This window comes from Lolium rigidum, chromosome 3, assembly GCF_022539505.1.
Source record: "Lolium rigidum isolate FL_2022 chromosome 3, APGP_CSIRO_Lrig_0.1, whole genome shotgun sequence".
NCBI lineage: Eukaryota > Viridiplantae > Streptophyta > Magnoliopsida > Poales > Poaceae > Lolium > Lolium rigidum.
In genome coordinates, this window is record NC_061510.1 from 30,727,646 (window position 1) to 30,795,555 (window position 67,910).

Below are 67,910 nucleotides of genomic sequence, written 5' to 3' on the forward strand. Positions count from 1 at the left end.
TCTAGGGCATATCTCCTTCGATCTCCCACTTGCACTAGAGTCAATAATCTAGATTACATTGTAATATACCTAACACCCATGGCATTCTGGTGTTGGTCATGCTTTGCCCTAGGGAGAGCTTTAGTCAACGGATCTGCTACATTCAGCATCGCTGTGTACTTTGCAAATCTTTACTTCTCCATCTTCGATGTACTCGCGAATCGAGTGGTAACGCAGCTTGATATGCTTCAGCCTCTTGTGTGACCTTGGCTCTTGTGCATTGGCGATGGCACCCATGTTATCACAAGTAAATGATTAATGGGTCCAATGCACTAGGAACCACACCGAGCTCTACAATGAACCTCTTCATCCATACCGCTTCGATGAAGCCTCCGAAGCCGCTATGTACTCGATTCCGTTGAAGACTTCGCCACCGTGCACCGCTTCGAGCTTGCCCAGCTTACTGCAAGCACCATTCAATATAAACACGTACCCGGATTGTGACTTAGAGTCATCGGGATCGTTGTTCCAACTTGCATCGGTGTAACTTGTTACAACGAGCTCTTGGTCACCTCCATAACAAAGAAACATATCCTTAGTTCTTTTCAAGTACTTCAGGATATTCTTGACCGCTGTCCAGATGTTCCATTCCTGGATCACTTTGATATCTGCTAGTCAAACTAACAGCATGCGCTATATCCGGTCTTGTACATAGCATGGCATACATAATAGAGCCTACTGCCGAAGCATAGGGGATTTGATTCATCCTTTCTCTTTCTTCTGCCGTAGCCGGTCCTTGAGTCTTACTCAAGACCTTGCCTGGTAACATAGGTAAAAATCCTTTCTTACTTTCGTCCATTCTAAACTTCTTTAGAATCTTGTCCAGGTATGTACTCTGTGATAGCCCTATTAGGCGTCTTGATCTATCTCTATAAATCTTGATGCCTAATATATACGATGCTTCACCAAGGTCTTTCATTGAAAAACTCGTTATTCAAATAACCTTTTACATCGCTTAATAGTTCTATATCATTCCCGATCAATAATATGTCATCTACATATAATATCGGGAATGCTACAGAGCTCCCACTCACTTTCTTGTAAATACAGGCCTCTCCATGACATCGTATAAACCCGAAGTCTTTGATCACCTTATCAAAGCGTCGGTTCCAACTTCTCGATGCTTGCTTCAGTCCATAGATTGAACGCTGAAGTTTGCATACTTTGTCGAGCATTTTTAGGATCAACAAAACCTTTGGGTTGTACCATATACAACTCTTCCTCAATGTCTCCATTAAGGAACGCCGTTTTGACATCCATCTGCCAAATCTCATAATCGAAAAATGCAGCTATTGCTAACAAAATCCTCACAGATTTTAGCTTCGCTACGGGTGAGAAAGTCTCATCGTAATCAATTCCTTGAATTTGTCGGAAACCCTTTGCGACAAGTCGAGCTTTATAGACAGTAATATTACCATCAGCATCTGTTTTTCTCTTGAAGATCCATTTATTCTCGACAGCCTTTCGGCTATCGTGTAAGTCTACCAAAGTCCATACTTTGTTATCATACATGGATCCCATTTCGGATTTCATGGCTTCTTGCCATTTGTTGGAATCTCGGGCTCATCATCGCTTCTTCATACGTTGCAGGGTCCTCATCATTGTTATCCACAATCATGACATTTAGACAAGGATCATACCAATCAGAGTGGCACGTTCCCTTGTCGATCCGCGAGGTTCGCAGTTTCCTCGTTCGAAGTTTCATGATCATTATCATTAGCTTCCTCTCGTTGCCGGTGTAGGCGGTACGTGTACATCTTCCGGCATCGCGCTACTCGATCAACGAGTATAGATTCATTAATCTCATCGAGTTCTACTTTTCTTCCAAGTCACTTCTTTAGTGAGAAATTCTTTCTCAAGAAAGGTTCCGTTCTTAGCAACAAAGATTTTGCCTTCGGATCCGTGATAGAAAGTGTACCCTATAGTTTCCTTAGGGTATCCTATGAAGACGCATTTCTCCGCTTTGGGTTCTAGCTTGTCCGGTTGTAACTTTTTTACATAGGCTTCGCAACCCCAAACTTTAAGGAACGACAGACTTAGGTTTCTTATTAAACCATAATTCATACGGTGTCGTTTCTACGGATTTTGATGGTGCTCTATTTAAAGTGAATGCAGCTGTCTCTAATGCATAACTCCAAAATGATAACGGCAAATCAGTAAGAGACATCATAGAACGAACCATATCTAAGAGAGTTCGATTACGACGTTCGGACACACCGTTTCGTTGTGGTGTTCCCGGCGGTGTCAATTGTGAAAGTATTCCGCATTTCTTTAAATGCATGCCAAACTCATAACTTAGATATTCACCTCCGCGATCGGATCGCAGAAATTTAATCTTCTTGTTACGTTGATTTTCTACTTCACTTTGGAATTCCTTAAACTTCTCAAAAGTTTCGGATTTATGTTTCATGAAATAGATATACCCATATCTACTCGGATCATCCGTGAAGGTTAGAACATAACGATAACCACCGCGCGATGCTACACTCATTGGTCCGCACACATCGGTATGTATGATTTCCAATAAGTCGGTAGCTCGCTCCATCATACCGTAAAATGGAGTCTTAGTCATTTTTCCCATTAGACATGCTTCGCATCTATCAAGTGACTCAAAGTCAAGTGATTCAAGTAATCCATCAGTATGGAGTTTCTTCATGCGTTTCACTCCAATATGACCAAGACGACGAGTGCCACATATAAGTAGAATTATCATTCAATTTAATTCGCTTAGCATCAATGTTATGTATATGTGTATCACTACTATCGAGATCTAATAGAAATAAGCCATTCTTTTGTGGTGCTCGACCATAAAAGATATTATTCATAAAAATAGAACAACCATTATTCTCGGACTTGAATGAATAACCATCTTGCATTAAACAAGATCCGGATATAATGTTCATGCTCAACGCAGTACATAATAACAATTATTTAGGCTTAAAACTAATCCCGAAGGTAGATGTAGAGGAAGTGTGCCGATCGCGATCACATTGACCTTGGATCCGTTTCCAACGCGCATCGTCACTTCATCTTTCAGCAGTTGTCGTTTATTCTTTAGTTCCCGTTTCGAGTTACAAATATGAGCAACCGAACCAGTATCAAATACCCAGGTACTAGAACGAGAACTAGTGAGATAAACATCTATAACATGTATATCGGATATACCTTCTTTCTTCTTCTTGACAAGGCCGCTCTTCGGATCTGCCAAATACTTGGAGCAATTACGCTTCCAGTTGTCCCTTCTCCTTGCAAGTAATAGCACTCAAGCATCGTGCTTAGGGCCGTTCTTAGGTTTCATAGGAGGCGTGGCAGCTTTCTTGCCACCCTTCTTGAATTTTCCCTTAGACTTGCCCCTGTTTCTTGAAACTCGGTGGTCTTGTTGACCATCAACACTTGGTGCTCTTTCTTGATCTCAATCTCAGCAGCTTTTAGCATGCCAAAGAGTTCAGGTAACTCCTTGTTCATGTTCTCGCATATTGTAGTTCATCACAAAGTTCTTGTAACTTGGTGGCAGTGATTGAAGGACACGATTAATCCCCGAGTCCGTTAGGAATCACTATTTCCAAGTCACCGAGTTTCTTCGCATGCCCGGTCATGGCGAGCATGTGCTCACTAATGGAGCTGCCTTCTTCCATCATACAAGCTCGAAGAAATGTTTCGATGCTTCATAGCATTCCACGGCCGCATGAGTCTCAAAAATAGCTTTCAGCTCATTCATCAACTCATGAGGATCGTGGTGCTCAAAACGTTTTTGAAGATCGGATTCCGGATCGCACAGGATGGCACACCGAACTTGAGAGTACCGAGTTTTCCGAGTCTCGTAAACAGCTTTTACTTCATCGGTTTCGGCTTCTGCAGGAGGGTCACCTAGCGGTGTATCAAGCACATATTGCGGATTTCCGCCGGAGAGGAAGATCCTCACATGACGGAACCGCCGGTGAAGTTGCTACCGTTGCTCTTAAGCTTTTCTTTCTCTAGGAACTGGTTAAAATTGATTGAGGACGCAATCTCTACAACATATATTTGCAATAGTTTAGACTAAGTTTATGACAAATTGAGTTCAAATTTTAATTCAACATAATTAAAAATCTAGGTGAACTCCCACTCAAAACAATATCCCTCGCATTGTCTTAGTGATCACACGAACCAAATCCATCGCACCTCAAATCGATCATCACGAGAAAAGGTGTAATTTCAATGGCGAACACTCAAAGTGTTCATCATATCAATCATATGATTCATGCTCTACCTTTCGGTATCACGTGTTCCGAGACCATGTCTGTACATGCTAGGCTCGTCAAGGCCACCTTAGTATCCGCATGTGCAAAAACTGTCTTGCACCCGTTGTAAGTATTTATCGAATCTATCACACCCGATCATCACGAGATGCTTCGAAACGATAAGACTTGATAACGGTGCTACTAAGGATGAACACTTTATTATCTTGAGATTTTAGTGAGGGATCATCTTATAATGCTACCGTCGCGATCTAAGCAAAATAAGATGCATAAAAGGATTAACATCACATGCAGTTCATATGTGATATGATATGGCCCTTTTGTCTTTGCGCCTTTGATCTTCATCTCCAAAGCACGGACATGATCTCCATCATCTTCGGGCATGATCTCCATCATCGTCGGCGAAGCACCAAGGTCAATGGCGCCGTCTTCATGATTGTCCTCCATGTAGCAACTATTACAACTACTTTGAAATACTACTCAACATGAAATTTAAAGACAACCATAAGGCTCCCGCCGGTTGCCACAATACAATAATGATCATCTCATACATATTCATCATCACATTATGGCCATATCACATCACCAAACCCTGCAAAAACAAGTTAGACGCTCTCTAATTTGGTTTGCATATTTTACGTGGTTTAGGGTTTTCGATATAGATCTAATCTACCTACGAACATGAACCACAACGTTGATACTAATGTTGTCAATAGAAGAGTAAATTGAATCTTTACTATAGTAGGAGAGACAGACACCCGCAAAGCCTCTTATGCAATACAAGTTGCATGTCGAACGAGGAACAAGTCTCATGAACGCGGTCATGTAAAGTTAGTCCGAGCCGCTTCATCCCACTATGCCATAAAGATGCAAAGTACTCAACTAAAGATAACAAGAGCATCAACGCCCACAAACCATTGTGTTCTACTCGTGCAACCATCTATGCATAGACACGGCTCCGATACCACCGTAGGATAACGTTGCATAGAAAACAAAAATTTTCCTACCGCAAACACGCAATCCAAGCCAAGATGCAATCTAGAAGACGGTAGCAACGAGGGGGTATCGAGTCTCACCCTTGAAGAGATTCCAAAGCCTACAAGATGAGGCTCTTGTTGCTGCGGTAGACGTTCACTTGCCGCTTGCAAAAGCGCGTAGAAGATCTTGATCACGATCGGTTCCGGCGCCACGAACGGGCAGCACCTCCGTACTCGGTCACACGTTCGGTTGTTGATGAAGACGACGTCCACCTCCCCGTTCCAGCGGGCAGCGGAAGTAGTAGCTCCTCTTGAATCCGACAAGCACGACGGCGTGGTGTCGGTGGCGGTGTAGAAGTCCGGCGGAGCTTCGCTAAGCTATGCGGGCAATATGGAGTGGAGGAGCAAAGCTAGGGTTTGGGAGGGGTGGCCGGCCACTCAAGGGGGCGGCCAGCTTATGGTCTTGGGGTGGCCGACCCCCTCCCTTGGCCCCTCATTATATAGGTGGATCCCAAGTGTTGGTGTCCAAGTCTTCGAATAAGACCCGAAACCAAAACCTTCCATAGGAGGGGGCAAACCTAGCCCAACTAGGACTCCCACCCAAAGGTGGGATTCCCACCTCCCATGTGGGGGTGGCCGGCCCCCTATGGTGGAGTCCACTTGGGACTCCACCCCATCTAGGGCTGGCCGGCCATGGAGGTGGAGTCCCTTGTGGACTCCACCTTCCTTGGTGGTTTCTTCCGGACTTTTTTAGAACCTTCTAGAACCTTCCATAGAACCTTCCGCGACATTTTTATTCACATAAAATGACATCCTATATATGAATCTTATTCTCCGGACCATTCCGAACTCCTCGTGATGTCCGGGATCACATCCGGGACTCCGAACAAATATTCCAACTCCATTCCATATTCAAGTACTACCATTTCAACATCCAACTTTAAGTGTGTCACCCTACGGTTCGAGAACTATGCGGACATGGTTGAGTACTCACTCCGACCAATAACCAATAGCGGGATCTGGAGATCCATAATGGTTCCCACATATTCAACGATGACTTTAGTGATCGAATGAACCATTCACATATATTACCAATTCCCTTTGTCTCGCGATATTTTACTTGTCCGAGGTTTGATCTTCGGTATCACTCTATACCTTGTTCAACCTCGTCTCCTGACAAGTACTCTTTACTCGTACCGTGGTATGTGGTCTCTTATGAACTCATTCATATGCTTGCAAGACATTAGACGACATTCCACCGAGAGGGCCCGGAGTATATCTATCCGTCATCGGGATGGACAAATCCCACTGTTGATCCATATGCCTCAACTCATACTTTCCGGATACTTAATCCCACCTTTATAGCCACCCATTTACGCAGTGGTGTTTGGTGTAATCAAAGTACCTTTCCGGTATAAGTGATTTATATGATCTCATGGTCATAAAGATTAAGTAACTATGTATCGAAAGCTTATAGCAAATAACTTAATGACGAGATCTTATGCTACGCTTAATTGGGTGTGTCCATTACATCATTCATATAATGATATAACCTTGTTATTAATAACATCCAATGTTCATGATTATGAAACTAATCATCCATTAATCAACAAGCTAGTTTAAGAGGCATACTAGGGACTTCTTGTTTGTCTACATATCACACATGTACTAATGTTTCGGTTAATACAATTCTAGCATGATATATAAACATTTATCATAAACATAAAGATATAAATAATAACTACTTTATTATTGCCTCTAGGGCATATCTCCTTCACTCGGCTTCCGCTCCACCCGCTCCGATGCATCGCTGTTCGTGTACAACAACGGCGCCACTACCGCGTACCTGCTGCTCTACGTCGACGACATCATCTTAACGGCCAGCTCCACGGACCTCCTGCGACAGCTCACAGAGCGTCTTCGCGCTGAGTTTGCTCTCAAGGACTTGGGGCCTCTGCACTACTTCCTCGGCATCGAGGTCGTACGTCGCACCGACGGCTTCTTCCTTCATCAGCGCAAGTACGCCCATGAGCTCCTGGACCGCGCCGGTATGCTTAATTGCAAACCCGCGGCCACGTCGGTCGACACGATGTCCAAGCTCTCCGCCACAGACGGTTCCCTGGCCACGGATGCGTCATCTTATCGCTCCATCGTCGGTGCCCTGCAGTGCCTCACCTTGACTCGCCCCGAGCTGCAGTATGATGTTCAACAGGTGTGCCTTCACATGCACGCTCCGCGGGATCCTCATTGGGCTGCGGTCAAGCGGATCCTCCGCTACATTCGTGGTACCATGGACTTCGGTCTCTCTCTCCATGCCTCCACCGCCACGGACATCGTCGCCTACTCGGACGCCGATTGGGTCGGCTGCCCAGACACGCGTCGCTCCACGTCCGGCTACCGCGTCTACTTCGGACCTTCGCTCATCTCCTGGTCGTCTAAGCAACAGCCCACGGTCTCTCGCTCCAGCGCCGAAGCGGAGTACCGGGCTGTTGCTAACGCGGTTGCTGAGGTCTCCTGGCTGCGGCAACTCCTCGTTGAGCTCTCATGTCCTGTCGCCAAAGCCACCGTGGTCTACTGCGACAACGTCTCCGCCGTCTACCTCTCCGCCAACCCGGTCCACCATCGCCGCACCAAGCATATTGAGCTGGACATCCATTTTGTTCGGGAACAGGTGGCTCTTGGACACATTCGAGTTCTTCATGTGCCCACCTCCCAACAATTTGCGGATATCATGACAAAGGGTCTTCCTACGGCATCTTTTGAGGAGTTCCGGTCCAGTCTATGCGTTCGACCAGGCGACGCTTCGACTGCGGGGGGGGGGGGGGGGGTGTTGAGATACATATCTTGTATATCCGGATGTGTATCCTCTGTAATTATTGTATAGCGATACATATCTTTGTATTTACTATTGGGCCCGTCTCCTTCCTTGTATAGTCGAGGACGTGGCCTACATATGTACCGCCATATGCATCCGATCAATACATCGAGCATTGCATCTCTCTCTACAGTTGCAACCCATGAGCTACTAGATAACCTCAATTTCAACTCATATGTTAACTGAAAGATATCAGTTGCAAGCTATGTGTAACTGGAAAAATTGCAACCTCTCCAACTAGATATATCTCAGTTGCAACTTAGAAATCGACCAAGATTATTTAGAAGTAGCAAAATCGCAAAAAAAAAAAAAATACAACAAAACCATTACAGTGAACTACCACTTACAATTGCTTTTCCTCGCCCTACATAAAGGAGAAATGCTACACTTACGTGATTATTTCTACGGGATTGACTTACGGGAGGATGTGGCAAAACAGTTCCCCTCCCGTGATTGCAGGCCCATGATGCATCCATAACCCACCACCTCATCCCGTAAGACATTTTTGTAAGAAGATTTACGTAAGTGTAGCGTTATTGTACACAAAGCTAGCTGCGCGGCCGATTCATGCAGGGGAAGGGACCGCACGTACCGGCTGTCAATGGTGTTCCATGGACCATGGACGTGCGTAGACATTTGTACTAGGTATGCACAGGCGAGCCACTGCACATCTCACACTCTCTTTCTCTCCCAGCCGATGCCAGATATTGGCATCGATCCCCTCTCCCATGAATCGATCACCTCCCACGCAGTTGGTCTCGGTTAGTAACAATGGAGTTCTCATTCCTACGTGAGCTATTCCTCGCCTCCTCCCTCCTCCTCCTGCTCATTCCCTTGTACCGCCAGTTCAAGTCCAGGAGCTCCAAGACCAACCCGGCGCGCCCCACGGACTGGCCGGTGGTGGGCATGCTCCCGTCCCTCATTGCTAACATCCACGACTTCCACGGCTACGCCACCGCGCTCTTCGCCGCCTCCGGGCCGGGGCACAGCTACGAGGTGCACGCCCCCGGCATGCGGTTCTTCTGCACCTGCGACCCGGCCAACGTGCGCCACATCTTCGTCTCTAACTTCCCCAACTACCCCAAGGGCGACGAGTTCGCCTCCTTCTTCGACACCATGGGCGGCAGCTTCTTCAACGCCGACGGCGAGTCGTGGCGCCGCCAGCGCGCCAGGGTGCAGCACCTCATGGCCAGCCCGCGGCTGCTGGCGTTCATGGCAGGGTCCTGCCGCGACAAGGTGGAAAGGGGACTCATGCCGGCGCTGGCGCGCGAGGCGACCGCCCGGGCGCCGTTCGACATGCAGGAGCTGCTCACTAGGTTCGCCTTCGACATGACGGCCATGCCGATCTTCGGGGTGGACCCCGGCCTTCTGTCGGTGCATGTGCCTCCCATGGACGTCCCGAACGCCATGGACGCCGTCATGGAGGTCGGCTTCTTCCGGCACACCGTGCCAATTTCTTGCTGGAAGCTGATGAGGCGTCTGAGGATCGGTCCCGAGAGGAAGCTCGCCGTGGCACAGCCGGTGCTGCGCCTGTTCGTCGCGGAGATGCTCCACAAAAGGGCACACGAGAACGACGGAGCGCACCAGCTGGACATAGTTTCTTCCTACATCGACGACCCGTTGTATGTGGGGTTAGACGGGGAGCCCAGGGACTTCCTCTACGCGACGATCATCAACTACATGTTCGCCGGGCGCGACACGGTCGGCACGACGCTGGCGTGGCTCTTGTACAACCTGACCAAGCACCCGCACGTCGTGTCCAGCATCAGGAGAGAACTGGAACCCATCGTCGCCTCCCGCAAAGCAGCGACGGGCGAAGATGGCGGGAACGGCATGGCGGTGTTCGAGCCGGACGAGACGAAACCCCTCGTTTACCTCTCGGCGGCGCTGTTCGAGTCGATGAGGCTGCACCCTCCGGGCCCGATCGAGCGCAAGGCGGTGCTGGCCGACGACGTGCTGCCGAGCGGGCACGAGGTGCGCGCGGGCGACACCGTGCTGATCTCGGTCTACTCCATGGGCAGGATGGAGCGCGTGTGGGGCGAGGACTGCGCGAAGTACCGTCCAGAGAGGTGGGTTACGGCGGAAGACGGCGGCGGTGCGGCGCTGCGGCATGTGCCGGCGCACAGGTTCATGCCGTTCAACGCCGGGCCGAGATCGTGCCTGGGGAAGGACGTGTCGGTGGCGCAGATGAAGAGCGTTGTCGCCGCCGTGGTGTGGAACTTCGACCTGGAGGTGGTGCCAGGACACGTCGTGGAGCCGAAGCTGTCCGTCGTGTTGCAGATGAAGAACGGGCTCGTGGTGACTGCGGCGAGGAGGGGGTCAGATGCCGCCGACGAGACGACTGAGCTGTGCCGTGGCCAGCAGTAACAACAAGCTCGATATCTGATCACTCGTCTTCGATAAAATGTGGGTTTTCTACACTGTATGGATTCACCATACTTTGTTGCTTCATGTTACATATGCATGGTGTTTCTTCAAGGTCGTTTGTGTTTGTTACGTCAGGCTTTTTGTGTTCAAAATCATATGACCATGTACTCAGCAAAAGTCGAGCTGCACGATCGAATCTGTAAGTGCATTGAACGGAGGATCCATGCAAGTTAATTAGCTAGCTAGTGTGTGCCGTAGGAAATCATTTCTGGTGATCGTACGTGGGCGTGTCAGTACTGTATGTCAATTGCTGTGTTCATGTCAATGAAAAAAATAGCGCGCTAATATAAATAGCGTGGGCTTCAGAAAAACGCTATAGACGCTATAGCGTGCTAATAGCGTGCTATTTTTCAAAATAGCGCTTAACAAAAAATATGAAAATTCAGGATTTCAGCATATATATAATAATAAATATAGCACTCTGCAGCTATAAAATCTCGGATATGATATTTTGCAGCCAAACATCAACCAGAGATAGTTCACATAGTCCATAACTTGATATGACATAGTCTCAAAATCACAAACAATAGTTAATATTCACATTGTCCCGAACTAGAAGGATTGAAGGAGGGGAAAGGAGGCACGGGGTGAAGGCGTGAAGGTGAAGCTAGGCGTGGCCGCTTACCACCGATTGACAGAGGAGAAGGGGGCGGAGTTGCGCCGTCACGTCGTCGCCTGCTGGGCAGAGCAGGTGACAAGGAGTTGGGGAGTGCGCGATCTGAGTTTCTTAGTCTAGGGTTGCATGGATTAGGAATTTAGGATACGCAAGTGGGTCAAAATATGGAATGAGCTACTAAAAAACTACTCTGCAAAATAGCGTGCTATGCGGAATAGCGAATAGCGCCAAATAGCGTGAAATAGCGCGTCTTTAGCGCGTGTAGCGTCATAGCGTGCCTAGAATGCATAGCATAGCGTCCAACTCGCAAATACGCTATAGCGCCGCTATTAGCGTGAAATAGCGCGCTATTTTTTTCATTGGTTCATGTGTTGGGTCGATGGATCGGTAGATCTCTGTTGATGAGACGTGGGGCTAGCTCCGCGGTGCACGTGACATGACGGTCTGATCGATCTACCCATGCAACGCCACTCGATCAAAATTCGAGTTTGCCAAATTACCATTACAATCTCGGTTTTTATGCCAAAATTTACCATTTCCGTTAGCGCCAGTTGTCAAACTAGTTAGAAGCCGAACTACTCCCGTTAGTCAAACCGTGAAACTCTTGTCAGATTCTCTCGGATACCGAATCTGCCCTTGTTTAAACCTAGCTAAAATTGTAAGGCACTACCGAAAAAATCGTGCCTGTGCAAGTATGAAAAATACTCGGCTAAGGCCAAATCATACCCGACTGAACTTAAATTTTTCGATAAAGAGCGCTCTACTAAACTCATAATTAAGATAGTGCCAGGCTAATACAATTCAAACGAACTTACATCTTTCATCTGCATAGGTAAGATGCACACATCTGAACCAACAAAAGAAAACGGAAAGAGGTTAGTACAAGAATCATATAGAGCTCGTACAACGCCTAATGAGAACCAATCTGTAGATTACGCTTCTATCCATGTGAGATAAAAACAAATCCGTCACCCCTCTCTCCAACTGTGTACACGCCTCATTAAATAGTTCTCGGTTATGCACTTGTTATAGGGGCAATCAGTAAGGGATAAAATAGGTACACCATCAGGTAACCTATAAAGGAAAATAATTTGAGAACCATATCATTTCTATATATTCAAAGCAAGCATATTATGGCAAGCACTCCCTCCCTATAAGAATTCTAAACTTATGATCAATTTCACGGAATCAGTTACCAAAAAAGTTTACAACATTACGAACTACTATCGAAATTATTCGGATCATATTTCCAAGTGTCATTCTTTTTTTCATTGCTATACCATCGTTTGCTCTGTTATACTCAATGGACGGGGTATTAGTAGATCCTACAAATTAGAAGCTACGTTACATGGCTAAACATGCTAACTTTCACACTAGAAAAAAATGCTTAATACTATCATCATGATGAAAAACACTCCGAAATCCCATTCCAGTTGTAGTTTAATTTAATGTAGTTTGAATCAAATATGAATCAATTAGTTTCAAATAAGGAGTTAGATATGAAGAATCAGCAACTATGTTAACAAATATACTAGTCTAAAAAAATAGGGGGCCGGATTCTCCTTAAAAATTTGAGGGATCGGCTAGTGATGTTCTAAGAGCACCTCCAGCCGTCTCCCCTACGAGGCCCCCGGCACCCCTTTTTCTCATCCAGATGGCGTTATTCGGTCTAGCCGTGCTCCCGGTTCCTCGTTTTCCTCTGGAAAAGACCCTTAATCCATCCGGAGAGCTCAGGCCATCCCCGGTCCGCCGAGGCGCGCTCGGGGAGTCCGGACGAAACTAATGCGCGTGAAACATCGAGCGGGCCCGCGGTGTCGGCCATAGAAAGGCTAGCTCCCTCCATTTTGTTTCATTTTCCCTCCAAATTGCGCCGCATATCCCCATTCTCCCCGCCGAATTTTGGATTAGCTACTGCCATTCCCCATTCCCCATTTTGTGTCGGCCAAAGAAGAAGAAGAAGAAGAAGAAGAAGAACAAGAAGGAGGAGGAGGAGGAGGAGAAGAAAGAAGAAGATGATGCCTGATCCTACGGCGACGGGGAAGCGAAAGACGAAAAGGAAGAAGAACTCGCCGCCTAACGAGTCGTGGGTAAAATGGACGGGGAAAGAAGAGGAGTGTCTCGCTGAAGCCCGGAAGACCGTCTCCATGAACGACATTACCGACGCCAATCAGAACTATAAGACATATTGGCAGCGGGTCAAGTTGGCGTTCAACGAAGGCAAGATCGTCGATCCCTACTTCAACAAGATGGTGATGGTGCACGGCGACAAGGCCATGGGCACCCGTTGGGGGATCATCCAGACGGCATGCAGCAAGTGGCACGTCATACTGGAGGAGATCGAATATCGCCCGGAGAGCGGCGCTGACTTCGAGCAGAAGGTGAGATGATTCAACGTGCCATCCTGATGTGTGTAGTTGACACGTCCGTTGGGAACCCCAAGAGGAAGGTGTGATGCGCACAGTAGCAAGTTTCCCTCAGTAAGAAACCAAGGTCTAATCGAACCAGTAGGAGTCAAGAAGCACGTTGAAGGTTGTTGGTGGCGGAGTGTAGTGCGGCGCAACACCAGGGATTCCGGCGCCAACGTGGAACCTGCACAACACAATCAAAGTACTTTGCCCCAACGTAACAGTGAGGTTGTCAATCTCACCGGCTTGCTGTAAACAAAGGATTAGATGTATAGTGTGGTTGATGATGTTTGTTTGCGAAGAACAGTAAAGAACAATTGCAGCAGATTGTATTTTAGATGTAAGAATAGGACCGGGGTCCACAGTTCACTAGTGGTGTCTCTCCCATAAGATAGCAGATGTTGGGTGAACAAATTACAGTTGGGCAATTGACAAATAAAGAAGGCATAACAATGCACATACATATATCATGATGAGTACTATGAGATTTAATCAGGGCATTACGACAAAGTACATAGACCGCTATCCAGACATGCATCTATGCCTAAAAAGTCCACCTTCAGGTTATCATCCGAACCCCCTCCAGTATTAAGTTGTAAACAACAGACAATTGCATTAAGTATGGTGCGTAATGTAATCAACACAAATATCATCAGACAAAGCATCGATGTTTTATCCCTAGTAGCAACAGCACATCCACAACCTTAGAACTTTCTGTTTGGAGTCACAAGTATCAACTTGGCCAGAGCCTCTACTAGCAACGGAGAGCATGCAAGAACATAAATAACATATATGATAGATTGATAATCAACTTGACATAGTATTCAATATTCATCGGATCCCAACAAACACAACATGAAGGATTACAAATAGATGATCTTGATCATGATAGGCAGCTCACAAGATCTAACATGATAGCACAATGAGGAGAAGACAACCATCTAGCTACCGCTATGGACACATAGTCCAGGGGTGGACTACTCACACATCGATCCGGAGGCGATCATGGCGATGAAGAGACCTCCGGGAGATGATTCCCCTCTCCGGCAGGGTGCCGGAGGCGATCTCCCGAATCCCCCGAGATGGGATTGGCGGCGGCGTCTCCGGAAGGTTTTCCGTATCGTGGCTCTCGGCATCGGGGGTTTCGCGACGGAGGCTTTAAGTAGGCGGAAGGGCGGAGTCGGGAGAGTCACGGGGGCCCCACACGCTAGGGCCGCGCGGGCCCCCTCTAGGCCGCGCCGCCCTAGTGTGGCGGCGCCCCGTGGCCCCACTTCGTCTCCCCTCCGGTCTTCTGGAAGCTTCGTGGAAAAATAGGCCCCCGGGCGTTGATTTCGTCCGATTCCGAGAATATTTCCTTACTAGGATTTCTGAAACCAAAAACGAGTACAAAACGAAGAATCGGCTCTTCGGCATCTCGTCAATAGGTTAGTGCCGGAAAATGCATAAATATGACATATAATGTGTATAAAACATGTGAGTATCATCATAAAAGTAGCATGGAACATAAGAAATTATAGATACGTTTGGGACGTATCAAGCATCCTCAAGCTTAGTTCCTACTCGCCCTCGAGTAGGTAAACGATAACAAAGATAATTTCTGAAGTGACATGCTATCATAATCTTGATCATACTATTGTAAAGCATATGAAATGAATGCAGCGATTTGAAGCAATGATGAAGATAATGAGTAAAAAATGAATCATATAGCAATGACTTTTCATGAATAATACTTTCAAGACAAGCATCAATAAGACTTGCATAAGAGTTACTCATAAAGCAATAAGTTCAAAGTAAAGGTATTGAAGCAACACAAAGGAAGATAAAGTTTCAGCGGTTGCTTTCAACTTCAACATGTATATCTCATGGATAATTGTCAACACAAAGTAATATAACAAGTGCAATAAGTAAACATGTAAGAATCAATGCACACAGTTGGTACAAGTGTTTGCTTCTAAATAGAAAGAATAGGCAAACTGAGTCAACAATAAAGTAAAAGATAGGCCCTTCGCAGAGGGAAGCATTGATTACTATTTTTGTGCTAGAGCTTTTCATTTTGAAAACAAGAAACAATTTTGTCAACGGTAGTAATAAAGCATATGTGTTATGTATAATATATCCCATAAGTTGCAAGCCTCATGCATAGTATACTAATAGTGCTCGCACCTTGTCCTAATTAGCTTAGATTAACACGGATTATCATTGCATAGCACATGTTTCAACCAAGTGTCACAAAGGGGTACCTCTATGCCGCCTGTACAAAGGTCTAAGGAGAAAGCTCGTATTGGATTTCTCGCTTTTGTTTATTCTCAACTTAGACATCCATACCGGGACAACATAGACAACAGATAATGGACTCCTCTTTAATGCATAAGCATTCAACAACAGTTAATTTTCTCATAAGAGATTGAGGATTAGTTGTCCAAACTGAAACTTCCACCATGAATCATGGCTTTAGTTAGCGGCCCAATGTTCTTCTCTAACATTATGCATACTCAAACCATTTGATCATGAAAATCTCCCTTACTTCAGACAAGACGAACATGCATAGCAACTCACATGATATTCAACAAAGGTAAAAGTTGATGGCGTCCCCGTAAACATGGTTACCGCTCAACAAGCAACTTATTAAGAAATGAGACACATAAGTACATATTCTTCACCACGATAGTTTTTAAGGCTATTTGTCCCATGAGCTATATATTGCAAAGGCAAAGAATAGAAATTTTAAAGGTAGCACTCAAGTAATGTACTTTGAAATGGCGGAGAAATACCATGTGGTAGGTATGTATGGTGGACACAAATGGCATAGTTATTGGCTCAAGGATTTGGATGCACGAGAAGAATTCCTCTCAATACAAGGCTAGGCTAGCAAGGTTGTTTGAAGCAAACTCAAGTATAAAAGGTGCAGCAAAGCTCACATATGAACATATTGTAACTATTATAAGACTTTACATTGTCTCCTTATTGTTCAAACACCTCAACCAGAAAATATCTAGACTCTAGAGATCAATCATGCAAACCAAATTTTAACAAGCTCTATGTAGTTATTCATTAATGAGTACAAGGTACATGATTCAAGAGCTTAAACATGATCTATATAAGCACAACAATTGCCAAGTATCACATTATTCAAGACATTAAACCATTTACCACGTGCAACATTTTCCGTTTCCAACCATATAACAATGAATGAAATGGTCCAACTTTCGCAATGAACATTAAAGATGAAGCTAAGAACACATGTGTTCATACGAAACAGCGGAGCGTGTCTCTCTCCCAAACAAAGAATGCTAGGATCCGATTTTATTCAAACAAAAACAAAAACAAAAACAAACAGACGCTCCAAGTAAAGAACATAAGATGTGACGGAAGAAAAATATAGTTTCACTAGAGGAACCTGATAAGTTGTCGATGAAGAAGGGATGCCTTGGGCATCCCCAAGCTTAGACGCTTGAGTCTTCTTAAAATATGCAGGGATGAACCACGGGGGCATCCCCAAGCTTTGACTTTTCACTCTTCTTGATCATATTGTATCATCCTCCTCTCTTGACCCTTGAAAACTTCCTCCACACCAAACTCGAAACAAACTCATTAGAGGGTCAGTGCATAATTCATATATTCAGAGGTGACATAATCATTCTTAACACTTCTGGACATTGCTCAAAGCTACTGAAAGTTAATGCAACAAAGAAATCCATCTAACATAGCAAAACAGGCAATGCGAAATAAAAGGCAGAATCTGTCAAAACAGAACAGTTCGTAAAGACGAATTTTAAAGTGGCACCAGATTTGCTCAGATGAAAATGCCCAAATTGAATGAAAGTTGCGTACATATCTGAGGATCACGCACGTAAATTGGCAGATTTTTCTGAGCTACCTACAGAGAGGCAGGTCGAAATTTGTGACAGCAAGAAATCTGTTTCTACGCAGTAATCCAAATCTAGTATTGGCTTTACTATCAAAGATTTTACTTGGCACAACAATGCATTAAAATAAAGATAAGGAGAGGTTGCTACAGTAGTAAACAACTTCCAAAACTCAAATATAAAACAAAGTGCAGAAGTAAAATAATGGGTTGTCTCCCATAAGCGCTTTTCTTTAACGCCTTTCAGCTAGGCGCAGAAAGTGTGTATCAAGTAACATCGAGAGATGAAGCATCAACATCAATAGGTATCTTAGATGCTCCCCCATCCGTAGTGGTGCTAAGGGCTTTGTCAAATTTAGGCCTATAATAGCTTTTTGGCTTAGGCACTTTAGAGGCATACATGAATTTTTGCTCCTTACCCACATAAGCTTTCTCCTTAAACTTAAGAGAAGAAAAAGTTGAACCCAATCCCATAGCTTCTTCAAGTTCACTAATCGTGGGTTCGATTATCATGAGTAGCACAAGTTTCTAAAACAGCAATTCTCTCATTAATTCCACCTAGAGATTTATCAAGTTTATCAGTGCTATTAAGTAAGATTCCCAATTTAGTCTCAATACTTGGAAGATCTTTCTCTATGACCTCCAACTTTTTCATGACATCTTCAAGAGAGACTTAAATTTTAGTTTCATTAATAGGTGGTATTCCGACTAGACTCTCAATAATGCAACTAGCTTCTAAAGCAGGAGTGCCTAGGAAATTACCTCCCGCAAGAGTATCAAGAACATACCTATTCCAGCTAGAGATACCAACATAAAAGTTCCTAAGTAGTATAATAGTGGAGTGTTTCTTAATGCACCTATGATGAGCATCGCTAATTCTATACCAAGCATCTTTAAAACTTTCTCCCTCTTGTTGCTTAAAGGAACGAACTTCAACTTCCGGATTACTCATTTTTAGTGGTAGTAAATAAAGCAAACTAGATTAAGTAAATGCAAGTAACTAATTTTTTTGTGTTTTTAATATAGAGAATAAGACAGTAAATAAAGTAAAACTAGCAACTATTTTTTTTGTGTTTTGATATAATGCAGCAAACAAAGCAGTAAATAAAATAAAGCAAGACAAAAACAAAGTAAAGAGATTGGAAGTGGAGACTCCCCTTGCAGCGTGTCTTGATCTCCCCGGCAACGGTGCCAGAAATTTGCTTGATGCGTGTAGTTGACACGTCCGTTGGGAACCCCAAGAGGAAGGTGTGATGCGCACAGTAGCAAGTTTCCTCGATAAGAAACCAAGGTTTAATCGAACCAGTAGGAGTCAAGAAGCACGTTGAAGGTTGTTGGTGGCGGAGTGTAGTGCGGCGCAACACCAGGGATTCCGGCGCCAACGTGGAACCTACACAACACAATCAAAGTACTTTGCCCCAACGTAACAGTGAGGTTGTCAATCTCACCGGCTTGCTGTAAACAAAGGATTAGATGTATAGTGTGGAAGATGATGATTGTTTGCGAAGAACAAGTAAAGAACAATTGCAGTAGATTGTATTTCAGATGTAAAGAATAGGACCGGGGTCCACAGTTCACTAGTGGTGTCTCTCCCATAAGATAAACAGATGTTGGGTGAACAAATTACAGTTGGGCAATTGACAAATAAAGAAGGCATAACAATGCACATACATATATCATGATGAGTACTATGAGATTTAATCGGGGCATTACGACAAAGTACATAGACCACTATCCAAGCATGCATCTATGCCTAAAAAGTCCACCTTCAGAGTTATCATCCGAACCCCTCCGGCATTAAGTTGTAAACAACGGACAATTGCATTAAGTATGGTGCGTAATGTAATCAACACAAATATCCTTAGACAAAGCATCGATGTTTTATCCCTAGTAGCAACAGCACATCCACAACCTTAGAACTTTCTCGTCATCGTCCCTGCATTTAATGGAGGCATGAACCCACTATCGAGCATAAATACTCCCTCTTGGAGTCACAAGTATCAACTTGGTCGAGCCTCTACTAGCAACGGAGAGCATGCAAGAACATAAATAACATATATGATAGATTGATAATCAACTTGACATAGTATTCAATATTCATCGGATCCCAACAAACACAACATGAAGGATTACAAATAGATGATCTTGATCATGATAGGCAGCTCACAAGATCTAACATGATAGCACAATGAGGAGAAGACAACCATCTAGCTACTGCTATGGACCCATAGTCCAGGGGTGGACTACTCACACATCGATCCGGAGGCGATCATGGCGATGAAGAGACCTCCGGGAGATGATTCCCCTCTCTCGGCGGGTGCCGGAGGCGATCTCCTGAATCCCCCGAGATGGGATTGGCGGCGGCGGTGTCTCTGGAAGGTTTTCCGTATCGTGGCTCTCGGTACTGGGGGTTTCGCGACGGAGGCTTTAAGTAGGCGGAAGGGCGGAGTCGGGAGAGTCACGGGGGCCCCACACGCTAGGGCCGCGCGGGCCCCCTCTAGGCCGCGCCGCCCTAGTGTGGCGACGCCCCGTGGCCCCACTTCGTCTCCCCTCCGGTCTTCTGGAAGCTTCGTGGAAAAAATAGGCCCCTGGGCGTTGATTTCGTCCAATTCCGAGAATATTTCCTTACTAGGATTTCTGAAACCAAAAACAGCAGAAAACAAAGAATCGGCTCTTCGGCATCTCGTCAATAGGTTAGTGCCAGAAAATGCATAAATATGACATATAATGTGTATAAAACATGTGAGTATCATCATAAAAGTAGCATGGAACATAAGAAATTATAGATACGTTTGGGACGTATCACATCCCTCGATCATGGATCACCGAGGTTTAATCTTATTTCGCCGGTTCTCTTGTAGATGCACCGTGCTTTCGACATGTACCGCAACGACACCGACCTGACGTTCAAGTACCTCAACGTCTTCTCCCGCATCGAGAATTGCGAGAAGTGGGCGGACGTACGCCGGAACCTCGCGAAGAACAAGGACGAGCAGTACAACCCCAACGCTCTAGCCCCTGCCGTGTCGGCGGGCCGCCCCGAGCTCGGACAGAAGAAGCTCAAAGAACTGAAGAAGGCAGGCCATCCCGCCGAAAGGTTGCAGGAATACTTTGACAAGTGTTGGGTCGACGCGAGGGCGCACGCCGCCGGGAGGGACGACAAGTACGACGTCAGACGTCCACTCCCACCGCTGCGACTCCGGCGGCCAACGATGCATCGTCGCCTGACTCCGCGGCAGACAAGCTGCAAGAAGGGACTGCCGATGTTCCTGTTATCCTCTAGTTTCTTCTAGATCACCGGTATGCTACTGATCCGATCGCCGAACTATTTGGGCGATGCTTTTGTGTAGCTGGAAGCCGAACTGATCCTAGAAACCTATGTAATCAACATTTAAAGGAATGATAGTATCATATAAACACTTTTTCCTTCCAAGGGCAGTAATCCCCCTGATGTTAAACAATGAAACTAACACTGTAACTTCTTCCTGGGGTGTTTGGCCCGAGATTTCCTAATTACTTCTATCCATTTCTCACCAACATCCTCATAATCATCATCTACACAATTACTTCTGCTAAAAGCATCTATGTCCCTAGCAAGATCTACAGAATCAACAACAAGACTTATCACATGGGTTACATCCCTACTCATATGATATTCAAGAGCAATTCTCTCCCTAGGAATCTCATTCACTACACACACCCCATTAGTATAACTAAGCTATTGTATCCTCAATTAGATTTCTATCATAGATTTTTGGAGGAAAACCATCTAAATTCCCTCCATTCTCACACACATTATCTATATGTGAAGACTTACAACTAGCGCTAATAACAGAAATATTAACACCAACACTTTTAGCCATGGATTTAAGATCTATAACATCTATAGACTCGAAATATTGGGATTGATTATACCTTTAAACTTCTTGTTGGGCTCCTCCAGGTTACTCCTTCTTTTGTATTCCATAGCTTTCTCCATTACATTCATGGATCTATCCACCCTGGAACTCTGTCTTGTAACCTGCACAGGGCCCCACACCTTGCCTTTTTTGGATTTCCTTTGGTCATCTAGCTTCTCCCCCATCCCATGTCAATCCTCTCAAAGCTGGGAATGATCTCATCCGGGAGGGGGCAATTGTGCATCTCACTGTCCATGCTATCCCCTTCCAAGTCAATCCTCTGCTGGCAAGACATGTGATCCCGCTCTTCCATGAGAAACTCATCTACTTCTTTCCTTACTGCCTCAATATCCTCACCAGAGACACTATTCCACACAAACTTTCCATCCTCATCAATACAACCATTCTTCAGTAACAAGTCATACACCTCAGAGCCACTGACATATTCCTTCAGTTCAGTTTCTCCACCACCAACTCTCCTCACAATGTGACTAGAGCTGGGAGAAGTGGGGGTTACATTCCGATTGTTACTAGAAGAGGCATTACCATTTGGAGCATTCCTATAAGTTTCAATCCCATCTTGTTGTCCATTCACTCGATCTTCCTTATCTCTACCACCATTGTCATCAAATGGTGGAGGAGGTGGTTGAGGAGGATCATCAGCCACCCCCATAGCAGGATCCCCTTCCACTTCAAACAACAACTGGTAAAACTTGCCCTGGAAGTGAAACAACCTACCAGCTAGGATTCTGGTAGGATCTTTGCATTTGATTCTCACCCTTACTACCTCAGCATAGTCTTTAAACACACTCATCCACTCTACTTTCTGGAGGATACCACAAACAGAGACTGCTTGGGCAATAGAATCCCACGCACACCAGGGTGGTTGCAAGCCATAGACTTTCATCTAGGTCTCCTGCATCACCGCCACAGGATCTGGATCATCATTCCAGGCTTCCAATTTCACCCACACTCCAAGTTTGGTTAGGCCAAATCTAGGATATCCAATCACTTGTTCCACTGGAAAATGAGGAGGGAATTTGACCATGTATGACCAATGAGTTAACTCCCTAATCTGCCAAGTTCTTTGTTGTTGCCACATGATTCACAATCACATCAGGAACCTCAATGTGAAAGAAACCCAAACCAGTAGCAGCACTCTCCAAATACTTGGCAATCTGTTGTGGACTTTTTTATCATAGGACACTTTTCAACATGATGATTAGTAGTTTTTGTAGATGAAACAAAAGGCTTTTTTGTCGCATGACTGCTTAAAGTGACCAGGTTCTCCGCACCCTAGGCAGATAGTGTCAACATATGACATTTGGTTGGTGATAACCTAAGATGAAGAGTCTCCATTGCTACTCCTCTTCTTTCTTCTGCATCTGCTTACTTTGCACCCCTTTACCTCTATTAGCAATATCACCATCTTATTTTGATAGAATTCTTGGCAAGTGGGGCAATCCACTGGTTGGACTAATGGCCAAATTGCTGTGGAGAAAATAAGGGATATGCACCTGGGAAAGCCCAAGGAGGAGGCATCCCCCAGACATAAAACCATAAGGCTGAGGAGGGAAAGGAAAACGAGCTTGCTCCTGGAAACCATGGAATTGCTGCTTGATGCTGTTGCTGTTGAGGATTCTGCTGGAATTGACATGATTTAGCTTTTAATATAATATAAATCTTTTTCGTCGGGACAATGGAGGTAGCAATACGTATGCATGATGGCCATGAGCACATCACAAATGCCCTTGGCCACTTGTTGGGTGATGCAGCAATAATCGACCTTGCAGGGTCAAAAACAATACTTTCGCCTTGTCTTAAGAGTTAATAAGATACAGCAGCTGACGCAGCATTAGACAACCACTGGACTAACATATTGTCGTATTGGTTGTACGCATCAGCCTATAATCGACCATGCGCCTTAATTTACTAAAACAGCGCAGGAATTCGCCTCGTTTTAAAATACAGTAGCTGCTGCTGTCCAACGCGCGCTACTCGATCCGGATCAGTATATCCGTGCTGTTTTTGTCGGCATGCCATCCTGCGCACCGAAGGATCTAAACACTCTGAATCTCTATGCATCTATATATGTAAATGTAATATGCAGGACTATGCAATAGCACCCCATCAAATTCAACCGCTGGCTAGCTAGCTCTGTTGTGCGTGTGCCTAGTGAGAAAGAAATGGAAGCGGGCGACTTGGCATGGTGGCTAGGCATCCTGCTCGGCGCCGTCCCGCTGCTGGCTTTCGCAGTCTGGCACTGCAACGACGCTTTCTACTGCGCCGCCTTCGCGCTGCGCCGTCGTGGGCTTGACCGCCGGCTCCCGCCGGGCCACATGGGTCTCCCATTCTTCGGTGAGACAGGGGCCATGCTATGGCGCTTCAAGGTGACGCGCCGCCCCGACGGCTTCATCGAGGCGAGGAAGAAGGCGTACGGAGAAGGCGTGGGCATGTACAGGTCCCACCTCTTCGGCCACCCGACTATCGTCGTCTGCCTCCCGTCGGTCAACAGGTTCGTTCTGCAGGCCCACGACAGCTTCTGGGTCCGCTGGCCGGCCAAGGACCTCCTTGGCCTGTCGTCCATGTTCAACGCCGAGGGGAGCGCGCACACCAGAATCAGGGGATATGTCGTCGCGTCCTTCAGCCAGCCCAGGTCACTCCGGAACATCGCGCGGGTCGCGCAGCCGCGCGTCGCGGCGGCGCTGCGGTCGTGGGCTGAAAAGGGAACCATCACCGCCGCTACAGAGTTCAGGAAAGTAGGTCGTTCAATTTGCTCTCTACCTCATTCTTAGTTACATGTATAGTACGGAGTAGTATACAGTAAGTGCATCCATGCATGCATGGAAAAACCTTGCTACTTGCCAAGATATGGATAAATATTCTCTGCGAATTTCAGCTCATGTTCGAGTGCACCTGCGAGATATTTATAAGCATGAAGCCGTCACCTCTCGCAGCAAAGATGGATAAATGGTTTGCCGGCATACTTGACTCGCTGAGAGCATTGCCGGTGGACTTACCGGGAACAGCGCTGAACCATGGTCGAAAGGTACATGCATCAACTTACTCTTATCAAAAACTCGTTACCCTGAGTAACTGATCTGTCTTCATGGGTAAACAAACGATTTTCTATAAGAAAACCACCAAACTTTTCTAATTTTATAACTACTCCCTCTGGTTTTAAATACTTATGGCAGTTCAATATAATGAATGTTGACACATTTTACCTTACATTTTGTCTAAACTTGCGTCAAGTATTTGAAATCGGAGGGAGTACTAATTCTAAAGGAATAGGAGTAGTATACTAGATAATTGGTAGTACATGACAATAGTATTATCGTATTAGGTTTGTCATTAAATATGTGGTCGTAATATCAAAAAATTCTTAATATTTAGCTAAGATACATGTAAAAAGTAGATGACTTCAGAGTCTAAGACTCATATATTTACAATAAAAAGGGACTATAATACGTATACTACTACAAAGAAAAAAGCAAAACAACATAAGTTTACGGCTGGTTTGTTGTATTTGTAGTGTCGACGGAAGCTAAACGCAGTGTTCCAAGTGGAGCTTGAGAAGAGGAGGAAGCAGGAGAAACGCGGTCATGTGGGGGAAGAAGACTATGCTGATGATTTGATGAGTGGGCTAATGAACATGGTAGACGATCAAGGGAAGAAGTTGACTGATGAAGAAGTTTTGGACAACATAGTTTCCCTCGTTGCCGGAGGTTACGAGTCCACTGCCAGTGCCATCTTATGGGCTACTTACCACTTAGCCCAATCCCCAGATGTCCTTGCCAAGCTACGGGTATTTTTTTTATGCTGGCACACTAATCCTGGCTGGTACAATATTTTACATCTGTATCTTCATGTAAATTAAAATGGATATTGCTTTTATTTTATAGGAAGAGAATTTCACGTTGAGTAGGGGTAACAATTCAAATTTCATTAGCCGTGATGACATCACCAAGATGAAGTACACGGCTAAGGTATGTGCCCCCTCTCCCCATAAACCATTGACATTGCTCATTTTTTTTTATCCTGCAAACTTTGCCGGACTCACCTACCCCAGCCCCACCATGTCCAGAGACCAGAGAACTTTAGTTCCTCTTTTGTTTTTTACTACACAAGAACAGTTAAAGATTCCGGAAATCTGAAAAAAATGAGGGTGCATTGATTTTGAGTGATTATTTATTTAAAAATAATGACAACTGATTGCCGGTGCAAAAGCAGTAACACATTTTCTTATATTGTTGCATATGTCTCTATTAATCATATTTCGTACCTACAATGTACACCCACATACTTTATATCATTCTCATGTAACTTGTATGTACGATTCATGTTAGACTTTTCCGAACTTCTAGCTAGGCATAATTTTGTCTCTCCAAACTTGCTGGGGTTAAGATCATGCATGCTGGGAGAGTGGGAGATAAGATAGTTTGGGGTGTTACGTAAGCGGAGAAAAAAAAAAGTGAGCTAAGTCATATGTTTAAAGAGAAAAAAAGTGGGATTTTCCAAAAAGTTACCCTCCGTTTCATAGTTTTTATCGTGATTTTAGCTTAAATTTGAAATTACATGACATTTTTCTTGGAACAGAGAAAGTACCTACTATAGATTAATACATGTGCTTGGGGGCCTTTGATTAGTTTCTTCTTGCATTATTGGTTGAGTGTAGGTAGTCGAAGAAGCAATTCGGTTGGCCAACATTGCTCCCATGGTACATCGTGTTGCATACAGGGACATCGAATATGGGGGTTATACGATACCGCAAGGTTGGCAAGTTGTGGTGTGGCTGCGCTCCATGCATATCGATGAAAAATACTATCAGGATCCACTTACCTTCAACCCGGACAGATGGGATGTAAGTTGATTAACGTGACAAAAAATAATTTAGTCACCAACCATATAAAAATGTCTAACACTAGAACGAAATGAATGGTTAAGCAGAATCCACCAAAGGCGGTCACAAATCAGGTATTTGGAGCTGGTAGCAGGACGTGCGCGGGCAACAGGCTCGCCAGGCTGCAGATCACCATCATGCTGCATCATATGTCAATTGGTTACGAGTGAGTTGATCGATCAGTCCCACATACTCCCCTCATTTGACTGGTTAGAGGATTTACTGTTGCCGAACAAAATTTACAAAAAACGCACTACATGATGCATTTTTCTTGTTTCAGATGGGAGATGCTTAATCCAGATGCGCGTCTTACTTACATTCCACAACCGACGCCGGTTGATGGCGCACCAATGGCATTCCGTAAACTTAGTACAAGTACCCGATGGACATGAGTGCTCAATTGCTCATGATATTCAGAACATTGCAGTGCTACTTGAACCGAATATGGCCCATTTTCATATTGATACCCGCCTATAACTAGTAAGGTGACTTCTACCGCATCTTTATCTCCAAGAATGTATATACTTTTCTTTGATAAGTGGCAGCCCGACCTTTGCCTCAATTGATGCATACAGTCTCTTCTTTTATTTTATAGCAAATGTTTTAATAATATATACATTCATCAAGTGCATCAATTGATGAATGTATACACATATGGTGGTGTCAATCCAATGTGTTTTTTGAAACACCTTGCTCTAGCTGTGCATTAGTGTATTTGTAATTCATTTTAAGCAAATGATAATATTTGTTAGAAGCAATGGGAGCTTGCAATTATTTGACATGCAAAGACATTTGCTGTCATCAGTTTCTTACGTCAGTAATTGATATGTGCGAATATTTAACAAGAACTCTTTTGTGCTTGCTACACTACGGATTTAAAAATTAAGGAGCGAGACCAAACTCCTCCCAGGTCGCCTTGCACGAGGCGGCTCTGGAGGCTCCCACAAACCCTAACAAAAGCAAGGCTCGGTCTAGCATATCTAGCCGCCACAGCCACCGGCAGGCGGCAGCGCCCAGCTGCTAAAGGTGAGGGGTGATGGCGGCGCGCTCTGCATGTTCTCCTTCGCGTGGGGGTGGGGTCTTATAGGGGCGGCGGTTGGTGGACAGTGGGTCTGGCGGCGCGACCTTGGTGGCGGTTGCTGGAGCATGGCGAGGTTGCGACGGAGCCTGACGGGGAGAAGAGGAGGGCGGCAGCGGGGTGGTGCGGCAACAACAAGGTCGGGTGGGGGCGGCATGCTCAAGGTCACCGAGGCAGCGGCAAGGAGGCTCGGCCAGGAAAATTCCTAGCAACATCGAAAGCCTCTGACGTCTCCTCTTGTGGGCGACTTGCTTCTCCAATTACATTAGTCAATCTCCTTTGGCCCAACAAGGGGCCCATGAAGATTTCCTTGATCCAATGTGGGCCCATACTCGGTTACTACAGAGAAGACTTACAAGAAGACGGATTCTTGACGAACAAGGCAAGAAGATGTTGATAAAGGAAAGAATAGACTAGATCTTGATATAACCTAGTCTAGTTCAGATAGGATTCTCGGGACCTGGCCTACTATATAAAGGCCGGGAGAGGGCCTGCCGAACAACAACACGCGAAACCCGCACAATCTAGCAGATACAAACCCTAGAAACCTCGCTTCTCGGCGAGTTCCCCATAGCAGTCTATCGGCTGCCCATTGTAACCTATTTTACTCGATAAATCAAGCTCAGACAAGCAGGAAGGAAGGGTTTTACCTCATCGAGGACCCTGAACCTGGGTAAATCCCGCTCCATGTTTGTTTGGTATCCGATGTCTCGTGTTAACCTGCAGTATTCCCTCAACCCTAAGCCTCTCATGGTGGGCATTGCCAAGGAGCTCTCTCATTAATTGGCGCCATCTGTGGGAAACCTGTTGGTACAAGACACTTTATCAGCTGTTCTGATCGTGTCGGCTACACCTTCGCCGGCATTGACATAGGCATGCCTAAGGGGTATGTTGTATATATACTTCTGGTTTATTATTGTAGCCAAAGTCTCATAGCCACCCGTTTTCTCGATGGAATGCTTCAGATTACCCCGAGGGCCGTCAGTTCTAGTGGGGAAGCAAAGAAGAAAAGAGGAAACCTTGCTAGGTATCATGGGATGTTATGACATTGCCAACACATATAGATGGATTAGGCTTCACGGATTTGGAACTATATATTTAACTTTTGCCTGCTCACACGTTAATCATGAGTGCCAGCATACTGAAGGCAGTTTACTTCCTGAATGGGTCGATCTTGGAGGGTGAACTTGGGTCTCACCCATTGTAAATCTGGCGGTCAGTTTGAGATGGGCGAGATATTTTGTGCAAGGGCTCATCAGGCGCATTTGTGCCGGGCTTACTACACGGATTTGGACTGATAATTGGTTTCCAAGAGACACGAGGAAACCAATTATTTCAATTATGGTTGATCCTCCACAGATGGTATCCAAATTAATTGATGAGACATTGACATCATGGAAAAAGGACCTGGTTGGTTCATGCTTTTTTTACCAATGAATGCTGCTGCAACCCTTAGTATACCATTGTGCACTAGAAGGCAACCTGATTGGAACTTTGACCCCAAATGTTTATTCTTTGTACAATCTGCATACATGATGATTATCAACACGAAAAAAACAGGGATAAATATTTTGAGGGCAACCATGGTTCGTCCAATGCCAAGTCCGAGATGAAGGGTTGGAGCTCCTTGTGGAAGACCTATGTCCTCTCCATAATCATAATATTCCTTTGGAGACGAGCCTAGCAGTCCTTGCCTACAGCTCACCCGTTGGAGCATAGGAATACTGCGAGATCAAGCACCTGCACCTTATGCGGAGCTGAAGATTCGTGGAGACACTCCTTAATTGAATGCAACATGGCAAATAGTGTACGGGTTTTATCGGATGACCTAATGGTGGAACACTTGATTGCATGTGGAGAGGAGAATGCCTAGCATTGGCTATTTGGTCTAATGGAAACATTGCCGCATGATCAGTTTGTACGTCTTACTATCTCCCTCTGTGCTATTTGAACGATAAGAAGAAATGCTATTTATGAAGACATATTTCAGAGCCCCCGTCAACTAATGGATTTGTCAACTCATTCCTAGTTGAGCTAAGGTGTCTAGCGAAAACTTCCGTTCAAGCTTCGGCCAGGGTACCAACTACATGCGCGACACCATGATGGATCCCGCCACTGATGATTACACCTAAACTAATGTTGATTCAACTGTTTTGAAGATGGGGGAGAAAGGCGATGCGGCTGCATTTTTGTCGCACCAGTAATAGTTTATACCTTGGATCATCAGTGATTGTCTTCCCTCGCATTACCGATCCAGCAATCTCGGAAGCTTTGGTTAGGCACTCCCTATTATACAAATGTCCGTGTAAACATTATTACCAATGAAGGTTGTAAAAAAAGGTGACATGCCCACCATTCGCCATGACATGGCATTATGACATCGTTTCCCATGAAAAAAAGCATGCGTTATTGAAAGTGCATGGAGCCCCCATGTGTGGTTTTGTAATTAATGATAATCCCTATGAACTAATGTTTGCATTGAGTTATATTTGTAGGAGTTGTCCATAGGCAATGCATGAACCATATGTTGGCTTCAAGATTGCAATAAGAAGCATATGTAGAAGATCAAGTGTCAAGTATGTCTTGAAGATGAAGATGAAGTGAGCCCTCAAGTTTTACTTCAAGACATCAACGATGAAGAATGAAGAAATGAAGTGCAAGTTCAAGACGAGCCATCTCGATGAGATCATTTGTTTGAATCTTGTCATCCATATGGTGATCATGGATATGTGAAGATGCGCCTAAGAAGAAGCTCTCACATGATGGATTATGGGGGAGCAATCCACAAGACTTCATCAAGTAAGCACAATCAAGAAAGACGTTCCATCTTGTTGCGGTCAAGACCATCATCATCGAGCTCAAGTGGAATGCGCAAGATTAAGGTTTGCTCTTGATAGGGTTTCTTTCTTACCGGTCTTATGGTGTAGTTGGAGATCGATTTATAGTTTAGTCGCCGTACTATCAAGAGGGCTCTCGAGTGAGTAACCCGATCGTATCCTTTGGAGAGCTCAAACCTTTGCATCCTTGCATCATCTTTCTTGGTTGTTATTTTGATCTTATCCATGTGATGTTTTAAAGCTTGAGCTTATTCTCATGACAAGCTCTAGTTCATCGAGAATGGTTTTTGCACGGACAACTTGTTGCATTTTCGAGGTTGGAGGTTTTACCGGTATGTCTTTTTTTAGATAGGTCAAACCTTTCATCATTTATTTCTATCCTACATTAATGGACTATGATGGTTCCCTGCATGATCTTGTAGAGCTTGTTACTAGCTTCGAAACGAGCCCAAGATCATCAAAATTGGAGTCCGGATGCTCAAGTTATGGTCTTTCTCGAAAATGGCTAAGGACCTACGAAAATGAGCCCCTGGATCCCCTGGAAATTTGGCTGGAAATTTCACTTTCCAGACCGGAATTTCCGGTGGGGGCGGAATTTCCGGCCTAAGTAAGGGCCGGAAATTACGGCCTGTTATGCCCCAATGGCTCGATTCTTCTTCCTCCTTGGGCTGGTTGCTTCTTTCACTCACTCTCTCTACTCCATTGTTGCCCTTGAGAAGCTTCCTCTCCCTCTAATCCCTCCATGATTCTTGCACCTATTTAAGGAAAAATAGAGAGGAGATCTATATCTACATCTTGACCAATCAAATCCCTCTCGTTGTGAGGGGAACCCACTAGATCTAGATCTTGGAGAAATTTACTGTTCCTCCTCTTATTTGTTCTTCCTCTCTTATTTCCCCAATAGTTTTTGTAACTTTGTTGGAATTTGAGAGAGAATGACTTGAGCATCTTTGTGGTGTTCCGGCCATTGCATTTGGTGCATCGGTTTGAGTTCTCCACGGTGATTCGTGGAAGTGAAAACAAGAAGGTTGTTACTCTTGGTTTCTTGGAACCCTAGACGGATTTTAGGTCTTTGTGGTGATTTGTTGGGAGCCTCCAATTAAGTTGTGGATGTGTGCCCCAACCTTTGTGTAAGTGTTACCACCAGAATTTGACCGGATCAGAGGTGGGCCGCGATTGAAGATGGGCTTGAAGAATATACATAGAAGAAATACATGAATCGGCCTTGTATACAAAGTTTGGGCTAGTTTGCCCGTGTATCTGTAACATAGTAGGATACGTGTCGGTTAGATAGAGTTTGGCTCGTACACGGTTGGGATTATTCCCACGTTAGAAAGTCTACGGACTATAAATATGTATCTAGGGTTTATGAAATAAACAACAATCACGTTCACCATAAACCAATCTAGGCGCATCGCCAACTCCCTTGTCTCGAGGGTTTCTTCCGGGTAAGCATCATGCTGCCTAGATCGCATCTTGCGATCTAGGCAAGACACGTTTATTCGTCATTCATGCGTTGCTCGTGCTGAAGCCTTGTTGATGGCGAGCAACGTAGTTATCATAGATGTGTTAGGGTTAGCATTGTTTCATATTATCATATGCTTTCGTCCGTGCAACCCTTAGACGTCTAGCCGTCCTTACACCTATCTTGGGTGTAAGGGCGGCACCCCGCTTGATCATTATTTAGTAGATCCGATCCGTTATGATTGCTCCTTGTTCTTCAAGGATTAGTTTAATATCTCGCATAGTTAGGCCTTACAAACGGGTTGAAGGATCCAAGTGGCGCGTAGGGTGTAGTTTGCTAGCCCTAGACAGGATGTTCCGGGGATCAACTTCGTGTTGGTTTTTAGGCCTTGTCTAGGGTCGGTTTACGATCACCGTGCGTGGCCGCCGGGCTCAATCACGAGTAGGATGTTCCGATTATGTGGTGAAAACCCTAAATCGTAGTAGGTCGTTTTAGCTTTATTTTGATCAAGCAGGACCACCATATATTCGTACACCTCGTACGGATCATGGGTGGATCGGCTCCTTGAGCCGATCCACAGGACAACCTGAGAGCCGATCGAGGCTCGTATTTAATGTTTACGTGTATGCCATGCAGGAAACTAAGCGAGGCACATCCAACACCTTCCCGACCGGGTATAGGTCGGTGGCACGCCCTTGCACCGAGCATCGGACGTGCGTGCCGAGTCTTTGCGGGCCGTCGCTCGGAGGGACCAGGGCCAACCGCAGTCCCGGGAGCCTCCCGGCTCTACCGTGTTGCCCGTCGCTGCTCGCCGGTGGGTTTCGACCGCAACACATTCTCGGCACGCCCGGTGGGACAATCTTCGACATCAACCGCATCGCCATCTACATCTGAGATGGCGGAAGGCACTCCAGTCACGTACGAGGATCTGACCGAGGAGCTCACGAAGAAGCATGACGAGGTCAAAGCGATCCTCGAAGCCGACCTCATCGGCTCTTTTCACAGAACCCTCTCACACGGCATCAGGTGGAAAGGGTTCTCACCTGAAGGCGCGCTCGATGGAGTGGACCTGTCCGCCCCGTCAGAAGAACGCACCGAGTCTCTGCGTCGGGAGATTAACTTCATGGTAGCTCATTCGCCGCACCGCCATTCCGAGAGCCTGGTGAACACTTTGGAGCGTGTCGCTCTTCGGGTGATCCAGGAAATCATGAGGCATCAGTACTCTCTGTCAGGACCAGCTCTAGGGACTCACCAAGGAGAGATGCCACTCCAGTCCCGTCCACCGCTTCCATTCGCGTTGGCAGCACCAGAAGTGCCGAGTTCACCGGCATACGTCGTCTACAAGATCGGGGGTGACCCTAGTGACCACCAGTTCTTGCATGAGGCACCTAAGGAGATCCCTCACGGATACACGTGCACATACGTGCCAGACTGCAGTAACTGGGCAATCACAAACCAGACTGCAACAGCAGGGATTTCTGGAACAGCAGGAGGAACTTCGGGAACAGATCTTGAGAAGCAGACGTGGCTAGCTAGGTATGCCACTCCGACAAACCTCCAGAGCTCAGCTCCTGCAGTTGGCTCAGAGCTGGAAAAGCAAGCATGGCTGGCTAAGTATGCCACTCCGGCGAATCTTCAGAGTTCGATTCCTACAGCCAGCACCACGGATCAGATTAGTACCATCTTAAAAGACCAGTTCGGCATGGTGCCGAAAAGGAGGACAATCGGCTATTCCAAGGCGTACCCCAACGAGTACGAGTTGATCCCGCTACCACCCAAATATCGGCTCCCTGATTTCTCCAAGTTTAATGGATCGGATGGTTCCAGCTCCATCGAGCATGTGAGCCGATATTTGGCACAGCTGGGCACGATCTCAGCATCGGATGAGCTGCGTGTGAGGTTCTTCGCGCGAGTCCCTCACGGGATCGGCTTTCGGGTGGTACACATCGCTGCCACCGGACTCAATCCGGACTTGGAAGCAGTTGGAAGAGCAGTTCCACATGCAGTATCACTCAGAGGCTTCCGAGGCTGGCATTGCCGATCTAGCACAAGTACGACAGAAGCGCGGAGAAACAGTTTCATAATACGTCCAGCGCTTCAGGGCCGTTAGGAACCGATGTTATTCGGCTCGTGTGACTGAAAAGGAAGCAGTCGAGTTGGCGGTGGTGGGTCTCGCATCACCGATCAAGGACGTGGCCTCCCAAGCAGACTACCCTTCACTGGCGCACATGGTGCGTATGCTGTCGCATATGAACAGCGCCACCCGGATGTATACCGGGATAAATTCAAGCGTGCGGTGGTCCCGGTTGAGGCGGATGAAGATGAAGGCTCGCGGGAGATCAAGAGGTAGCAGTGGCTGAATGGACTCGGGGGCAAGCCCCGTGTCCTGTAAGTGGGTTAAGCCACAAGGTCCTCCAAGAGGGTTTGACTTCGATGTCACCAAGGCTGAGCAAATTTTCGACCTCTTACTTAAGGAGAAGCAGCTAAAGGTACCCGAAGGCCACAAGATCCCCACGGCTCAGGAGCTGAACGGAAAGCCATACTGCAAGTGGCATAACACGTTCACCCATGCCACCAACGACTGCAGGGTGTGGCGTCAGCAGGTCCAAATGGCGATAGAACAAGGGCGTCTAATTTTCAGCCAGTACGCCATGAAGGTCGACACACACCCCTTCCCCGCCGTTAACATGGTGGAGTGCACTTACCCTGGAGGGTGCCAACCAGGATTCTCGTTCAACATCAACATGGTAGGACCCGGGCACCACTCGGTAAGGACGGAGACGAGGGCAGCTGCTCTCATAGAAAGGACACGAGAGGAAGCCGTTCCACGCGATCGGCTCCGTCACGATGGCAAGCGCTATATCACGAGAGGGAGAAGTGAGGAACGTGAGATATCAGCGACCTCTTCTCGATCACCTCCTCAACAAATATGTGAGTCAATACGACCAACGCCGACGATACAACGACGATGATGAAAGAGATCGTCTGGCTAGGGACGCCAGGAGACACCGTCGGCATGATCGCGACGAGGAGAGATATGAGCGCCACGCCAAGGAAAAGTCGAGAGAGCAAGACGACGTGGATAGGCACCGGGACTACCCCTTCTTCGGACACTACCGGGATTCGAGGAATGAGCCGATTGCCTACAATCGGCAACCGCCTGAATGTAGACAGAAGAAGAAGGATGCAGACTAACGTGTCCGTGTTCAAACGTCTAGGGCCTCTCCCGCCTCGGAACAAGCACGCCGAGTCCTCTCGGGTAGAAGATCTCGAGGAACTAGAGGACGATGATGAAGAAGAAGATAAGTACCATCGGCCAAGGTGGTGCCCCGATGGACTCGGCCGTTCCCAAAAGCGTAGGGTTCAGCGACTACGTGGTTTGGAGGAAGCCGAAAGGTTATACCCGCACACGTTAAGGAAGGCGCGCCCGATCCGGCCGCGAAAATTCAGCGAACCCCGGACGAAGAAGGTCGGCCACAAAGGAAAGAGTGGCGCCCCGGACAAAAGAAAGCCGATGATGAGACATCGGCCGGCACAAACATGGTGTTCATCCTTCCAACGGAGTTTAGTGCTCCAGGATTAGACGAAGCACTCGTGGCACAACTTGATCGCGGCCCACGGCCGGTTATCTTTGAGAAGCCACGAGAAAGAAGCTACGGACATCCGAAGGCCCCGTACTTGCGAGGCTATATCAATGGGCAGCCTGTCAACAAGATGCTGGTGGACACCGGAGCGGCGATCAACATTATGCCATACTCCATGCTACGTCGGTTGGGACGCTCTAGCTCGGATCCGATCAAGACCAAAGTGACACCGAGCGATTTCAACGGCCAAGCATCCGACGCACAAGGTGTTCCGAACGTGGATCTGACCGTAGGGAGGAAAACCATCCCTACGACGTTCTTTATTGTCGACAGCAAGAGCACCTATGCTGTCCTGCTAGGGAGAGATTGGATCCACGCCAACTGTTGCATTCCATCCACGATGCACCAATGCCTAATACAGTGGGATTGAGATGAAGTAGAGGTCGTCCACGCAGATGATTCAGCCGAGATTTCAACGGCTGGCATGAACGTTTGGGAGACGACAGGCCAAGAGCCACTCTCAGGCATCAATTTGGACGACTGCGAGCGCATCGACGTGACGAAGGACGGGGTGAGGCTGGTCTTATCCACCGGCCTGACCGTGTAACAAGAGCAACGTCTATGGACAAACGTGGCGATGCCGATCCGTGTGATCGGCCCCAAAGATCTATGGAGGAACATTGCAAAACCTTCATTGAGCGATTCAATCAACATGGAGGCCGATTCCAACGAATCGGCCAAAATTATCCTCACCATACGTTCCGCTCGTGTTCAACGTCGATCTAATGGGCAGCGGTTTTACGTCGGCCGATGAGCTGGAAAAAGTCAACATTGGTCCTAACGGAGCCGACGTTCAAATACAGTGCCTTGGCTAGCTACAGAGCCGATATCCGCAGTTACCTGGCAGATTCGGCTCGGGGGGCACCTAATCAGATGAGCATGTGCGATACATGTGCGGTGAAATATTGGGGGCCGATAGAAAAATCGGCCAGTAAAAAAAATTCTCATGATGTACAGCCGATGCACGGACATCGACTTTAGAGCTAAGGAACAAAGCCGATGCACAGCCATCGACTCTAGTACAAATTTCGTGGGATCTACCAGTTGCGTGTTCAAGACACGAGGACCTTGATGACCCACAAGTATAGGGGGTGTATCGTAGTACTTTCGATAAATAAGAGTGTCGAACCCAACGAGGAGCAGAAGGTGTTGACAAGCAGTTTCGATGAAGGATTCACTGTAAATGCTCACAGACAAGTATTCGGGGGTTTTGATGTAACGGATGAATAAAGTACGAGTAAGTAAAATGCGAGAGAAATAATTGCAGCGAGTGGCCCAATCCTTTTTAGCACAAAGGACAAGCCGGTTTGTTTACTTATAATGACCAAACGTTCTCGAGGACACACGGGATTTTAGTCTAGTGCTTTCGCTACATACAGCTGATTAATCTTCATTGTCTTGATAAGTGTTGTGTGGGCGAACCTATGCTAATGTACCACCCTTCCTAGGACTAATACATACTTGTGATTATACCCCTTGCAAGCATCCGCAACTACAAGAAAGTAATTAAGATAAATCTAACCACAGACCTTAAACTCGAGATCCTGCGATCCCTCCCGCATCGATATACCAACGGGGGTTTAGGTTTCGTCACTCCGGCAACCCCGCAGCTTGGCAAACGAGTACAAGATGCATTCCCCTAGGCCCATAAATGGTGAAGTGTCGTGTAGTCGACGTTCACACGACACCACTAGAAGAATAACACCACAACTTAAATATCATAACATTGAATATTAATCAACCATAATTCACTAGTAACATTTAGACTTCACCCATGTCCTCAAGAACTAAACGAACTACTCACGAGATATCATATGGAACATGATCAGAGGTGATATGATGATGAATAACAATCTGAACATAAACCTTGGTTCAATGGTTTCACTCAATAGCATCAATAACAAGTAGAAATCATTACCGGGAGAGTTTCCACTATCAAACAATCAAGATCAAACCCAAATTGCTACAGCGGTGACGATGTCCAGCGGTGGAGATGGCGGTGATGATGGTGGAGATGATGATGATGGTGATGGAGATGATGTCCAGCTCGATGGCGGTGACAATGGCGTCGATTTCCCCCTCCGGGAGGGAATTTCCCCGGCAGATTCCTGCCCGCCGGAGAGCTCTTTTCTCTCTGGTGTTCTCCGCCCCGCAGATGCGGCTGTAACCCTTCGTGAGGATTCCTCCGTGGCTTCGGTCTTCGGGACGAAGGGTTTCGCGAAGAAAAGGAGGCGAAAGAGGCTGTGGGGGCCCCACACCACATGGTGGCGCGGCCAGGCCATGGGCCGCGCCGCCCTATGGTGTGGGCCTACCTTGGGTCCAACTGGCTCCCCCTTCTGGCTTCCTTCGTCATCTGGAAAAATAGGATTTTTGGTAAAACTTCCTTCCACAGTTGATCTTCCGAAATATTGCATCCTGACGGTGCTTTTTCCAGCAGAATCCTGGCTCCGGTGCTCGATCTCCAAATAAACATGAAACATGCAAAATAGATGAAATAACATAAGTATTGTGTCCCAATATGAAATATATCAATGAATAACAACAAATTATGATATAAAATAGTGATGCAAATTGGACGTATCAACTCCCCCAAGCTTAGACTTCGCTTGTCCCCAAGCGAAACTGAACTCGGTAAACAGGTCCACATGTTTATGGAGTGAAGAGTCGATAAATAAAATACGGACAAGAAGCATCATATTCATTCACACAAGACATTATAGTAAACAACTTCCTCATATAACTCAATCTTGAAACAAGTGTAAGGTAATCACAAATAAAGGTGCATAAGAAATCATAATTGGTGATGGCAAACCTTGTTCTTGGTCAGAGAACAGTTAACAGATTATACTTATCTATTGAGCAGCGCTCTCATATTAAAGCTTATGGTAAACTTGCATACTCAATCATATTAATCATTGATGACTTTCAAAGCCATATTCATTCAGGTAAAACTTGTACTAAACAAGAAAGAGTAAAGACATGATGAAGCAAATCACAATGTAATAGTTTGATCACAACAACTCAAATGCTTGCTTGAGATGGAGGGAAATAGGTTTACTGACTCAACATAAAGTAAAAGACAGGCCCTTCGCGAGGGAAGCGAGGGATTAAATCATGTGCTAGAGCTTTTTCAGCTTTGAAATCATATAAAGAGAATAAAAGTAAAGTTTTTAGAGGTGTTTGTTGTTGTCAACGATCGGTAGCAGGTACTCTAACCCCATTGCCAAACGAGACCTCCAAAGAGCGGCTCCCAAGAAGGACGTTATCTCTACCGAGCAAGGTAGATCATCCCTCTTCTCTTTTGTTTACACATGTATTTTAGTTTATTTAAGGATGACACTCCCCCCAACCTTTGCTTACACAAGCCATGGCTAACCGAATCCTCGGGTGCCTTCCAACAATCTCATACCATGGAGGAGTGTCTATTGCAAAATTAAGTTGCTTACTCGATGAATCGGGACAAAACATGTGAAGAGAATTATTAATGAAAGTTGATTAATTGGGGCTGGGAACCCCGTTGCCGGCTCTTATTGCAAAATTATAGGATAAGTGGATGAAGCCACTAGTCCATTAGTGGAGGCTGCCTAACAAGACTGAAAGATAAAACACCACATACTTCCTCATGAGCTATAAAACATTGACACAAATAAAGAGTAATAAATTTTGAATTGTTTAAAGGTAGCACATGAAGTATTTACTTGGAATGGCAGAAAATACCATGCAGTAGGTAGATATGGTGGACACAAATGGCATAGGTTTGGGTTCAGGTTTGGATGCACGAGAAGTATTCCTTCTCAGTACAGGTCTTTGGCTAGCAAGGTTAAATAGCAAGCATAAGAGTTGAAGGAAACAAACAATTATACATGTGATAGAAACAATCATGCATCTTACTTGTAAGCACAAACAGTTTTAACTTTAGAATACTAAGCTAAGGACTGATAAGAAAGATAATAATATCTTCTACATGTATTTCCTCTATTCTTCTCGAACTCAAAGTGTTGTTGCTATTGACCATTGCTAAGTTTGCCAAAACCAAATAGATTTACTCAATACTCCCAAAGTGGTACCAATACTAAAATCAAGATCAATCATATAGTAGAAATTGCAAACTAAAATAAGGTGTGCAATATGTAAATGATAAGACTTCTCATTAATATTCCATAACGATAACTCACACCAAGGGATACATAGACAAACTAAAGGAGAGATACTTCCACACTGCAACCCATCTCATACGATAACTTCCCTACTCATGATATGACACTACTTGATAGTAAAAAGTAAAAGGTAGTAATGATGTGATACCGCGACACTCCCCCAAGTTTGGAACAAACCAAGGGGATGCCAATACCGATGATGGATTACTCCTTTGGCGATGGTGGTGATGAATCCCTCATGCGCTTCTTACAGATCTCCTTCAGCTTCAGCTTCTCAGCTTGGCAAATCTGCACTAAGTCTTGAAGAGATTCATTGTTATCCGAAGTCGGCGATGGCGAACCTGTGACGGGCATCAAGTAGTATCCCAACATTCTACGGAGTCGGTGATTCTCCTCCCTGAGTATCTCCACTTCTCTTCTTAGAGCCCGGTATTGACCACAAAACTCATCGGTAGTCCGTAGAGCTTCTTCCAGCACAGGTAAAGAGTCGAAGCCAAGAGCAGGGGGTAAAGGTCCTTGCAAGTTATGAGAGAAAGAAAGTCGAGTATCAACAGATCCCACCAAGACTTGCTTACTCCCCACAACTTGTTGCTTTTGTTTTGACGACACCCTTTTCACTTCTTCCTTCGAAGGCCCCTTGCCCTTGTTGTCGGAGGCCATGGTGCTCCTAGATTGAAAATAGATCCTGGCAGAAACAGCTTGAAACAAAACACGTCGAGAAAACGATATACGGACCTCCAGGGGTCCGGGGGATTTTATAATAAAAAAATTCAGAACAAACGGAAAGTACCAGGTCGAACCAGAGTCGGAAAGGGGCGACGAGGCGGTGCCACCATAGGTCGGCGCGGCCAGGCTGGGGCCCGCGCCGGCTCGTGGTGGCACGCCCTCGTGCGTCTTTTCCACTCCGTTTCGATCTCGTAATTTTTCATATTTTCCAAAAACAGCAAAAATATTGTTCGGAAAGTAAATCGCGAACTTTTCATTACCAGATCGTTACCTATTCAAAGTCGAGTTCTGCGGACTGTCATTTTGTCCTTTGATGAAAGCCTCCGGTGTTTCCACTTGAATAATATCAACATCAACATTATAAGAATCACCCGAGATATAATGCTTGAGTCTTTGTCCATTCACCACTTGCGTAGCATTGCCTTGGAGAGAGCTAATTTTAATTGCTCCCGAACGATACACCTCCTCAACAACATATGGTCCTTCCCATTTCGAGAGTAATTTCCCGCAAAGAATCCGAGACGAGACCGATACAATAGGACTTTATCCCCAATATTAAACTCTCTTTTGATGATCCTTCTATCATGCCATTTTTTAACTTTTTCTTTAAAGAGTTTAGCATTTTCATAAGCTTCACTTCTCCATTCATCTAGAGAACTTAATTGTAGCAACCTCTTATTACCGGCAAGTTTAGGATCTTTATTTAATTCTCTAACAGCCCAATAAGCTTTGTGTTCTAGTTCTAAAGGTAAATGACAAGATTTTCCGTAAACCATTTTATAAGGTGACATTCCCATGGGGTTTTGATAAGCAGTTCTATAAGCCCATAGTGCGTCTTTCAATTTACTAGCCCAATTCTTTCTAGATTTATTAACGGTCTTCTGCAAGATAGATTTAATTTCTTATTTGATAATTCTACTTGACCACTACTTTGAGGGTGATAAGCGGAAGCAATTCTATGATTAATACCATACCTAGCAAGAGTCTTTCTAAAACCTCCATGAATAAAATGAGAACCTCCATCAGTCATAATATATCTAGGTACTCCAAATCTAGGAAAAATAATATCTAAAAGCATTTTTAAAGAGGTCTCACCGTCAGCACTTTTTGTAGGTATGGCTTCCACCCATTTAGTAACATAATCAACAAGCAACAAGTATATGAGTGTTACCTTTTGAAGAGGGAAAAGGTCCCATGAAGTCAAATCCCCAACAATCAAACGGTTCAATAACAAGAGTATAATTCATAGGCATTTCATTGCGTCTGGAGATATTACCAACCCTTTGACATTCATCACAAGATAAAATAAACTTCCTTGCATCTTTGAAGAGAGTTGACCAATAAAAACCTGATTGTAGAACCTTTTGCGCGGTTCTATCTCCGGCGTGATGTCCTCCATAAGCACTACCATGACATTTACTCAATATCTCTTGTTGTTCATATTCGGGAACACACCTTCGCAGAATACCATCCACTCCTTCTTTATATAAGTGTGGGTCATCCAGAAATAATGCCTCAAGTCATAAAAGAATTTCCTCCTCTGCTGAGCTGAAAAGGTTGGCGGCAAGTACTTGGAAACAATAAAGTTAGCATAATCAGCATACCAAGGACTATCTCGCGAGCTCACCTTTATTACAGCCAATTGTTCATTTGGAAAACTATCATTAACAGGAACAGGATCATAAGCAATATTTTCCAATCTAGACAAATTATCGGCAACAGGATTATCAGCACCTTTCCTATCTACAATATGTAAATCAAATTCTTGCAATAGAAGTACCCATCTAATAAGCCTCGGCTTAGCATCTTTCTTTGTCATAAGGTATCTAATTGCAAGCATGATCAAGTATGAATTGTAACTTTTGAATCAACAATATAAGATCTAAATTTATCACAAGCAAAGACTACGACTAACAATTCTTTTTCAGTAGTAGCATAATTTCTTTGAGCAGCATCAAGAGTTTTACTAGCATAATGAATAACATTTAATTTTTTATCTACTCGTTATCCAAGAACAACGCCTACAAGCAAAATCACTAGCATCACACATAATTTCAAAAGGTAAGTTCCAATCAGGAGGTTCAACTACAGGAGCAGTTGTTAAGGCTTTCTTTAGAGTTTCAAAAGCTTCCTTACAATCATCATCAAAAACAAAAGGTACATCTTTTTGAAGAAGATTAGTAAGAGGCTTTGAAATCTTGGAGAAATCTTTAATAAATCTCCTATAAAACCCAGCATGACCAAGAACACTACGAATACCTTTAACATCCCTCGGATAGGGCATCTTCTCAATGGCTTCAACTTTAGCTCTATCAACTTCAATACCTCTCTCGTAAATTTTATGTCCCAATACAATTCCTTCATTAACCATAAAGTGGCATTTCTCCCAATTAAGAACAAGGTTAGTTTCTTCACATCTCTGCAAAACTTTATCAAGGTTTCGCAAGCAACTATCAAAAGAATTCCCGTAGACGGAAAAATCATCCATGAATACTTCCACAATACTCTCACAAAAGCCATGAAAAATAGCAGACATGCATCTTTGAAAAGTAGCAGGAGCATTACATAAACCAAAAGGCATACGCCTATAAGCATAAGTTCCATAGGGACAAGTAAAAGTGGTTTTCTCTTGATCTTTAGCTTTAACAGCAATTTGTGAAAACCCAGAATAACCATCAAGAAAGCAAAAAATGAGTATTTTTAGATAACCTTTCTAGCATTTGATCAATAAATGGTAAAGGTAATGATCTTTCTTAGTAACTTTATTAACTTTCCGATAATCAATGCACATTCTATACCCTACAACTACTCTTTGAGGTATGAGCTCATCATTATCATTAGGCACAACAGTCATTCCTCCTTTCTTAGGAACGCAATGCACAGGACTAACCCATCTACTATCAGCAATAGGATATATAATACCAGCTTCAAGAAGTCGTAATACCTCATTTCTTACCACATCCATCATCTTGGGAATTAGACGACGCTGAGGTTCAACAACAGGCTTTGCATCATCTTCCATATTAATGGCATGTTGGCAAATAGAGGGAGAAATCCCCTTCAAGTCATCAAGAGTATAGCCAATAGCACCTCGGTGTTTCTTCAATATTTGCAATAATCTTTCTTCTTCAAACTCTGTAAGCTTAGAACTAATAATAACACGATATATTTTCTTATCATCAATATGAGCATATTTAAGATTATCAAGCAAAGGCTTTAAATCAAAAACAGGATCTTCCTTTGGTGGCGGTGTTGTACCCAAATCTTCCACCGGTAAATCATGCTTGAGAATAGGTTGGCGAAGAAAAATCTCCTCAAGCTCATCTCTTTCTTTCCTAAAAACTTCACTCTCGCTATTCTCCAAATGTTGCTGCAAAGGATTACTAGGAACAAGAACAATAGATGCACACTCGCTCCATTTTAAAATCATTACTAGGCAAATCAGCTTTATAAGGAGTTTTGGTAAATTTAGAGAAGTTAAACTCATAAGATTCACCAGACAAATTTAGTCAAAATTTTCTCTTTCTTGCAATCTATAATAGCTCCACAAGTATTTAGAAAAGGTCTACCAAAAATGATAGGACAATAATCACTAGCAGCAGAACCAAGTACCAAAAAGTCGGCAGGATATTTAATCTTACCACATAAAACTTCCACATCTCGAACAATACCAATTGGAGAAATAGTTTCTCTATTAGCCAGCTGAATAACCACATCAATATCTTCAAGTTCACAAGAATCAATTTCGTGCATAATCTCCGTGTAAAGCTCATAAGGTATAGCACTAACACTTGCACCAATATCACATAAACCATAATAGCAATGATCACCAATTCTAACAGATAGCATAGGAACACTAGCTTGTTTGGGTTTATTAGGATGTGAAACAATATTAGAAGCATCTTCACAGAAAATAATATGACCATCCTTCACATTTTCAATCACAAGATCTTTAACTATTGCAACAGCAGGTTCAACTTTTATTTGTTCTTCAGGTTCTATAGGTTTCTTTTCACTTTTATGAACCGCACTATTTATAACAGAGTACTCTTTCATTTTAGCAGGAAAAGGAGTTTTTTCAATATAAGCTTCAGGAATAACACTTTCAGCAGTTTCAACTACAACACACTTATTAATAGATGAATCAATTTTATCTTTATACGGTTCATGATACTTATCAAAATTCTTCTTAGGCAATTCATAATGAGAGGCAAAAGCTTTATAAAGGTTTGCAGCAACTTGAGAATCAAGACCATATGTAGCACTCATATTACGAAATGTATCAAGTATCCATAAAAGCTTCAATGCATTTATAATCATAAATTATACCCGATTCTCTATCCTTGTCGTTCTCCCAACCTTCGGTATTTTCTTGGATCCGATCAAGAAGGTCCCTTTTAAACTCTTCTTTATTGCGTGTAAATGATCCGGAACAAGAAGTATCCGAGCAAGGTCTTGTCTTGAAAAGAAAGTCTTGCATAGAAATTATCAATAATAACATTACCGGAAGCTCATGAATGGGGCATTTGAGCATTAAAGACTTCAATCTCCCCCAAGCTTGGGCAATACTCTCTCCATCATGAGGCCAGAAATTATATATGCGATTCCGATCTTTGTGAATTTCACTTGGAGGATAAAATTTGGAATAAAATAAAGGCACAATGTCCTCCCAATCAAGAGAATCACCATTCTTCAGCGAATTTATACCAATGCGCCGCTTTACCGTACAGCGATATAGAGAATAGTTTCTTTCTAACTTCATTCATGGCAATACCTGCACATTTGAATAACCCGCATAATTCATGCAAAAACAGTAAATGATCACCAGGATGGACAGTTCCATCCCCTTCATAGCGGTTATCCATAACATGTTCAATAATTTTCGTAGGTATTTTTATATGGTATTACTTCCTCACCTGGCGCCTCATCCACTACCGTTGCAGTAGTAGTAGATTTCCCAAATAGAAATTGAAGAGAAGATCTCTCCATAATGACTTATAGCAGACAGAGTAAATAAAATCAGCATAAACAGTAAAGGTTTTCCTTACCAATTTCACTTACCAATAGCGCTTCACTCCCCGGCAACGGCGCCGTAAAATAGTCTTGATGACCCACAAGTATAGGGGGTGTATCGTAGTACTTTCGATAAATAAGAGTGTCGAACCCAACGAGGAGCGAAGGTGTTGACAAGCGGTTTCGATGAAGGATTTATCGTAAATGCTCACGGACAAGTATTCGGGGGTTTTGATGTAACAGATGAATAAAGTACGAGTAAGTAAAATGTGAGAGAAATAATTGCAGCGAGTGGCCCAATCCTTTTTAGCACAAAGGACAAGCCGGTTTGTTTACTTATAATGACCAAATGTTCTCGAGGACACACGGGATTTTAGTCTAGTGCTTTCGCTACATACAGCTGATTAATCTTCATTGTCTTGATAAGTGTTGTGTGGGTGAACCTATGCTAATGTACCGCCCTTCCTAGGACTAATACATACTTGTGATTATACCCCTTGCAAGCATCCGCAACTACAAGAAAGTAATTAAGATAAATCTAACCACAGCCTTAAACTCCGAGATCCTGCGATCCCTCCTGCATCGATATACCAACGGGGGTTTAGGTTTCTGTCACTCCGGCAACCCCGCAGTTGGCAAACGAGTACAAGATGCATTCCCATAGGCCCATAAATGGTGAAGTGTCGTGTAGTCGACGTTCACACGACACCACTAGAAGAATAACACCACAACTTAAATATCATAACATTGAATATTAATCAACCATAATTCACTACTAACATTTAGACTTCACCCATGTACTCAAGAACTAAACGAACTACTCACGAGACATCATATGGAACATGATCAGAGGTGATATGATGATGAATAACAATCTGAACATAAACCTTGGTTCAATGGTTTCACTCAATAGCATCAATAACAAGTAGAAATCAATACCGGGAGAGTTTCCCCTATCAAACAATCAAGATCAAACCCAAATTGCTACAGCGGTGACGATGTCCAGCGGTGGAGATGGCGGTGATGATGGTGGAGATGATGATGATGGTGATGGAGATGATGTCCAGCTCGATGGCGGTGACGATGGCGTCGATTTCCCCCTCCGGGAGGGAATTTCCCCGGCGGATTCCTGCCCGCCGGAGAGCTCTTTTCTCTCGGTGTTCTCCGCCCCGCGAGAGGCGGCCGTAACCCTTCGTGAGGATTCCTCCGTGGCTTCGGTCTTCGGGACGAAGGGTTTCGCGAAGAAAAGGAGGCGAAAGAGGCTGTGGGGGCCCCACACCACATGGTGGCGCGGCCGGAGCCATGGGCCGCGCCGCCCTATGGTGTGGGCCCACCTTGGGTCCAACTGGCTCCCCCTTCTGGCTTCCTTCGTCATCTGGAAAAATAGGATTTTTGGTAAAACTTCCTTCCGCAGTTGATCTTCCGAAATATTGCATCCCGACGGTGCTTTTTCCAGTAGAATCTCGGCTCCGGTGCTCGATCTCCAAATAATCATGAAACATGCAAAATAGATGAAATAACATAAGTATTGTGTCCCAATATGAAATATATCAATGAATAACAGCAAATTATGATATAAAATAGTGATGCAAATTGGACGTATCAAACCTCCAACTCTGTGCGCAAGGTTGCCAGTTCAGCAGTGCTGTCAGAGGAGTTTTGGCGTACAAGACAACCTTGTCAGAGGAGTTTTGGTTTCTAAGCCGTTGGTGATCATCTGCAATATCGGCTTTCAACGGAAGAAAGGTGATCGGCTCGGCTGGCTCTGCATGGTAGCTTTCTCAGATTTGATCGAGCTCAGGTCCATTTGTCTGAATTGCGTGTCCTCATCACTGTTTTCGCCTTGACTGAGGCTCGGGGGGCAGCTGACCTGGTAGATGCTCTGTTTTTAGAAGCCGATTGGAGTGTCATCGGCTGGTCCTGCGTCGCAACCTTCTTCAAAGTGGTGAGTTGTTGCAGAAGAAGGTCACCAGAGCTGCTGGAAGGAGCCGGAAAGGGAAGCCATCATCATCTACAGGGTCATGGCCGTTTCTGTTGCTGCAAAAAGATAGAGCAAGGCGCTATGTTCGGACAGCCAGGAGCGATTAAGGATCACCTTCAGGCCAGAGACCATAGCGTGGGCATTGGATGATGTTGCCTTTGGGTCCGTTGCAGCTGCAAATCTGCGCGATTGATATCTGAGTGTCATATGGCCGTGGGTTGGATCTGTTCAAGTGGCGATTTGGGGATCTGAGTTTTGCTCTTTCAGACAAGTCGCAGATTACCATTTGGATAGACGATAGAGTTGGCTTTGCTCGCGTTTCGTGGCAAGGTCCGATGCACTACCATCGGCTCTTGATTTGCTGATTTTTTTTAGCAATCGGCAAAATTGGTAAAAGGACGAAATCAGCTGAGGAATTTCTTCTTCATTAATAAGAGGGTTTTTTATAATGAAGAGCCGATTGCTCAAGAAAGGAAGAACAAAAGAAGAGCCGATTGCTCAGGAACTACTAGTCCTACATTACTAATCCTCGCTGGCCTCATCGTCGGCATCGTAGCTGCCGTCGGCACTGCTTCCGGAGAATTCCTCGTCGCTGCTGCCCCAGCCCTCGGCCGGAGCCTCTTCTTCCTCGGCATCATCATCGTCCTCGCTGTCCGCCCAAGCGCGGAAGCGCTTCGCCGGCGGATACCCAGCGGAGGAGGAGGAATCATCCTCCTCCTCCTCCTCTTCTTCTTCATCTACTTCTTCTTCTTCCTCCTCCTCGTCGGAGGAGGTGGGGTTCGCCCAGGAGTGGAGGTCTTCTTCGCTCTCGCTCTTCAGCTCCCCTTCGATGAGGAACTCGAGGTCGTCCTCCCCATCGGTCAGAGGTAAGTCACCATCTGACCCGACGAGTGCTTCGGGTGGGCCATCTGGCACGTGGTCAAAGTTCCACTCCTGCTCACTCGAGGAGGAAGATTGTAAAGAGAGGCCTGAGGAGATGGAGGAAGAGGAAGACATTGCTACAGGGAAAGAGGGTTTTTTAGGTGCCGATGGCCGGAACAGAGCAAGAGGATGAAGTGGCGAACCGTTCGGCACAGTTAAATAAAGGGGGTATAGTGGAGATTTAATGCCATTGCGGTTTCCGAGGGGGTGATGTTAAAGCTGTCAAATCTTGCAAAGAAGTTGAGGAGGCAAGGCGTCATGATGAAGGATACTGCGACGGTTCTGCTCTGCCACGACATGACCCGACGAAGAAAAAACAGAGTGATTTTGGAATTGTCATTTCCAAAACCAGGGGGGCATGTGTTATCACCAGAATTTGACCGGATCAGAGGTGGGCCGCGATTGAAGATGGGCTTGAAGAATATACATAGAAGAAATACATGAATCGGCCTTGTATATAAAGTTTGGGCTAGTTTGCCCGTGTATCTGTAACATAGTAGGATACGTGTCGGTTAGATAGAGTTTGGCTCGTACACGGTTGGGATTATTCCCACGTTAGAAAGTCTACGGACTATAAATATGTATCTAGGGTTTATGAAATAAATAACAATCACGTTCACCACAAACCAATCTAGGCGCATCGCCAACTCCCTTGTCTCGAGGGTTTCTTCCGGGTAAGCATCATGCTGCCTAGATCGCATCTTGCGATCTAGGCAGTACACGTTTATTCGTCATTCATGCGTTGCTCGTGCTGAAGCCTTGTTGATGGCGAGCAACGTAGTTATCATAGATGTGTTAGGGTTAGCATTGTTTCATATTATCATATGCTTTCGTCCGTGCAACCCTTAGACGTCTAGCCGTCCTTACACCTATCTTGGGTGTAAGGGCGGCACCCCGCTTGATCATTATTTAGTAGATCCGATCCGTTATGATTGCTCCTTGTTCTTCAAGGATTAGTTTAATATCTGCATAGTTATGCCTTACAAACGGGTTGAAGGATCCAGTGGCGCGTAGGGTGTAGTTTGCTAGCCCTAGACAGGATGTTCCGGGGATCAACTTCGTGTTGGTTTTAGGCCTTGTCTAGGGTCGGTTTACGATCACCGTGCGTGGCCGCCGAGCTCAATCACGAGTAGGATGTTCCGATTATGTGGTGAAAACCCTAAATCGTAGTAGGTCGTTTTAGCTTTATTTTGATCAAGCAGGACCACCATATATTCGTACACCTCGTACGGATCATGGGTGGATCGGCTCCTTGAGCCGATCCACAGGACAACCTGAGAGCCGATCGAGGCTCGTATTTAATGTTTACGTGTATGCCATGCAGGAAACTAAGCGAGGCACATCCAACACCTTCCTAACCAGGTATAGGTCAGGTGGCACGCCCTTGCACCAGCATCGGACGTGCGTGCCGAGTCTTTGCGGGCCATCGCTCGGAGGGACCAGGGCCAGCCGCAGTCGTGGGAGCCTCCCGGCTCTACCGTGTTGCCCGTCGCTGCTCGTCGGTGGGTTTCTGACCGCAACAGTAAGGTCTGATTTCTGCCTCGAAGGAAATCCCTTGGTGGAACCGTGACCTAGGTCTTTGTGGCGAGGGTCACCGAAGAATAAGGTGAGGCGCCTCGTGGCGCTCGGTGTGTGGTGTGGCTCCCGCATCTTGCGGTGAGGCCTTTTGTGGCATTGGTGTGCATCGAGCAACCACACCTCAAGGTGAAGCCATTTGTGGCGTTCGGGAGAGCTAAGCCACGACACCTCTCCAATGGAGATTAACACTCGCAAGAGTGTGAACTTCGGGATAAATCATCTCTCCCACATGGCTCGGTTATCTCTATACCCGAGCTCTTTATATGCACTTTACTTTGTGATAACCATCGTGCTTGAAGTTATATATCTTGCTATCACATAGTTGCTTGTATTGCTTGGGAAATGCACTTTGGCTCATAGGAGCATTTGCTCTCATTATGTGAATCCATATTTTGAAATATCAAAAAATTCTAAACTAAATTTTTACATGTACATCTAAACATTTTATGTTGGTACACAAATTTTCAAAAAAAGAAAAAAAATTCTGTGGCTCCTGTAAAAAAGACAAATTTTGATGTTCTAACACGACTACATACCGCATATTTTTTTGTCTTTTTTGTACACACCACACAAAATGTTGTTTTTCCACGAAAACTTGTGTACGAACATAGAATATCACGATGTATACCAAAAAATTTATGTCAAATTTTTTAAACATTTTTTAAATTAATTTTTAATTATTTTATATAATGGGAGCATTTGCTCCTATGAGCCAAAACGCCACCTTCGTATTGCTTAGCATAAGTTTTTGGTACGTATAGGTGAACCATAGTATATAGAGTTTGGGCTTGACAAAGTAAGCGCTAGTTTTATTCCGCATTTGTTAAGCCCATCTCGTAAAAGTTTTAAACCGCATATTCACCTCCTCTTTAGACGACATCCGTGTTCTTTCAATTATTGCATATACTTGAGCATAACTTTTATGTTAAATTTTGGACACTTATTATGAGTAAGAGGGGGAGGGAGTAGTAAACATGGCTTTCCAAATGGTCCGAGTGTGGTGGATGTGAATCCACGCTATCACCAGCCTGTGTTGGATCAAGCATTTGTTTTTATGAATTTATTCAAGACTTGGCGCCTTTATCATTTGTGTGCAAAGAAAAGGACCGTGACCCGTGACTCTGCGCAAAAAGTCCAGCCCGAACTCCAGCAAGCAGCTTCGCAACAACAAAAAAGAAAAAAAGACCGTTTCCCTGAGGCGTTCACACAGCGCCCGACCTATGGGTGTCGTCGGCAAAAATCACTAGTACATGGCTAGCACAATGACGAGCTGGATCGCGGCGTGCTGCTCGTTCTCACAGCATCTCCAACAGCTGTGGCAAAACCGGCACGCGCAATCTCCAGCGGACGCACGAAAAAATGGTCGGGCGCTAAATATTTTATCGCGTCCGTGCTCTTGCTTTCGCGCGGGAAAGTTGCCGCTTTGGCTGGTGCGCGCTATAAAACGCCACGCGGGCGCGAACCCAACCGTCCTGAACTTTCACTCTTCGCCGCGTGTCGCTTCTCCTCCGCCTCCCTCCTCTCGCCGCTCTGCCTCCCACGCCGCGCTCGGGCCGACCCTCCGTCTCCGACGACCATGCCTTCGCGCCGCCACTCCTCCTCCGGCTACCGCGGCGTCCGCGTGCGGTCGAGCGGATGCTTCAACGCCGAGATCCGCTCCGGCGAGGAGCGCATCCGCCTCGGCACCTTCGACACAGCGCACGAGGCGGCGCACGCCTACGACGTTGTCGCCTGGCGCCTCGGCCGCCCCCGCCGCCACATGAATTTCGACGACGTTTGGATGCGCGAGCAGGCGGAGATGCTCGCGCCGCCATCGTCGGCCGTCACGAGCGAGCAGCAGCGGCGCAACCGCGAGCTTGAGCAGCGCCTGCGCATCGCGGAGCAGGACGAGCGCATCCACCTAGAGTGGGCGCGCGCGTTCTCGGAGGACGTCACCGCGATGGAGGCGTTCTACGCGCAGAAGAAGGAGCTATAATTTCATTTTGGAGCATCTCGCGGGGCAAATTTCAGCCCAGCGTACGCCATCCGTTTACAATGCAGCGGAAGGGAGGTTTAGCGCGTCGATTTTTAGTGCGCGGAGATGCTCTCAGTATTTCATTCATTGGAAGCATATATCCCGAAAAAACAAGAAAATAATAAATATCTTTACAAGGGTAGGCGGCGGCTCTTCGTCATATCTAGTCACTAAGGTAGTTAGCCGTCGGAGTAAGGCTACAGACTAGGGTTAGGTCTGGCGACTCCAAGGCGACTTGAGCCGCCACCGAACCAAATCCGGGAGCACCATGAGTATCCGTGGTATTCAGATCTCTGAGTCCAGAGAAACGGGGCGATCGGCTGGAGGGAGGACTCCGGTGGAGGTACGTCCTCAGGGATCCGACTCTCCCAAGGAAAGTTTCGGCCCAGGGGTCCTTAAGAACGAGGTACAACAGAATCCAAAAGTCGATCTATTCTTCATCGCCGACAACCCGCTCTTCGTCCACGATCCGGGTCTTGGGGAAGATCAACCGCGAACACGATCGATGGCTTCTACTAGCAATGGGGGCGAACAAGGGGGCGCCGCTGAGGCACCTACCCGCCCGAAGTTGCTCGTAGGAGACTCGTCCGTAGCCGCGGGTGACCGGGAGAGGAAGATGGCGATTGGATATGCAAGGAGGGAAAACAGCAACTGGCAGTCGGCGGCAAGGGAGGGTCTAGCAGATGTTGAGGAACTCCTGGTTGGAGAGGTTGACATGGAGGATGATGACGTAATTGAGCTTGAACCTGAGGAGGAGGAACCAGCCCCAGAGGAGGTCCATCGATGGCGTCTTGTGGGCAGGTATGTGAGCCTGCGGAGACCTGATCTTGATGATATGACTGATCACTTTAATGATGTGTGGCATCTGCGAACGGGAGTAAACCTAGCACCAATGGGGAAGAACTGGTTCCATGTTACGCTGTTCTCGGAGGGAGACTACAATTTTGTTGCAAGGGGAGGGCCATGGATCTACAGGGGTTACCCGCTCTTGGTGGCCAAAATTCCTGAAGGTAAACGCCCGTCTGAAACGGTGTTGAATTCAGTGCCTCTTTGGGTCCAGGTGTATGATATGCCTTGGAATAGACAGAAGTTGAGTACGGCACAACTTGTTGGAGCTAAGCTTGGCAAGTACTTGGAGGCAGACCTGGATGCAGATGGGTACAGCCCATATGATTTTCTGCGTGTCCGTGTAGATGTCCCAGTGGATAGAAGGCTGCTCTCAAGCATTACTACGCAGGTGAAGGGACAGAAGGAGACCTCAACCTACCTCATACGGTACGAAAGGGTGCCCTACTTCTGCTTCTGGTGTGGTTTCATAGGACATGATGACACGAGCTGTGAGAAGAAACGTATTGGAGTGCCTTCGTTGGAGTATGATACACGGCTGAGGTGTTCACCCGTCAAAAAGTTTGATCGGCGACAGGCTTATGCACCACCAAAACAGCACACACATGTTCGTAAAGGCATGAATTTTTCATCTAGCAGCGAGAACTCATCTAACTTGGGGGTACCGATGGATAGGAGGTGGAACAGAAATATTGTCCGCCATATGGGTAATCATGTACCAGAGCCGATCGATGCCAGGGATGGGTTTGATGGTTCAGAGAAGGCAGGATCATCGGAGGTGGACGCTGATTTGGCTGAAAGAATAACCAAGCTGAATCTCCCTCTGGCTCGAACTGACACACGTGTCGTTCGTGGAGGGAAACAGAGAGCTCCTAAGAAGACGGTAGGCCGAGGTGGGAGCAGCAAAGGAGACAGAAACACACAACATGGATCGCTGGTCATTGAAAATCCGATTCCATTGGCTATGTTTCCTGCTTACCCTTCTGCTAGCTATCTTGCTGGCCTCGGGAGCGAGGAGATGATACCACCTATACGGGGGCTGGACTCCTTTGTCTTCTCGGCAGGAGAGACCTTAATGTCAGATGCTGATTCAATTCTGGGTAAGAGAACAGCTGAACAAGATGAGGGTGAATCTGAGGACATGAGCAGAGCGTTGGTAACCAGAGAAGGTAATAGCCCTACAGGAAAAAGCAAGAAGGGTAGACATGAAGCGAAGGAGGTACATGAGGCGCGTGAGTGCAATGTTTTGGAGGCAACCAGCATTGGGGCCGCTGGTCAACTGACGGGACCGCATGGTGCGGCCCGTCAGGAGCAATGAATTGTATAGGTTGGAACTGTCGGGGAGCAGGTGGCAAACCGACAGTTCGTGAGTTGGGTGACCTCACCCATGCCACCAAGTCACGCATGGTTTTCTTATGCGAGACGAGACAGAAGGCTGAGAAAGTTAGAAGATTGAGAGGAAGAATAGGCCTACGAGGATTTACTGGTGTTGATAGTGATGGCTTAAGTGGAGGGCTTGCTCTGTTCTGGTGTGATCAACTGAAGGTGGAGGTCCAATCCCAATGTCAGCGGTACATTGACGTGCATGTGCGTCTCTCGGAGGATGCCCCTAAATGGCGTCTGACGTGTGTATACGGTGAGCCGAGAACGGAGAATAGACAGGAGATGTGGGACGTAATGTGCTCACTGAAAATTCAATCAGATCTGCCGTGGTGCGTATTGGGGGATTTTAACGAAGCCATGTGGTCTTTTGAGCATTTCTCAGCCACTAAGCGCTCGGAGGCACAGATGCTGGCCTTTCGGGACATGCTCGAAAAGTGTGAATTAGTGGACCTGGGCTTTTCGGGTTTACCTTACACATATGATAATAGGCGGCAAGGGAGGAAGAATGTGAAGGTTAGGCTGGACCGAGTTGTGGCTGATAACCGATGGCGTAATATTTTCTCTGAGGCTAGAGTTGTGCATAGAGTGACACCATGTAGTGATCACTGTCCTATTGTGTTACACTGTGAAAAGGAAGAAGAAACAATCCATAGAACAAACCATAAGAGATATGAGGTGATGTGGGAGCGGCAACCATCTCTACCCGAGCACATCTCAAATGCCTGGGCTGCTCCAGGCCCTAAAGCTAATCTGGGACAGGTCAAGTCAGGCCTTGATGGAGTCATGAGACACCTCCAGACGTGGAGCAAGGAGAAATTTGGTAATGTCAAAAGGCAGCTAGAGAAGTCCCGGACCAGGTTAGAAGAGCTTCTGAACATGAATGCGGACAGAAGTGAAATCCGTATAGTAACAGACCAAATGAATGAGCTTCTATACAGAGAAGAAATGATGTGGATGCAACGATCACGAATAGACTGGCTGCGAGAGGGGGATCGGAATACAAAGTTTTTCCATAGTAAAGCGGTGTGGAGGGCTAGAAAAAACAAAGTAAAACAACTGGAGGATGATCTGGGAGTTGTGCATACGGACCATATGATGATGGGGAAATTGATGACTGACTACTTTGAGGCTCTTTTCTCAGCTGACCCGACCCTCAACCAAGAAACTGTATGCGGGGCTAATACAGCCGAAGGTTAATGCAGCGATGAACGAAAAGCTTGTGCAAGAGTTTACTGATAAAGAGATTGCTGATGCTTTGTTTCAGATAGGGCCATTAAAAGCGCCTGGACCGGATGGGTTTCCAGCAAGGTTCTTCCAGAGGAATTGGGGTATTTTGAAAGATGAGATTATCCCTGCGGTAAAGAATTTCTTCATCACAGGGGTCATGCCTACAGGAGTCAATGATGCTACCATAGTTCTCATTCCAAAGGTGGATTTACCGAGGAAAGTCACTGACTTCAGACCTATAAGCTTATGTAATGTCATTTATAAGGTGTTGGCAAAATGCCTGGTCAATCGGTTGAGGCCAATTCTGGATGATCTTATCTCCCCAAACCAAAGTGCATTTGTACCAGGACGCCTCATTACAGACAACGCCCTTGTAGCTTTTGAATGCTTCCACTATATCCAACAAGAGAAGGACCCTGAGAAGAGTATGTGTGCTTATAAACTAGATTTGTCAAAGGCTTATGATCGAGTGGACTGGTCATTCTTGGAGCAAGCGATGCAAAAGATAGGCTTTGATCACCGTTGGGTGAAGTGGATTATGACGTGTGTCACCACGGTGAGATACAATGTGAAATTTAACGGAGCTATCTTAGATTCGTTTGTACCGTCGTGCGGGCTTCGGCAAGGTGATCCACTATCCCCGTTCTTATTCCTTTTTGTCGCTGATGGTTTATCTGCACTGTTAAGAAGGTCTATGGAGCAACAAGAACTAACCCCTGTCAAGGTGTGTCCTCGGGCCCCGGGTATATCCCATCTGCTGTTCGCCGATGACACTCTACTTTTCTTTAAAGCAAACCCGCATGAGGCGCAGCAGGTCAGGGCGGTAATTGATAACTATGCAAGGGCCACGGGCCAACTCATAAATAATTCCAAGTGCTCAACCATGTTCAGTCCGAATTGCCCAGAAGCCATGCAAGAGGAGATCAGAGGTATATTGCAAGTGCAAAGACCTGAATTTGAACCCAAGTATTTGGGGTTACCTACGCCTGAAGGAAGGCTGAATAGAGGGAAGCTTCAGAACCTGCAAGCTCGGTTTACTAAGAGATTTATGGAGTGGGGAGATGGTTTTCCGTCACAAGCGGCTAAGGAAGTCCTTATAAAGGCAGTAGCACAAGCAATCCCGACGTTCATCATGGGAGTCTTCAAGTTGCCTATGGCCTTATGCGAGGATCTGAACAGAATGGTCCGGAATTATTGGTGGGGATCGACTGAGGGTAAGCGGAAGACTCACTGGAGATCATGGGAGACTCTTACGCATCCAAAGAATCATGGGGGCTTGGGATTTAAGGATTTCAGATTATTCAACCAGGCCTTGTTGGCTAGGCAGGCTTGGCGGCTTCTCACCAAACCAGATTGTCTCTGTGCCACAGTCCTCAAGGCGCGATATTATCCCAATGGGCGGTTGGAGGATAGTCTTTGCAGGTAATGCGTCTTCTTCATGGCAGGCGATCCAGTACGGACTCGAGCTGCTAAAAAAGGGCCTGGTATGGAGGGTGGGTAACGGCAGCCAAATCCGCATATGGCGTGATCCTTGGCTCCCTAAACCCTGGTCATACAGGCCTATATCAAAGAAAGGAAGATGCAGATTGCGGCGTGTCGCGGATCTGCTACTGCCGACGGGTGAGTGGAATCAGGACTTGCTGCGCAAGTACTTCTTGGGACCGGACGTGGAGGATATCCTGAAGCTAAAGATCTCCCCGGCGCGAGATGAGGATGTCCTGGCATGGGGACCTGATCGTCGAGGTGTCTTCTCCGTCAGGAGTGCGTACAAGCTAGCATGGGATAATATTCATCGCACCTCTGCGTGCGCAGCGAGCAGGGCACCGGACGGCAATCGTGTCGTCTGGGACACAGTGTGGGGGTGCCCTGCTCCCCCTAAGGTACGCGTCTTCGCATGGCGATTGGCAACAAATTCTTTAGCCACATGGGAGAATAAAAAGAAAAGAAATTTGGAGGTGTCTGATATTTGTATCATTTGTGGTTTGGAACGTGAGGATACGTACCATACCTTCTGCAGGTGTCCAATGGCGAAACAGCTATGGGAAGCGATGCGGGATGTGTGGCCTTTGAAGGCCTTGGACTCCATCACCTGCACCGGCACAGAATGGCCACTTCATGCGCTGGGCCAAGTTCCGGAGCAAGAGAGGATGATGATGCTAATGACATGGTGGCGAATATGGCATGTTCGCAATGAGGTGGTCCATCAGAAGCAAGCACCACCAGTGGAGGCGTCAAGGAGATTCCTGTGCAGTTATGTGGATTCTTTGCTAATGATCAAGCAGAATCCCGGTGCAGACCCAACCAAAGGGAAGGTAACGATCGCCTATGATCACATGCAATTGAAGGGAAGACACTATGCTAGAAGAGAGAAGCCAAGGAAGGAGGTGAAACAATGGGCTAAACCCCCGCCAGGTTGGGTCAAACTCAATGTGGATGGGTCATGGGTAGAAGAAGGGCTTAAAGGAGGTACCGGCATGATCCTTCGAGATGAAGAAGGCAGCATACTTGTTGCTGCCTGTAGACATCTGGGGATGTGCGCTAGCCCTCTCGAAGCTGAGACGCAGGCGGGCTTGGATGGCGTTGAACGGCTACTGGAGTGGACGGACAAGCCAGTAATCCTGGAGAGTGATTGTCAGGAGTTGGTTTCGATGCTCAACGATGCGGACATTAACAGATCGCCAGTGGCAGGACTGGTTAATGTGCTGAAAGAGTGGTGTGTGGAGAAGAAGGTTAGATGTGTTCGGCATGTCAGCAGGGACCTAAATTCAGTTAGTCATATCTTAGCTAGAATTGGCTGCACTACTGAGTGTACCAGGGTCTGGATCCGTGATGGACCAGACTTAATTAGAGATGCTTGTAAACAGGACAAAACTCCATTGCCTTGATTAATATATTGTCCATTCGCAAAAAAGGGTAGGCGGCGGCTAAAAGGAAAGAAAAGAAAAGAAAAGGTGCAAAATGTTTCGAAAAGGAAAAGGAAAATGAAACAAGGGACGTCGTAGTTATTGGCCCGGGGACTCGGGAGAAAGAAAGGGGCAAGTTGGAGGCGCGCGGGTTTGCCGTGCCTACGCTCGCCGGATTCGCCACCACCCTCCCCTCCCCTCCCGATTCCTCCAATCTTCTCCGGCCCATCCAATCATCCAATCCCACCGCCGAATCCACACCCCCTTCCACCTCGGCTTCGCCCTCGAGGGCCCCCCCTCTCGATCCGGAAATTCCCCGGGGCTCCCTTCCATCCTGCGCCGAATTCGGTACGTCCCGCACGCCTTAATCGCGCGAATGCTTTTCCGCAGATTCGGTTCGCCGATTGATTGCCCCCGCCCTGATTCCTCCTCCATCCTTTTCCCGTCCGTCTGTTTCTGTTTATTACCAGCCGGGGGCATCATTTTGGATCCAATCCGGCTTCCGCCTCTCGCCGCGCGAGCCCGAAGCCGCTGGAATCCGTCCAGCTCCGCGCGGCGCCTCGCGGGGGTTGATGCCACCGGGCGATGGATCGCCGAACCTTCCGGAGTAACTCCTGCAACGCCGGCAAGAGCCAGGCCGCGCCGCCCTTCTCGGTCTCCAGGACCTCCTCGGCCCCGGCCGCGACGGGGGCGGCCTCCAAGGACGACGCCGGCGAGCGCAGGGCGCTGCTGCCGCCGCGCCGGCCCGAGGGCGGCACCGCGCGCAAGGGCCAGAAGAAGCCCAAGCGCCGCGTGCAGTGGAAGGACACGCACGGGAAGAAGCTCGTCGAGGTACTCGAGTTCCAGCCTAGGTAAACCACTCCGCTCGGCCTCTATGCATCCTAGTATTCATGTCCTTCATTCCATCGTTGTTATCCGTGCCGCTGAATCCGATCGTATATTAGATTTCCGTCTAGTAGGGCACCACAATTACTCGGATCCTCGGCTAATAGGGCCTTTTTGGGATCGGTAGCGGGGCGTCGTTTCTTGCCAAACAGGAAAGGGGGAAATGATTGAACCAATTAATTCGGCCTTGCGGCGGGCCTTCTCCAAAACTTCTAAATCAAGTAAGTGGGGTGCTGAGCTTTCCGTCAAGACGCGTGGAGCTATAACTTCATTTTGAGTTCACCATCAACCCGCGCTATTAATTCACGTCCAGCTTCTTGCACACTCACGGTTAGCATACAGACATGTTTAAGATTGTCGTGTTGCGGTGTCGTCAAATTGAGCTATGCGCAATGTTTCCTTGTTTGGCTAGACAATTTTGCTTTGTAGGGGTTGTTTGGATGAGCTCAACACCTGCGGGGCCATTTCTTGTCAAACAGGAAAGGGGGGAAATGATTACTGCAACTATTGCGAGATGGGGTTCACTTATCGAATGATATGTGTATCGACAGGCTAATATGTTAGAACGTGTGAACATGTGATCCATCTGACCGTCACAATCTGCCAATAACGGCTAGGTGAACTGAATTATTGGGCCTTGCAGCCTGTTGTTGAACTTATAATTCGAGTAAGTGGGGTCTATGCTCCTGGCAAACTTTTGTGAAGTGGTGTGGACCTATAAATCCAGTTTGAGTTCATCGCGAGCCTGAGCTGTTACTAATTCATGTTCAGCTCGTTGTGAACCTGTGATTAGCATACAAACATGTTAAGATCGTCGTTTTGTGGTGACATAAAACTAAGTTGGACTTTTATGGTACTAAATGATTTCGTAAAATCTTAGCCATGTGACCAGAGATGTCCAAGTTGCACATGTAGGCATCCTTGTTTGCATGTCGAGGATGCTCTTTATTGATCTACCAAGGATTGCAATCGTAAAAACCCATGAAAGTGGAAAAGGGAGAGATAACTTCTGATGAGTTAAAACTGGATCCTGCTTCACTTCTCAGTTCCTCTGTAGCAGTACTAATTTTTGTATTGATGTTTTGTCAGTTTGCTCTTCTGCTACATTACAGATGGAGCTATTATATGTTAAGTGGTCAATACATGTTTCTTGATTGGCACTTCAACTTTTGTTAATATAACTTAATATGTACACTTTGCTAGTACCAGACTTCCAACCAAGTCATGGTCAATGGAATTTAATGATTCTAATCACCTTATTTAATTAGAGAAATTTTTGACCTTCTGGTTCTCTCAGGATATTTTTATTAATAGTGCATGTGGGGGTAGGTCTGCACATGTTACTGTCAATTAGCAGTAGATGACCGAAAACTGATTCCCCATTTCAACTAATAAACTTAGGTCCATAAGTAATTTAGAGCCCAGCCAACTTCTAATGATCATATACGATAAAATGGTCAATTAGACTACTATGATCTGAAGTGGTAGCCCAGCCCCAGCATGCTCATAGGGTTTTCTATGCCTGAGAAACTATCGTCCACCTCAGGACTCACCCCTGTTGTTTATTTTTTGAGTGTTAGTGCTCATCTCCAGTCTTTGGATCCTCATCGTACCCTAGTTACACTGTTGTAACCCCTGTTGTTTATTTTTTGAGTGTTAGTGCTCATCTCCAGTCTTTGGATCCTCATCGTACCCTAGTTACACTGTTGTAAGGTTCATAAAACAGTAAACATTGAGGATGTGTTTGTTTCAAGAACAGTAATGGTAACGGAGATGTAATTGATTTACACTGTTAATGCAAACGGGGGCAAAACTTGAAATCTGTTTGATTACTACTCCGGTAACCCTTGCACTGGCCGGCAGCGCTGTGTCCAGGCACCAAGCTCTGACTCATGCGTAGCTTCCTGCTGCCAACAGCGGTGATGGCAGCGCCTGCGGCAGCGACCTCTAGCGGCTGGCTCGCGCCGGCGACTAGAACAGCGGTAGCAACTGCAGGCAGACGCGGCGGCGGCTTGTGAGGGTCCAGAGAGCGCACATCTTGCGATGCAACGAAAGGAACCACATCGGCAAACACGCTTTGCTGAATCATATTGTTATCTGATTACGCTGGTCCTCCGGCGGTATCAGATTTTTATTACACTGATATCCGATACCGCGTTGTTGGATTACAGAGCAAGGAAAACAAACAAGATTTAACGGGACCGGTTAGCGTCGCTATCAGGTTATGTTACAAAAGTAGGAACTAAACACGTCCTGAAGTATTAGATTATTCTCTTCTTGCACACCAGAGCTTTAGTATTGAAAAAGGATGCGCAAACGGCACCTAGAGGTCTTCTAAAGCTTTACCTTGCACTTAAGAATAGGTGAGCAAAATTCCGTCCCAGCCTGATTAGTAGCTTGTTGGGACTAGACTATCAATCTGACCTTCTCTTTTCGGTCTAGCAGCCTAGTGTAATATGGATTATAGATCAATGGCAAGATCTTAGGATGGAATCACTAGAAAAGAAGAGCCGATTTTGGGAGGTCGACGGTAGAACTAGACTAAGAAGTAAAAGCCCGTTTTGAACAGTAGCTCCATGATTTATCATCTGTTGAACTACCCGTTTTGAGGACCATCCCCGCGTGTCCATTGTCTCTCTAACTGTTTCTGTTTGACATCTAAGCTAAGCTGTGTTACTTTGAGAGTAATATAAGCAACGCGTGTCCATTGTCTCTCTAATTGTCTCTGTTTGACATCTAAGCTAAGCTCTGTTACTTTGAGAGTAATATAAGCAAACGCTAGGTTACATTCTTTGCAATTACAATTTGATAGGCCCATGATGGCACCATACATCTTTGTTGGATGGTGTTTAACTATTAAGTAAACTCTTGGCGCTTCTAAAAAAAAGGAGTAAACTCTAGGCTCTGTTCTTCCAAGTCACACTTTTATAGTCATGATGATAGCAGCAGCATTACATAGACCCAGTGAAACTTATTGGCGTATAACCCTTTTGCGTCAAGAAAATTGCTTCATATGTCTAGATTTTATCATATGTTGCTTTTTCGTTCTTACAGATAAGTTTACAGTTTCAAATTAGTTCTTAATTTTAAACGATTGTTACCTTTCTCACAAGCTTTTGAAACTGATGTAGTGTGTAATTTGTTTTATTAGTCTATAAGTTACAGTGGACCTTAATCTCTACTGTGGATAGTTGTACAGACTTTATACACCGTCATGTGGTTTCTATTTGCATACTTTTGCAAGAATTAATTACGTCAAGTTTTCTTTCCGCTGGCGTCTGTTTACACTGCAAACCTGCAAGCCATGAGTGGTTCAAGTGGCAGCTGTCCATATTTAGTAGTTTCCAAGTCTGCTATGCTTTTTCTATGATCTTGGTAGCTCTATCTCATGGATCCTGATCTTCTTATGTAGAATAGACTTTGCATCTCTGTCTTTTTTGGATCTTAAATGTCCGCCCGGCAGAATTTAAATCCTGGCTCTGCCACTGACTGCAATCCGCATAGGGTGTGATGATATATGTTTATCAAGAACAGTGCTCTTTCTTGGTGTTAGTACGGGGGGTTGATGTATTTAAGGTGTTTGAAAGAAACCAGATACAGTGTGGAAATAGCTCAGTGAGTCTAAAGAAGACCATTTATAACTGAATAGCTATGTTGACCTTTGATAATATTAGTAGTTCCAGCAATCTTCCTCACATTGCTTCTATTGATTCCGTCCTCTAATTCTGTCTCTATCTTCTTAAAATTTATGGTATTTGAAATAACCAGGTCGAATATGGAAACAGCTCTGTGCTTCTAAGAAGGCAATTTGTAGCTGAATAGTTTTGTTGACCTCTAATCATAGTGGTAGTTCAAGATAGTCTTGCTCACATTTCTTCAATTAATTTCGTCCTCTAATAGTGCTGCTATCTTGTTAATAATTTGCAGTGATTCAAGTGACTCGGATGATGAATATTTGGATACTTGCATATGTGCAATCATGTAAATACCGTGGAGCTGAATCTTGGGTGCAACTTGCGCAGGTGGAGAGTATGAATGTTTAGCAAGAGCTGTATCTTAATGTTAAGCATTGGCCTAACAGTCTTGTATAGAAAAAGGTTCACTCCCACAAGCTCAAATTATCTCTTATAATTCAAGTAGGGGCGTCTGTCTGCCATCTCCAGCTCTCCGCGACCGAGAAAGGACCGGCGACAAGGAGCACATGCAATGTGTTGAATGTGCAAGCAGCAGGAAGTTAAGTTAGAATTCAGAGATATTGCAGCAGTTAGAAAGGGGGAAAGGATGCCAAGAAAGGAAGGAAAGCCTTTCTTGGGTTTATTTTTTGGACCGCGGCGCTGCAGCAGCCTCGCTTTTCCTGACGAGCAATGCTATATGTGATGAGCGGAATGCTCTTCTTGGAATCAGAACAACAATAGTATTTGTGTTATTGCACAGCCCGAACTGTAATTGGTTTTTGTCAATAGTGTGTGCCGTTTGGCATGTTAACAAGCTGATTTCCCTTTGTTACTGTGACCACACACTAAATTATTGTTACAGTAACTAATATCCACCATTGAATGTTCCAAGTTCAAAGTGCATGTTGTATCCTTGTGTCCTGTGAAACAGTGCACTCTTGTGTTGGCATTCACATGGTAGAACAGAACCAAACAAAGAGACTTTCTGGATTCATGCTTGTTCAGAGCTCAGGTAACACTAGTACTCATTCTGAGTACCTTTATCTTTTGTTACTTTGGGTTGATTTGGGCTAGTTTAATATGAGCCCTTCCTGCTGTGCACGGAGGATTTGGTAATCTGTACTTAATAATGGAGGTTGTTTGGCTACCTCCAGAATCGGGAGCTTGTTTTACTAATTTTCAGGAAACTTCCACCTGCAATTGCATTTCTATAGCGAAATCTAGCACGGCCCAGCCCGTTGGGTGGCAGCAAATTCGGCCCATCACCCCAGCTGTACAAATAACAAGCGCCATTGGATACCCTAAAAAAACAAAAAAAGCGCCATTGGATTCCTGTTGGGCAGGGGCCCCACAGGGCTCCTCCTCGCCGTCCATCCGCTCCGTCATCCAACGGTCACATGCCAGCTGGGTCAACACGACCGTTACTACTACTACTCGCGGCTTTGCCCTTTTCCCCAACGTCTCTGCTCCTCTTCTCCCCCAAATGCCGCGCCGCATTCACCACTAGCTCTCACATCTCTCCGCCGCTCGATCGCTCGCCTCCGCCGACGACCGAGCGACCATGGGCTGCTTCCTTGGCTGCTTCGGGGGCGCCAAGTCCAAGGAGCGCCGCCACCGCAGGCGGAAGCGGTCCCCGGCGCAGTCCCCCAGCGCCCGCGCCCGCCACCACTCCCCCAGCAAGGCCGACCTCCACGCCGAGGCCGTCTCCGCCGCCGCGCCGCTCCTCTCCACGCTCCTCGAGCTCAGGTTCGTCGATGGATGGATCCTGCTGGCTTGATCGGTGCGCGTCGACCTGCTTCCTGAATTTCGGTTTAATTTCATTTGCCTTGGGGGTTTTGTTTGGTTAGGGATTCCGCCGATGACCTGTGCCTCACCGTCGTGAAGAAGAAGGTGACGTTCGACTCCAACGTGACCGCGTACGAGGCGCCCCCGATCCCGGAGGAGGCCGACCCGGCTCCGGCGGGCGGGGACGAGGAGGCGTCGTGGATGCTGGCGCCGGACTGCGCGAAATCCGAGGCGTTCCCGCTCAACCACAGGTACGGCAACTGCGCCGGCGCCGCCGACGACGACAGCGACTACGAGGACTGCTATGACTCCGACGACGACGAGTATGAGGATGAGGATGACGAGGAGGGCGAGGACGGGATCGACGCCATCGACGACGACGAGGAGCATGGCGGCGGGCTCCTGGGCATCGCGCGCGGCGAGGAGGAGGCGTGCGAGTCCCTCTTCCTGCTCCCGGTCACCAGGACCACCAAGGAGAGCGCCGGCCCACTTGCCGCGGCGGAGGCGCGCGCACCCGTGCTCGGCTCGGTGGAGAATTTCACCGAGTGGCAGGACGCCAAACCCCGCACCACCGCCACCGCCACCGCCACCGCCGCCGCGCCCAAGAACTCGGACAAGGAGAACACCGTCGCGCTCGGGGTGGACAAGCTCTCCGACCCGGCCAAGAAGAACGACAACAAGCCGGCGGTGAGCTCGGACTACACCCCCAGCACGCCGAGCAAGCAGGAGGCCTCGGTGGACGCCAGCCTCTCGACGTGGCTGGGCTCCGCGGGGACGCCGGAGAGCCACTCCGTGCGCTCCTACTCGCCCATCAGCCGCGAGGACCGGCCCATCCTGGGAGCCCTGACCGTGGAGGACATCAAGATATCCTCGGCCAACTCGTCGCCCAGTCGCCGGTCAAGGTCCCCGAGCCCGAGCCCCGATGACATGCCCATCCTCGGCACCGTGGGGGCTTACTGGAACTGCAGCGACAATTCCGTGACGAGAGGGGGGTTTATGAAGACCAGGAGCAGATTTGGGCAGGTGAGCTGAGCCGATCTTGCGCAACTTGAGTTGGTTCTGATTCTGATGCATTTCCATGGCTCCAGACTGATGATCTTGCGATGATTATTTGTGTAGAATTTCGCATGATGAAATGGTGATCATCTGCTGCTGAGTGTGTGTGCCTCCCAGCTATAGGGAGCTGCGAATTGTTAACAAGATACAGAGTGTGTGAGATTGGTATTCTTTACCGGTGATGTCTCGTGGAAGAGATTTATATTCTTTTATTTGTTGTAAACATGTCATTCTACAGTATGGTCATTTTTGTGGCATTGTCAATATCATGTATTATTATTCCACCCTGTCAATATGATGATGTACTGCATCTGAGTTTGTCTCCCATTTCTGAAGTGTGCCCGTCTTCTTTTTATTTCTCAATATACTTATTTAGGGGCCAAGCTCAGAACACTATTTTCATTTTTGATTTCGACCAGACATCTGTGCAGCTCACATGATAGTTCTGGATTTACGAGGTCAGGCACCTAAGTTTCTATTTCTATCTGACATAATGCATTAACTGCCAATACAAAAGAAGGAGCAGAATTTTCAGATATCAGGCACTGAACTTACCTCCCCTCTCCAGTTAATCTGTTAATTATTTGTTCAACCACACGTAATCGACTCCACCTTGTTGGTTAAATTTGGGTAGAAAGAACTGGGAATCAAGAAGATACAGATTCTGAGAGATTGCTTAACAAGTGATAAACTATTCTTCTATGTGCTGTAAACATGTCATTCTTATATTATGGTATTTTTGGTGACATTGTCAACATCATGTCTTATTATTTCACCTCCAGTCACTATGATGATCTACTGCTTCTGAGTTCATATTCCCTTTTCTGAATTGTGCCTGTATGCTTTCCCTTTTCTGAATTTACTTACTTAACTTAATTCAGGTAAGCTCACAGCTCTATTTTAGATTTACGGAACATGATAATCAGTACATTTTTTTAGGTTAAACATGGGAAAGGCTCCCACTGCCATTTTTATATTTATGAAGAGATATGTACAGTGTATTTACAAAGGGGGTTACAAAATGTAAAAGAAGCTTTCTATGTTTGAATCTCTAGCCAATCTTTAAACTGTTAGCATATTTCTCTTTGATCTGTAACTCACTAGCCTTATCTCTTGATAATAAATTGACTTCCAACTCCTGAAGATTGAATCATGGTCTTTGAAATTTTTATTGTTTCTTACTATCCATATACTCCATGCTGCCAGAATCATTATCTCCATAAAGAAAGGAAGGCTGAGTTTATACTTGATAATAATCTGTAGATAGGAGTGCATACAAATCATATGAGTAGCTCACATGCTAGTTACATTATCTGGAGTGCGAGGTTAGGGACCTAATTTTCTATTTCTATCTGACAGAATGCATGAACATCTGCACTACAGAAGAAATAGCAGAAGAATTTTCAGTGATCAGCAACTCCTCTCCCCTGCACTGAAAAAAAAACTAGTATTACAGTGTTTGCAAATGCTTTAGTCCATTAATTAATTTGTTCTAACACACATATCCATTATCTGGTTTGAAATGGCGCGTGGTGGAAGTGGCAGATTTGGGCAGGTAAGCTTAGCTTCAGCTGACTTGAGAGCAAATCGATGCATTTCTCTGGCACCGAATTAATGGTCTTATGATGAATATTTGCAGAATTTCGTATGATGAAATGTTCAACTGCTGCTTAATGTGTGCCTCCACAGCTATATGCAGTGTGTGAGAAAGAGCTGCGAATTACTAGAAGACACAGTGCGGGATTGGTACTCTGTACGGGGGATGTCTCATGAAGAGGTTTTTATTCTTTTATTTGTTTTAAACATATCAATCTACAGTGGTACTGTCAATATAATGTACTGCATCTGACTTGTGCCTGTCTTCTTCTTATTCCTGATGAAGATACTTATTTAGGAAGCTCAGAACACTATTTTCATTTTCTATTTCTATCGGACATCTGTGTAGCTCACATGATAGTTCTGGATTACGAGGTCAGGCACCTAAATTTCTATTTCTATCTGACATAATGAACATGTTGGCTTTATTAGTTTAAAGCCGTGCTCTGCTCAAGCCTTCCGTCTAAACAAACATAATCCACATGCACCTAAATTTCTATTTCTATCTGACATAATGCATCAACATCTGCCAATAAAAAGAAAGAGCAAAATTCTCCCTCCGATCAGAATAAATTGACGCGCGTGATGCACATAAGTAGTCTATGTATGTGCATACTTCGCGTCCATTAAAGATGATCAGAGGGAGTAGGCACTAAACTTACCTCCCCTCTCCAGTTAAGCTGTTAATTATTTGTTCAACCACACATAATCGACTCCACCTTGTTGGTTAAATTAGGGTAGAAAGTAGGGTAGAAAGAAATGGGAATCAAGAAGATACAGATTTTGTGAGAGTGCTTAACAAGTGATAACCTATTCTTCTATGTGCTCTAGACATGTCAAGCTGATAGTATGGTATTTTTTGTGACATTGTCATTATCATGCCTTATTATTTCACTC

General features: G+C 45.9%; 4 protein-coding genes across 4 annotated transcripts; all 4 read left to right on the forward strand.

The window, feature by feature from the left end:
• Positions 1-8,900: 8,900 nt before the first annotated feature.
• Positions 8,901-10,496, forward strand: LOC124694587 (noroxomaritidine synthase 1-like). The gene has a single exon (XM_047227556.1). It carries the CDS (start codon positions 8,901-8,903, stop codon positions 10,494-10,496), a length of 1,596 nt encoding a protein of 531 aa, XP_047083512.1.
• A 13,031-nt stretch (positions 10,497-23,527) lies between these two features.
• Positions 23,528-51,619, forward strand: LOC124694588 (ent-kaurenoic acid oxidase 1-like). The gene is made up of 8 exons (XM_047227557.1): positions 23,528-24,100; positions 24,241-24,390; positions 24,877-25,149; positions 25,247-25,330; positions 26,020-26,205; positions 26,292-26,410; positions 26,525-26,619; positions 51,342-51,619. Exons 1-8 carry the CDS (start codon positions 23,528-23,530, stop codon positions 51,617-51,619), a joined length of 1,758 nt encoding a protein of 585 aa, XP_047083513.1.
• Positions 51,620-58,159: 6,540 nt separating this feature from the next.
• Positions 58,160-63,459, forward strand: LOC124701371. The gene is made up of 3 exons (XM_047233425.1): positions 58,160-58,365; positions 58,488-58,868; positions 62,830-63,459. The coding sequence occupies exons 2-3, from the start codon at positions 58,603-58,605 to the stop codon at positions 62,885-62,887; spliced, it is 324 nt and encodes a 107-aa protein (XP_047089381.1). The 5' UTR covers positions 58,160-58,365; positions 58,488-58,602; the 3' UTR covers positions 62,888-63,459.
• Positions 63,460-64,137: 678 nt separating this feature from the next.
• On the forward strand, positions 64,138-65,503 carry LOC124694589. Its single transcript, XM_047227558.1, has 3 exons — positions 64,138-64,322; positions 64,424-65,384; positions 65,450-65,503. The coding sequence occupies exons 1-3, from the start codon at positions 64,138-64,140 to the stop codon at positions 65,501-65,503; spliced, it is 1,200 nt and encodes a 399-aa protein (XP_047083514.1).
• Positions 65,504-67,910: the final 2,407 nt, after the last annotated feature.

Bases quoted from the DNA above. Each gene is read 5' to 3' on its own strand.
- LOC124694587 (XM_047227556.1), top strand. From the start codon at position 8,901: ATGGAGTTCTCATTCCTACGTGAGCTATTCCTCGCCTCCTCCCTCCTC.
- LOC124694588 (XM_047227557.1), top strand. From the start codon at position 23,528: ATGGAAGCGGGCGACTTGGCATGGTGGCTAGGCATCCTGCTCGGCGCC. The intron at 26,206-26,291 runs GTAAGTTGATTA...ATGGTTAAGCAG, and splicing joins TCAACCCGGACAGATGGGAT to AATCCACCAAAGGCGGTCAC. The intron at 26,620-51,341 runs GTACCCGATGGA...CCTTCGACACAG, and splicing joins ATTCCGTAAACTTAGTACAA to CGCACGAGGCGGCGCACGCC.
- LOC124701371 (XM_047233425.1), top strand. From the start codon at position 58,603: ATGGATCGCCGAACCTTCCGGAGTAACTCCTGCAACGCCGGCAAGAGC. The intron at 58,869-62,829 runs GTAAACCACTCC...AATAATTTGCAG, and splicing joins GTACTCGAGTTCCAGCCTAG to TGATTCAAGTGACTCGGATG.
- LOC124694589 (XM_047227558.1), top strand. From the start codon at position 64,138: ATGGGCTGCTTCCTTGGCTGCTTCGGGGGCGCCAAGTCCAAGGAGCGC. The intron at 64,323-64,423 runs GTTCGTCGATGG...TTGTTTGGTTAG, and splicing joins TCCACGCTCCTCGAGCTCAG to GGATTCCGCCGATGACCTGT. The intron at 65,385-65,449 runs GTGAGCTGAGCC...CCATGGCTCCAG, and splicing joins CCAGGAGCAGATTTGGGCAG to ACTGATGATCTTGCGATGAT.